Source organism: Eschrichtius robustus, chromosome 3 (genome assembly GCF_028021215.1).
Source record: "Eschrichtius robustus isolate mEscRob2 chromosome 3, mEscRob2.pri, whole genome shotgun sequence".
NCBI lineage: Eukaryota > Metazoa > Chordata > Mammalia > Artiodactyla > Eschrichtiidae > Eschrichtius > Eschrichtius robustus.
Window position 1 is genome coordinate 103,604,804 of NC_090826.1, and position 61,330 is coordinate 103,666,133.

General features: G+C 42.5%; 1 protein-coding gene and 1 pseudogene across 6 annotated transcripts; both read left to right on the forward strand.

Annotated features, from left to right (window-relative positions):
• Positions 1 to 3,229: 3,229 nt before the first annotated feature.
• Positions 3,230 to 4,365, forward strand: LOC137761245 (WW domain binding protein 1-like pseudogene; annotated as a pseudogene).
• An 8,916-nt stretch (positions 4,366 to 13,281) lies between these two features.
• On the forward strand, positions 13,282 to 57,627 carry TTF2 (transcription termination factor 2). Of its 6 annotated transcripts, XR_011073574.1 has the most exons (25): positions 13,282 to 13,336; positions 13,416 to 13,518; positions 15,847 to 15,933; positions 25,575 to 25,641; positions 26,457 to 27,473; positions 28,080 to 28,194; positions 28,534 to 28,716; positions 30,526 to 30,653; positions 31,906 to 31,987; positions 33,816 to 33,935; positions 35,526 to 35,676; positions 37,940 to 38,045; positions 41,000 to 41,181; positions 41,892 to 42,045; positions 42,373 to 42,464; positions 43,288 to 43,370; positions 43,775 to 43,908; positions 47,195 to 47,365; positions 49,713 to 49,771; positions 50,616 to 50,766; positions 51,458 to 51,540; positions 53,351 to 53,425; positions 56,338 to 56,949; positions 57,262 to 57,331; positions 57,497 to 57,627. XR_011073574.1 is itself a non-coding variant. In XM_068540584.1 (23 exons), the coding sequence occupies exons 1-23, from the start codon at positions 13,309 to 13,311 to the stop codon at positions 56,480 to 56,482; spliced, it is 3,516 nt and encodes a 1,171-aa protein (XP_068396685.1). In that variant the 5' UTR covers positions 13,282 to 13,308; the 3' UTR covers positions 56,483 to 57,245. The 6 variants fall into 6 exon arrangements, 1 of the variants encoding a protein (XP_068396685.1); XR_011073573.1 differs by having other exon boundaries at positions 57,262 to 57,627; XR_011073575.1 differs by lacking the exon at positions 57,262 to 57,331 and having other exon boundaries at positions 57,418 to 57,627.
• The last annotated feature ends 3,703 nt before the right edge of the window (positions 57,628 to 61,330 follow it).

Below are 61,330 nucleotides of genomic sequence, written 5' to 3' on the forward strand. Positions count from 1 at the left end.
ATTAACTCTTCTTCTCATTGTTGGATTGTAGCAAACCGCTCCCTTAGAAACTTCCTAGCCTTCATCCAAATGCATGTAAACCTTGAGAGAGGACCAAGAGGGAGAAAAAGGGCATGGCAGATTAGATAAGATGTGAGAAGTGACAGGTGCTGTGAGGCAAATCAATGAGACAGGAGATGATGTGACTGAATGGGAGCCTTCATCCTGAAGAACTACATCCCCCTGAGGCTTCTAGGCTGCTGCCTGTGCTGCTCACCAAGAAAAAAAAATCACCCAGATTCACCTCACTTCCTTTTCTGCCATGCTTTGCAGGCTGGGACGTCAAGGGACAGCTATATAGATAGAGCATGCATGACCTGCAGTGAGGTATTTGAACAAGAAGGAGCAACGTGGCATTAATGAGACTCCATGTGTGACTGAATGACAACACCCAAAGCGTGATGACCAAGGTGCCATGTTTACCTGGAAGAGAGCTCTCCGGGTTGTGCTAATGTGTCTGCCTTGTTCAGCATTTTTACTGGCAACTTGGATGAAATCAAAGTGAGCAAGCTTGTCAAGTGTTCCGTTGACACAGAGCCAGGAGATAGCACTAATAAGTCAGCTGACAGGAACAAGATTCAAAGAGATCTAGACAGGTTAGAATGATGGATCAAAACTAACAAGATGGAAGATAGAAGCTATAGTTAAGTTCAAGCAATTAGATGCACCAGGTAAGGGAGACGAGTTCATGCATGAGTAATGAAAGCAGTGGTTTTGGTTGATTACACTCTTGATATAAATTACATATATTTACATATATTACGTATACATGTATTACAAATTACGTATATTACATATTCCATATATTCCATATATTTACGTATTCCAAATTACATATTACATACCGTAACATTTGTTAAAAAAGAGAGAGAAAAAATTTTGGCAGATTTATATTGCATACATAAAGTGGTCATATCCAAAAAAAAAAAGGGGGATAATTATCTCACAGTATTCTTCATATTGAATTCTATTTGAGATGACTCAAATTAAGCAAACATTCATTGAAAAATGCCCATGAGGGGGTCTGGCGAGGAGAGAAGTAATTGAAGCAGTTGGAGCCGTTTCTCTGAGGAATTTGAGAATATGTGTAGAGTGTGGGGAGGATGAGATAGTCATATTCAAATATTTGAAAGTGACATTGAAAAGAATTAAGTGTCTTATGTGTAACTCCAGATGACGAGTAAAGGGAAGTTTCAGACAGAAAGATAGATTTCTGCTCAATATACATTAGAATTAATTGACATTTTGAGATACCCAAATAGAGAATTTGCTGTGACAGGAATTTTCCAACTTGGACCCATTAGGGATGATGTGGAGTGGATCGGGAGGACACACTAGGTGACTTGAGGGTCCCTTCCACTCTATGGTTTAATTTATTTCACTTAAAAGGTATGTATTGAATTTCTACGCACCGTGTGTATAGTGAGTGGTGAGCAAAACATAAGCTGCTCTCTTGGCACCTACATATATAATCGATGGAGGAGACAGACAATCAACAGGTAAGCGACAACTTACTATAAACTAAATGCTATGTAGAACGCAAACAGGGTGCTGAGATAGAGAAAGATTAGGAAGGCCCTCCATAGATAAAATGGTCAGGGAAAGTCTCACTGAGGGGATACTTAAGTGAGACCTAAAGGGTGAGGGGATAGGCTTTTAAAGAACTAGGAGAAACATTCCCAGCAGAAAGCACAACATGAAAAAAGGCCTCCTTGGTAAGACAAGGCTGGGCACACTGAGGAAGGGAAAGCAGGTCAGGGTAGCTGGAACACAGGAGGCAAGGAACAGGATGGCAGAGGTGAGAGGGAGACGTAGGCAGAGCCAGATCACATGGCGCCCTGTGCGAACAAAGGTGAGAATTTACATTTTTTTCCTAAGTTCAATAGAAAGCCACTGAAGAGTTTTAAGCAAGGAGAGACAGAATCTGATTCACGTTATAAAAAGGTTGATGAGTTCTTTAAGACCGTTTTAGTGCTGAAAAATAGCAGAAAACAGAGGCTGTTCTGTTCCAGCACCTAGGTTAACTCAGAAGGGAAATGTAGGGAGAACCAGCCAGAACTCTGCCAGAGTTTCCTCAGCTCTTAAGAGCCCAGCCCCTAGGGAGGCTCAAAACATCATGGTAGAGGGCTTTGAAGCACTGGGCAGTGTATTCGTTCTCAACTTGAGAACCTGGAATCTACCCTTGTGTCATTTGTGGCCTTCCAGAAGAAATGCAACTCAGAGTGACTGCCAGAAAACAAGTACAGATCCACGAGTGCCCTTGAGACTCTACGTGATCTAATCTCTAAAGAGGCAAGCGTTTTACAAAACAAGTGAGAAGTGTCCTTTCCTTCCAGTGATATTTGGAATTGGAGTTGAGGATAAGGTTAAAATTAAGCAAAATAACTAGAATAGAGTTAAGGGCAAAGAGATCTTGCTATAAAATTGAAATTCGATATCAAAAAGGAAATGGGATGAATTAAGAAAACACAAGAAAGGATTAATTACAGGAAGGTCAGCATTAAATAGCTAGATTGAGAACTAAGCAAGTTTAAGAGGTGCTGTGGTGAGGTGTGGAGATGTGGGTCCTACAACTGATAGTATAATAACATTGCAGGCTGTATAGAAAAATGGGGGAAAAGAGAAAAAAGCTACCAGTAAGCCTTCCACCTTAATTGGCATTATTATTAATTTTGTGCGTGTCTTCTGTTATTTTTCCCTTGCATCTGCTTTTAATATCTTTATTAGATTTTTGTTTAAGTCGTAAGAGCAATACACGTGAATTGCAGAAAATGAAACCTGCTCTGGTCTCCCAACCCAACCTCTCAGAGGTATACAAATGGAGTATAGTCTTAAAAGTTAATAGTTTGTTAAAAGAAGTCAAAAGAAGATGAGATATATCTACACACACACACACACACACACACACACACACACACACACACACACACAATGGAATACTACTCAGCCATAAAAAAGAATGAAATTTTGCCATTTGCAGCATCATAGATGGACCTGGAGGGCATTATTCTAAGTGAAATAAGTCAGAGAAAGACAAACACTGCCTGATCTCACTTATATGGAATATAAGAAATATAACAAACTAGTGAATATAACAAACAAGAAGCAGGAAGAAGGAAGAAGAGGGAAGAGGAGGAGAGGGAGGAGGAGGAGGGAGGTGACCGTGCCGTGGCGGAGGAGCGGGAGGGGGATGGAGAGGAGGAGGCTCCCGGGTGGCATGGAGCTCCTGCTCCTCCAGGCGCTGCCCAGGCCCCTGTCAGCCAGGGCTGAACCCCTGCAGGATAAGGAAACCTGCGTGGGTCCCAACAATCAAAGCTACATCTGTGACACAGGACACTGCTGTGGACAGTCTCAGCGCTGCAGCTACTACTATGAACTCTGGTGCTTCTGGCTCGTGTGGACCATCATCATCCTCCTGAGCTGCTGCTGCGTGCGCCACCACCGCCGAGCCAAGCACCGCCTTCAGGCCCAACAGCGGCAACATGAAATCCACCTGATCGCCTACCGGGAAGCCCGCAATTACTCAGCGCTGCCATTTTATTTCAGGTTTTTGCCGAACTGTTTACTACCTCTTTATGAGGAAGTGGAACTGACCTCCAACTCCTCCCCACCCCATACAGTGCCTTCCAGCTCCAGCAGCAGCAGCTGCTTGCAGTGTGGCCCTACAGGCCTACTGCCTACCGTGTGGCCGATCTCACCAGGGGCTCCCAGGGGGCTCCGAGCAGCCCCTTGTCGGGCCCAGCAGAAGCAGCACGCGACCCCCGAGCATCGCTGACCCTGAGCCCTCCGACATGCCAGCAGCCCCAGCAGCCGCCAAAGCCCCCGGGATGGAGCCCAGCGGCTCTGTGGCTGGCCTGGGGGAGGTGGACCCCGGGGCCTTCCTGGACAAGGATTCCGAATGTAAGGAGGAGCTGCTGAAAGGGTGCAACTCCGAACAGGGCGGCGCCCTCCCCGACAGCAAAGACAAGACGCCCGGCAGACATCGCCGCTTCACAGGTGACTCGGGCACCGAGGTGTGTGTGCGCAACCGGGGCCACCATGATGACGACCTCAGAGAGTTCAACGTGCTCATCGACGATGCTCTGGAAGGACCCCTGGACTTCTGCCGCAGCTGCCACGTGCGGCCTCCTGGCGACGAGGAGGAAGGGCTCTGCCAGCCCTCGGAGGAGCAGGCCCGGGAGCCCGGGCGCCCCCACCTGCCGCGGCTGCCTGCCTGCCTGCTGCTGAACACCATCAACGAGCAGGACTCCCCAAACTCCCAGAGCAGCAGCTCCCCCAGCTAGAGCAGGCCCTGCCTGCGCCCGAGAACTTGGCGACGCAACCAGGGTAGGGAACCATGAGAGAAGCATTAAGTGACTGTGTTCCTTTCCGCCCCACCCCTCCCCCCCCCCCCCCGCTCCTGCATTTTCCTGCATCTCCAGGTACAGTTTGGGGTGTGGGTGCCTCACCCCCCATAGAAACACAGTGTCGTGGAAGGCCAAGAAGTTGTCCTGTGACTCATTCCTCATACCCCACCCCGTCCCCCTTTACCTCTTTTCAAGTCACGTGTCACTACCTGCTTGGGTCAGAGAGATGTGTGTTTCAGAAGCCCCCAAGGAGGGGGTGAGACTGTGCCCTGAGGTGACTCTTGGTGATGGAGTGGATTCATGTTCTGGTGTGAGATTACAAGAACCTCGCAGCGTCTCAGTCCGAAAGAGGTGGCAGTTCTCAGCCCTGGGTGAAGCCCCCGGAGGTCCAGGGATTGTCGCTTCTCACTGTCAGTGTCTCCGGAGCTGGAGTTGGGCCCCTCCTGTGGGAGGATGAGAGCTGACCGGCGGTTTCGTGGTGGGTTGGTAAAGGGCTTGTGCTCTCAAATTCCAGGTGATGAGATCGAGGTGGCACGATGCATCCTGGAGGGGCCCCTTCCCAGCAGGTCCTGGCTGGCTGCGGATTGGTTCAGTGTGGAAGATTACACCTGCCTTCTCTTGGTTTTTTTCCTTTTTTTAAAAAAAAACAACAACAAAAGCGAGCTGAAAATAAGAACTTGACCAGTGGGCAGGCAAGAATTCTGTTTTGGAAAAGGAAAATTTGTGGCTTTTTCCCAACTTGGCCTTCAAAGAATCCTGGCTACAGTTGAGACAGAAGGAGATGTTTTGTGTGCAGGCTTGGGCGGGGGCTATCTCTGGAACTTCTGCAGGTGAGCAGGAGGCCCTGCGCTGTGGCAGTGGATAGAGGTGCAGCTTTCCGCATCTCTGCCCTTTGATCTGTGCCCACAGGTGACCAGTACCCTCCCTCATCCCAAGCACACATCTGCCGGCCTTCATGTCTCACTGTTCTCTACGAACAAATGAGGAAACTGTGGGTCCTGAGAAAGGGCGGTCCCGCAGCCTGACTCTCACACAGTATTTTCTCTTGATTCTGAATAAGCTGTTTTGTTTATTTGTTTATTTTTTCAGACGGACCGTTTGGAAAAAAATGCCTTGGTTATCTGTGGTTTTCGTGCCCTTTCCCTGCTCTGCGCCCCCTTGAGTGGGGTAACTAATTTTTGTAGCCTATGTAAAGTGTCTAAGTGGCCCACGTAGAAGGGTGAAGGCAGCCATCCTGAAGGACCACAGGATCCTTATTACTGTAGTTTGGCTTCAAAAACCAGTTGAGCTTTGACAAGAATAATCTGAATGGAGAAAGCAAACTGCCTAAACTAACATTCCCTGTCCAGCCCTGTTCATATGAAGAGTTTGGTTCTCCTCCCACTCTTGAATGATGACATTCAGACTAGGCATTGATATATACACATACACACAATATAGAGAAATCCAAGGCTGTGAGGTGAACGAGTGTCTGAGTTTGGAGTCCACAAAACCAAAATCCATGTTGAACAAAGTGCAGTCTGTATACAGCGACTTTTCGGATAACCTGTGTGTGTCTGTCCGTTGTGTGTGAGCCCCCAGCCCTGTTTTCCTGTGAATACGCTTTGAACGGCAGCCACTCTGCTCACGTTACCCACACGCTTGGAGCAGGCGCGGCCCTCTCAAGGTAATTTATTTTACGCATTTACTGTTCGCTGAGCAAACGTCTGACTGTGCACTTGGGTGTACTCAGCAGCGCTATCGGCGGCAGTCCCCACGTTTGCCAGAGATGCTGTGCTCCAAGTAGAGGTTTTACTCTACCCATCACTGCAAATTGCACATTGCTCCTGGACACTCGGAGGCCTGCGTTCTGCTCCCTGTAAACGGAAACGTGCTCTGAGCCTGCCTGCCTCCCTCGGCTGCTCCTGGCCCTTGGCGTCAGCCCCCGGGGGTGTCCACAACCGCTCGGGACAGAAGGCCAGGGTGGAACCTCAGAAGCTGGACTGGATCTTCAGTGTCAAGCTCGGACTGGCGGTGGCCCAGACATCAGCCCTGCCCAGAATTGCCAGGAGGGTTTGGCGGCCTCCACAGTGTCGTAGGGCTTACCTCCCTCTGCTGAGGTCCAGCGCGTGGCCGGAATGTGGCGAGAGTGGGCAGGAGTGTGCCAGAAGCCCTCAGATGCCTTTCCTGCCACCTTTTTTTTGTTTTTTGTTTTTATCCCAAACAACTCACTGAAGTGTCTCAAAGGAGATCAAGTTTTACCAAAATGAACCCTGCTTGAGTTAACTGGTTGAAGGGATGGATTCTGGCCCTCTCAGGATTCCTTCTCCAGTCAGAGTGGGGACCTGGTCCACGTGTTTACTGCTGAGTTCACTGCCGCATCCAACGCGAAAGGCGTGAGAAGAAGAAAACGCAGCCGGTGGAGCTGGGCTCGAGTCCAGAGTCACAGTCTGGCCCCTGCTACATGAAGCTGCCCTGCATGACGAAAGACGGAAGTAGGGAGCTGAAGGACTCGGGAGGGCGCCGGGGAGATTTGAGGGAGTCTGGTATTCCAGGTGAATAAGAAGAAAGGGGTTGGTCGAGGGTTTGGTGCTACAGTCGGAAGATTTGCAAATGCTAACACGTTCCCCTGTGAGGCACTTCACCCTTTGTCAGTTATTGCGAATGTGTGTATTTTAAGCAATAACATTCAGCTGGTCAGACTTTTCTGTGCAGTCTCGGTGATGCATTTCCTGTGCTGTGATTGTTCTGAAGACAGAGTGGCTCTAACCACTGTGAGAAGCCCAAATAAAATCGATCCCCGAAAAAAAGAAAAAAGAAGCAGACTCACAGATATAGAGAACAAACTAGGAGTTACCAGTGGAAAGAGGGAAGGGGGGAGGGGCAATATAGGGGTGGGGAGTAAGAGGTACAAACTATTAGGTATAAAATAAGCTACAAGGATATATTGTACAACACGGGGAATATAGCCAATATTTTATAATTACTATAAATAGAGTATAACCTTTAAAAATTGTGAATCACTATATTGTACACCTGTAATTTGTATAATATTATTATACATCAACTATACTTCGATTAAAAGGAGTTAATAGTTTGTTGTTAAAAACATTTTTCAAAGCACTATAATTATAGTATATATGCAATCCTATTACTTAACATTCTACAAACATTAACATTATACGTTAATATTTATTTGATCTCCTTGAGTTAATAACAATTAATGTCAATTTTGCTTAGGTTTTAGTTTAAGTTTCATACAAACCTTTAAAGGAAAAGGCCTTTCAAGACCATTATAAAAGAGGAAGATGGGGGCTTCCCTGGTGGCGCAGTGGTTAGGAATCCACCTGCCAATGCAGGGGACACGGGTTCGTGCCCCGGTCCGGGAAGATTCCACATGCCGCGGAGCGGCTAGGCCTGTGAGCCACAACTACTGAGCCTGCGCGTCTGGAGCTTGTGCTCTGCAACAAGAGAGGCCGCGATAGTGAGAGGCCTGTGCACCGCGATGAAGAGTGGCCCGCACTTGCCGCAACTGGAGAAAGCCCTTGCACAGAAACGAAGACCCAACACAGCCATAAATAAATAAATAAATAAATAAATTTATTAAAAAAAAAAAAAGAGGAAGATGGTGGCTAATAAGCGCATGAAGAGGAGCTCAACATCAATAGTCGTTAGGAAATGCACATTAAAACCAAGCTGAGCTATCACTTCACAGCTGCTAGAATGACTATAATAAAAGACAGACAATAACAAGTGTTGGTAAGGATGTGGAGAACCTGGAACCTTTATATGTTGCTCTTGGGAATGTAAAATGGTACAGTCACTTTGGAAAACAGCTGGTAACTCCTTAAAAATTTACACATAAACTTACCACCTGACCAGCAATTCCTCTTAGGGTATCTATCCAAGAGAAATGGAAAAAAAAAAGTCTATATAAAGACTTGTTAATGTTCATAACAACATGATTCCTAGTAAACCCCAAGGGAAAACAATCCAAATATAATGGAATACCATTCAGCAATAAAATGATTGAAACACTGATATACACTACAACACGGATGAACCTCAAAACATTATGCTAAATGAAAGGAGACAGAGGCAATGGACTACATATTGTATACTCCATTTATAAGAAATGTCCCAAAAGGCATACTTATAAATACAGAAAGCAGATCAGTGGTGGCCTTGGTGCTGGGGGTGTTAGTGGGAACTGACTACATACAGTTTTGAGGGAAGTTTTGGGGGATGATGGAAATGTTCTAAAACTAGATTGTGGTGATGGTTGCACAACTTTATAAATTTACTAAAAAAGTATTGAATCGTACACTTACCAAAAAAGAAAAGTGGATGAAGGAGGGCCTGATTTGAACCATTTTGGGGATAATATTTTAAGACCAGTGACATTTGGAACGTAATACAAAATATGGTACAACAAAAGAATTTGTAAACTCTCTTCACTTTTCCATTTATAACCAGATTTGTCTTTACTATATTCTCATCCTGACTGTGCCTTTATCAAAGTTTAAAATGGTCATATATTTGAAAGGCACAAAATAAAATGAAATCGAATTACCATTACATACTGTTAAATAAAAAGAATGAAAACAGCAGAAAAGGTGGACCTTGTGTTTGGCTTTTATGTTAATATGCTGCTACCTAGTGATCATTTATAAAATGGCAGGACTTGGTTTGTTTTTTTATCTTGGATTTGTTGAGCCACGTCTGTATAACAGAAATATCTGAATGCTTGGTTATGTGTAGGTTAAATACCTAAATGAATCACTGAATAATTTATGCTTCCTAAAAACACTGTGGTGGCAAGAACTGGATTGGGAGTCCCCCCAAAATGGCTTCCAGTCCCTGATCTGTCCAGTGTCAGCTTTCTGACTTTGAGCCAGGAAAACATTAATCTTCTGGTTCCAAAGTTCAAGGAGAGGCTCGTAAGGAAGTGGCTAATAGCATGGCCTTGGGGCAAGCTCCTTAACTACTCTAAACCTTGGTGTCCTATTCTTTAAAATGGGGATAGAGGAATACCCACTGCCAGGGTACCTGTGAGAACTACATGTAAGAATGCGTGTAAAAGCACTTATCTCAAAATATACCTCAGAAGTTAGGCTACAGTGATGTTTCCCTATAGTAATAATGTGCCTCATGGGGACAAAAAATCCTTTATCTACTGTTTAAAATTAGTTACCACTCCCCACCCCAAAGCAATTAGCAAAAACCCAGAAGGATATAAATTCAAAATATACTTAGATTATCAGCTAATTGGAAAAACATATTCGGACAATTTCATTTTTAAAATAAGGAGTAAAGGTAAAGGTTGCATAGAACTTGGAATTTTACAAATAACTTGAAATTTGGAATTGCTGATTATTTTAAAACAATCCAGACAGTGACAGGGATGTCAAGGGGTGACTTCTAGCTGATGCTCTCACCACCAGTATCTTATGGATGCCTGTCATGTTTAATATATGCCAGCCAGCACAATTCTGACCAGATAAAATACAACTGTTTCATTTCCCCAAGAATTAAAATGAGTGTTTGCTCCACTCTGGATTTTATTCCACAAGTCAGTGAACCATTCTGCTTAAGGATTAATACCATCTAAAACTAAAGGGTTTCTACTATTTACTCCTTCATCCATTAATTTCCTTAGGATGTCAAAACATCTAGGTGATTGATCTTAGGTTTTATTTTCCATGCAGATGTTTTGGCATTGCTTATACAGTGTATCTTTGTCTTTAACAGCTTTATTGAAGGATAATTTAGACACCATAGAATTCACCTATTTAAAGTGTACAGTGCCCTGAGTCTTAGGAAATGTATATAGCTGTGCAGCCATTACTACGATCCAGTTTTAGAACAGTTCCATCACATACTTTACGTTTGACCAGCCCCATACAGAAAGAATGTATTGGCTCATTAACCTGTGGATTTAAACCATCTAGCTCTAGGACCTAGTCTAGCCATTCATTTTGAATCAATCAAGTTTTAAAGAAAAACAAAGTCTCAACTTTACTCAAAATAGGGGTCCATAAAGCACATCGTGTCCAAAGGGCTCTCCAAGAGTCTACAGGCTAATTAAGGATATAAATTAAAAATAAGTTAATATATACACACTAATGTATGTATTTTGAAAAGTGTATATTGTATAATTCACTATAGTTTATGCCAACATTATGGCCACCTTTCACAAAAAAACTTGTTTGTGTTTTCACTCTTATAAATATGATTAAGTGGGACAAACTGTCCAGAGCTTAAACATTTTGTTCTAGCATATCCCAAATTTATGGGAGAAATATTTCCCCTTTCTGTGATTTGGCTGTGCACACTTTCATGGGGTTGGACCTGATACTGGCTTGAATACTTGCAGAGGAAGAGCTTCCTCCTCAATGGGGTATTTAAGAGGCCCCAATTTTGTCTTATTTGTTTCAAAAAGATATTATTCAAGAAATAATTAAACTATCATGCCCCTTTTCCTGCAAATCCAGTATGCACGGTCCTCTTCTCTTAACACAGCATCTATTAAAAATGTGCATAAAAAACTCTCAATGCGAGAATTACAATCTGGGAATAATGAAAATGCCTCTTTATTTATTTGTTTTTTGCTCCTTTCCTGTCTCTACATTTATCTGTAGGTGTTTCAGAAGGGATAGTTATGTATAAACTAATTGCACTTTGCTTCCAGACACATCTTTATCTAGTCCTACAGAGTTTACTGCTAACTCCACTCATCTTGACATTTAAATACTATTTTACATTGTTATTTAAGTGTTCAATATGTGCTAGTTCTGTCTCCTCCAAATACTGAGCAAACTCTTTGTGGTTAGAATAGTCATCTTAAACTTTGTATATGAAAAAATGAATTGTATATTTCTGAAGCACCTGGTCCACATTGGGCACACAGAAAGCTATTTAATAAGGACTCATTTAATTAATAAATGATACCTTGGGGCTTCCCTGGTGGCGCAGTGGTTAAGAATCCGCCTGCCAGTTCAGGGGACACGGGTTCGATCCCTGGTCCGAGAACATTCCACATGCCACGGAGCAACTAAGCCCGTGAGCCACAACTACTGAGCCTGTGCTTCTAGAGCCCGTGCTCTGCAACAAGAGAAGCCAAGAGAAGCCATCATAATGAGAAGCTGGCGCACCACAACGAAGAGTAGCCCCCACTTGCCGAAACTAGAGAAAGCCCGCGTGCAGCAACGAAGATCCAACGCAGCCATAAATAAATAAATAAATAAATAAATAAATAAATAAATAAATAAATAAATAAATAAAATCTATTTAAAAAATAAATGATACCTCAGGTTTGTCTCCCCTCCTCTGGAACCCCTAGGACATTTACATTTATTATATAGCCCAGATTTCCTAGAATTTGCAGATTTCCTGTCCTACGGTCTCCATAAGTACAGTTGCACACGCCATATGTCTGGACATATGGTCCTCAGTAGTTTTAAGACGAAGCCATCTTTCTTGCAATAAGTCTCTAATTTCTATTCCTCCCTTTTTGTTGACTAAGAGATCTGATTACGATATCAAATAGTCCCCTTTCTTTTAACTTCACCCTCGATTTTTAATATTACAAAAAGCATACTAGTAGAAAAAGTCTGACAATACAAAGTGCAAAATAAAACTCCCTTTCACCAAAGGCAATCTATTTCTCCTGTTGTTTCCACTTTGACATTTCTAACTCAGGTCTCCTGAGCGCCTAGAGAAAATTCAGTACACAGAGGAGGCAGCTGCGCTGTCCCGTGGGCACCCGTCGGCAGACGGCCCACTCGCTAATTCTCTGACCTCAGGTGAGTCACTCAAACTTCTATGAGTGTCGGGGGTTCTTAAAATGCTGCCCATGTCACCAGGTTGTCAAGAGAGACATGTATGGGTTAGCGCTTTGTGTTGTGTAGCCCTAGTCTTTTTTTTTTTTTTTTTTTTTTTATTTTTGGCTGTGTTGGGTCTTCGTTTCTGTGCGAGGGCTTTCTCTAGTTGCGGCAAGCGGGGGCCACTCTTCATCGCGGTGCGCGGGCCTCTCACTATCGTGGCCTCTCTTGTTCCGGAGCACAGGCTCCAGACGCGCAGGCTCAGTGGTTGTGGCTCACGGGCCCAGTTGCTCCGCGGCATGTGGGCTCTTCCCAGACCAGGGCTCGAACCCGTCTCCCCTGCATTGGCAGGCGGATTCTCAACCACTGCGCCACCAGGGAAGCCCTAGCCCTAGTCTTTATGCCTGCTCTACGATAGACTTGCCAGTTCACCCCGCAGCTTTAAAGGACGCCCCATCGGCCCTCACTCGCGCCCCGCCCCTCGCCCCTAAATTGCAAATCCAGTGCCTCCTCCTGCGGTGGCCCCTTCTCAGGGACTCCTCCCCTCCCCAGTGACCCCTCGCGGAGGCAGGGCGCCCACTAGCGCCAGGCCCCGGCTCGCAGATGACCGCGAAGCTCCAGGCGCTCTTGGACTCCGGGAGAAGGCGGCTTTCTATGCAGAGGAATTTGTAACGTCTGTTTCCTCTAGGGCCGCCTCTAGATCTTAAATGAATATACGCTAGAGTCGCCCCGCTCACAGTCCCGTTCTTTCGTCTTCCAGGACCTGCAAAGCAAAGCTTCCCTCGTCCGGGAAGCCCTGCCAGCCCCCAAGCCTCCCTCTAGCACCAGCCACGCCCCACCAGCCAGACCAGGTTCCCCCCTCCGCCCCCTCGCCTCATTTTTGATTTCGGCGCGCCGCGAGACTAGGGCGGCTGTGATTTGGTAGCAGGTGAGCACACTTCCCGTCTGATTAACCGATAGTAGCTGGGGTGGGTGGGGCTAAGGCCGCGGCGGTGAATTATGGGGGTTAAGACTACAGGAGGTGGGTGACGATTGGTTCCTGAATGAGGGGGGCGGAGTAAAAGGCGGAAGCAGGCGTTGTGGGTGGGGGTGGTTTCGGGAAAGAGGAAAGAAGCAGCGGGATGGAAGTAGTTGGGTGTCCGCAGCACGGTAGGAGGTCAGGGTCCTAGGGGTCTTCGGGGTCTGTCAGCCTAGCGTGGCGTAATCATTGTCGACCTTCTCTCCTCAGGGACCTTATGTATTCTGAAGACCGGCGTCCGAGATGGCCCGAATAAAGGAAAGAGCTTCTACGTGTGCCGGGCGGACACATGCAGCTTCGTGCGGGCCACCGAGTAGGTCTCGAGCTGGGCACGATTCCCTGCGACTGCGCGTGGCCTCCCAGGAGAAGTCTCCGGCTCCCCGCTTCCCACAAGGACTAGGAGAGCTGGGACCCCTGGTCTGCGGAGCCAGGGCCCTTTAAGTAGTTGGTAATCCCAGGAAAGAGTGGCATGTTAGGGACACGCTCCGCCATTGCTTCCTGTGTGACCCAAGGCTGGTTACTTTCCCTCTCTGGGCCGCCAATTCCCTCACTTATAACGTGGAGGATGGGCTACATCTGGATCCTTCTGGTCCTTTTCAGTTCTGGGTTTCTGTTCACCTGTCAGGCCTTGACCCTCCCTTCTCCTGCTTGAACATTACCCCCTTCCCATTTAAGTGAGGCATACAGGCATAGCAGAAATTAATTGGCGCCAGCTTTGCACTAGTTTTAGGCCGAACTGGTTTTTATTTATTTTTAAAATTTTATTTATTTATTTATTTTTGGCTGCGTTGGGTCTTCGTTGCTGCACGCGGGCTTTCTCTAGTTGCAGAGAGCGGGGGCTCCTCTTCGTTGCAGTGCGCAGGCTCCTCATTGCGGTGGCTTCTCTTGTTGCGGAGCACGGGCTCTAGGCACGTGGGCTTCAGTAGTTGTGGCGCATAGGCTCAGTAGTTGTGGCTCTCGGGCTCTAGAGCATAGGCTCAGTAGTTGTGGTGCACAGGCTTAGTTGCTCCGCGGGATGTGGGATCTTCGCGGACCAGGGCTCGAACCCGTGTCCCCTGCATTGGCAGGCGGATTCTTAACCACTGCGCCACCAGGGAAGCCCAGGGAAGCCCTCCAACTGGTTTTTAAATGTTTGAAGTTAAAACACTCTGGTAGTCAGATTAACAGCCCCCTTTAAAAATAGTATTCTCTGCACTTAAGTGGTGAGATTGATATTCCAAAGAAACAGATTACTTTAGGGATTAAGGCTGAAAGAAACATCAGAAATCTGATTCAGCAGTCTAGTTTTTTACAAAGGTGAAAGCTGAGACCCAGAAATATTAAGCATCTTCTTTGAAGTGAGGAAAGTTAATACTGTTCTCATAAAGTTTTGTTAATGTCTTCACAGTACCAAGTGTCCACAGTTTCTATGTGAAATTTTAAACTGTCACATCATTATGCATTTTTCCTGCTCTCTACTGAACTTGGTTTAGAAAAGGTATTTTTCTACATACGTAAGGCACATAATGGATATCAATACTAGAAAATAAAGTATTTTTTTCAACACGTATATTAACTTCTCATGTTTCCCCCAAATGATTTAGATGATTTGTGTTTTTGTTATGCTTTGAAACTAAGTGGAAGATTTTTACCCTTTTTCAGATTTAGAAAATAAATTTTTAGAGAAAATATTTTCTTAGCCTTCTAATAAGTTTTTACATTTGAAAGAAATTACTGGGATCCAATTTAATTAAATACAAAATGACTCTATTTAAATCAGTGTTAAATCTTAAGATAGAAGGTACCAAACAAAAATACTCAAGCTATCAACACCGTATCATTATGTCAGAGTTTACTGTTTAATTTCTGATATCTATATGGAGCTTCTTAGGTTCAGTACCTAGCTCAAGTTTCATGAGACATTAAAGCACATTCAGATTTGTAGGAGTTAAACATTAATGGAAGCATAACATTTGGTTTTAAGTGAAGAGAAAAATGCCCTTATATAGCGTACCATTTATAAGAACATATTGCTATACAAACTAGTACAATAATATTTGACATGAAGATGGTTATTTGATAAATTCGACCTCTTTGGAATGTCTCGTAACCAGAATATAAGCAAAAAGGCAGAAAGAAAATGCCACAGGTCATGTGAGAGTACTTTAGATCTTCACTCTCAAATGTTATACATAAATTCTTTCATAATAAGAAGTTGGAAGGGAGGAGTTGAACTTATGCCAAGCAAGCATGAAGCAAATTAGTAGAGTGTGTTTGCAGAGTTCGCATGCCAACAACACTGAGTGACAGCTAACAGGTTATCAGGAAAAAGGATGATGCAAGAACCTGGGGAAAATTCACAGCTTGGAGGTATCGCAGTATAGTGGTCACACAGCACAGTATCGTTTTAAACTTGAGTCCTCAGGAAAAAGATAGGTATATTTACTGTCATGTTTTATTTGGGGGCATGAGAAAAGATGAAAGCTGTGGGCCCTTTCCCCAGAGGAATGCACCTAGACATAAAAGTGTGTGGGATTTACAAACCCAGTAGAGGTCATACATGGACCCTTAAGTTTAAAACCCATATTCTGGATTTAATTTTAGGATACCGACCTCTATTCTTTGCCTCCTAAAACAAAATTTCAATTTTTTTTCCCTCTAGCATTCCTGTTTCTCATTGTTTATTGCATGAGGACTTTGTGGTAGAGCTTCAGGGTCTGTTTCTATCACAGGGCAAGAAAGAATACAGGTAAGTGTCCAAAAAGAACAGCTAAGTGTATTTGTTTTTTATTTTGTTTTGCTTGGCCTGGTGGGGTTACAGTCAGCTGTTTTCCTAGGATTGACTATTCTTTAAAAGTCATTAAAAAACAAACGGTATTTCTATATATATTGAATATCTTTTGGGCTGTCACTTCCTAACTTCTGAGCTACTGGTTAATGTGAGAAGCCTGACTTCTGGTTAATTTCTGGATAAACTGCTCTACCTCTCCCCCTCTCCAGCTCTCAAGTAGCCAATTTAACATCAGCCCACCAATGGTCATTAACTTGTACTAACTTGTCAACTTTCTCATTCTGGTAGTAGAATGAGGTAATGTGTAAAAATGTCTAATGTATGTTAAGTACTCAATAAATGCTAGTTTCCCTTCTATGGGAACTCAGAGAAAGGGCAGAGAAGTCTATATAGGTGGCAGATATTTGTCATGAGTATTGAAAAATAAGTAGGAATTCGCTAGGGGCAAAAAAGAGGTCATATTTAACAGATCAGTATACTGCGTTAGTGTACAGGGGCATGAAGTAATTGCAAGCATTTGGTTCAGTGGTAGTTTAGCATATATTTAAGTGGAGACTTCAGAAGATAAGACTGGCCAGGAAGGCAGGGGCCAGATGTAATGTTTTTATATGATATTCTGTGCAGTTTGGAATTTATATATTCTAGATAAATTTTTCCCCCCAAGTATAGGCATTCAAGTACCATCTTCACAATTTTTACATAACTGAAAACTGCCTGTACTACTATATTTCTTAACTGAGTTATGCATGCGGTAAAATGCACAGTTCTTTTAAGTGTTCAACCGGTTGAGTTTTGAGAAAGGTATATACCCATCCTTTATAACCAAGATCCCAGTCAAAATATAGAATATTTACTTCCATTACCCCATTAAGTGCCACTGGATCCCTTCTAGTTAATCCCCCCACCCACTGTAGCCAATCATTGTTTTGATTTATACTGTATGTATTCTTTAGTATCTGGCTTCTTTTATGTAACAGTATCTGTGAGATTCATCCATGTGGTTGTGTGTATCAGTAATTCATTTTTTTAAAATGAATTTATTTATTTATTTATTGGCTGCATTGGGTCTTCGTTGCTGCACACGGGCTTTCTCTAGTTGTGGCGAGCAGGGGCTACTCTTCATTGCGGTGCGTGGGCTTCTCATTGCGATGGCTTCTCTTTGTTGCAGAGCACGGGCTGTAGGGCGTGCAGTCTTCAGTAGTTGTGGCGTGCAGGCTCAGTAGTTGTGGCTCGCGGGCTCTAGAGCACAGGCTCAGTAGTTGTGGCGCATGGGCTTAGTTGCTCTGCGGCATGTGGGATCTTCCCAGACCAGGGATCGAACCCATGTGTCCTGCATTGGCAGGCGGATTCTTAATCACTGCGCCACCAGGGAAGTCCCCAGTAGTTCATTCTTTATTATTGACGGATTGAATTCCATTTTATGAATACCATTTTTAATACCATTTATGAAAACCATTTTGTTTCATGTGGTTTTTTGCCATTTCTGTATATCTTCTTTGATGGAGTATCTGTTTAAAATTTTTGCCCATTTTTTCAATTGAAATTTTTAAATGAGATAATTGTAGTCACAAGCAATTAAAAGAAATATTGATAGTACAGAGGGATCCTCTGTAGACTTTACCTAATGGTAACATTTTGCAAAATTTAGTATAATATCATAACTAGGATATTGATATTGATAATCCACTGATCTCATTTGTAAAGATAGTTTTACTTGTACTAATTTGTGTGTGTACATATACATTTAGTTCTATACAACTTTATCAAGTGTAGTTTTGTATATTCATTACAACAGTCAAGATATTGAGTGGTTCCATTACCAGAGGATCCTTCTTGTTGCCCTTTTATAACCACACCCACCTTCCTCATTTCCCCCTGTTCACCCCTGCCAATCATGAACCTGATCTCCAGCTCTAAAATTTTGTCATTTCAAAATGTTACATACATGGAATCATACAGCATAACTTTGGGGGATTTTTGCCTATTTTTAAAATTGTGTTGTCTTTCGTTATTGAGTTGAGAGAGTTCTTTATGTATTCTCTGTACAGGTCCTTTGGCAGATATATGGATTGTGAATGTTTTCTCCCAATCTGTGGCTTTCATTTTCTTGACTATCTTTTGAGGAGCAGAAGTTTTTCATTTTATGAAGTCCAATTTATCATTTTTTTATGGTCTGTGCTTTTTGTGTTCTCTGAGAAATCTTTGCCTACCTCAAGATCATAAAGTTCTCTAGTGGTTTCTTCTAGAAGTTTTATAGTTTTTTTTTAATGGCTTTTTTGTTTAGTCTATACTCTACCTCATATTATCAGTAATTTGGGGTACCTCATGAGATTCAAATTGAGGTTCATTTAATTTTTCATATAGTAATGAATGAATGTGATTCAATTGTTTCAGCACCATTTTTTGAAGGCTTTCCTTTCCCCATGGAAAAGCTTGGCACCTTTGTTGAAAAATCGGTTGACCACCACGTGTGGGTCTATTTTTGGACTTGCTAAGCTCTTCCATTGATCTATTTGCCTATCCTGACACGATCAGATAAGATCGTGTGAATCCAACTTTCCTTTTCAAGATTGGCTATTCTAGGTCCTTTACATTTCCATATAAAATGTAGACTCGACTTTTAAAATTTCCTCAGAAAACTCAGTTGGGATTTCATTGAACCTATATAGATCAGTTTGGGGAGAACTGACATCAGTATTGATCTTCCAGTTCATGAGCGTGGTATATTATTTATTTATGACTTTTAAAATTTCTTTCAGCATTATGGAATAGTTCTCATTATAGAGTACTATACCCTTTTGGTTAAATTTAGTCCTCAGTGTTAATGTTTTTTGACACTGTTATAAATGGAGTTTTTTTTTTTTTGGCTGCACCATGCGGTTTGCGGGATCTTAGTTCCCCGACCAGAGATTGAACCCTGGCCATCGGCAGTGAAAGTGCAGAGTCCTAACCACTCAACCGCCAGGGAATTTCCTATAAATGGAATTTTTAAAAAATTCACTTTTCTGTTGTTTTCTACTAGTACAGTGGTGCCAGTAAGCCTCTAGCACATGAAGTTAGGATGTTCTCCTTTACATACTACTGGGGGCCCTGAATCATACGGAGATATTGTTCTATGTGGTAGGAAGACGCCGAAGAATTTTTCATTCAATTTGCATTAAAAGAAGAACTATTGAAGTTAGATTAGGAAGTGAAGGCAGTGGAGGCACGGAGCCCACTGAACTAATAGCTGCTATTGAATGCCTACTACGTGGCATGTTCTTTACCTCTTATCTTCATAGAATCTGCTGTGAGAGGTTTCAATATCCCTGTTGTATAGACAGATGAGGAAACATTTAGAGAGGTTAGAAAAGGAATCTGAGGTGCCATGGTTATGATGTGGCATTGCTGGGATTTGAGCCTAGGTCTAACCAACTCCAGGCACACCCACCTTCTCTAAGTGAAAGATGGGTTTGGATTGAAGCCCTGGCAGTGGAGTTGGGTACACTTAGACTGGAGGACACTTGCTGAAATGGATATGGCACACTTCCTGGTAGGGTGTTTAAGCACGTTTAAGCATGTTCTTTCCTCATTTTACTCAGCTGGGACAGTGGTCATGGTAGCCCCGATTTCACTGGGTTGTGAGGGTTCACTGAGGCCGTGTGTGTGGTGCACTTAGTCTGGCATTTGGCACGTGGTCAGTGCTCAGGAAATGGTTGCCTAGTTGGGTTTATGGATTTTGAGTTTACCATTAAGCAAGACAAGGAAGGAAAGGTAACATCAGTAGAGGATGGCTAACACATGCAGCTTTGGACTCATTGTGTCTTATGTATGTATGAAACCAGCTAGCAAAGTGAGTGGGCAGCTCCGAAGAAAGGTCTAAGCTGAAGACAGAAGTTTGAGAACTTGTCTCTAATATTCTTCACACTAGGTAGATGAGGCTGAGAGGTGATCATTGTTTTAAAAATAGAAAAATAATGCTTGAATGTATTTCTTTTAGTCCAAATCTAGAACACTTATTAGGAGGTACTTACTAGAGCTTTAAAAAGCTTGTTTTAGGACAAATAAAATACAGTTCTACAACACACAACAAAATAAAAACAAAGCAAAAAAAGCAAAAAATCCAACAAGTACCCTGATAGGTGGTACAGGCTGGAAATTTAAAAAGAAATAGGTAATGTGTCTATGGATGATGACTTCCTTAGCAGACAGTAAGGCATTTAGCCAGAACCCCTATACTCTGGAGAATGATGTCAGGGAGTACAGCCTTTTCTTCCCCAAAACTGGGTTTTCTTTTCAGGATCTTAAAGTACTTTACATGCTTGAATTAATACCATTATGTTTAACGCTCAACCTAGCTAGGCGACAGGTGTAGCAGAGTAATGCAGGGGAGGTATAAACCAAAGTAGGACTAAGATGCCCATTTTTGTTACCTTGGAGTAAAGCTGCTTTTGTGTGTAGTTCTCTAACTAAACACCAGATGGTACCACTCACCAGCGTTTGACTGACCCTTCAGCCATGGGCATTTTTAATGCCCAGTTTATGGGCATTAAAGAAAACTATGATAGTCCCTCAGTAGAACCAGAGGGAACAACCCTTGCTTTGACGTTAATGATGTGGCACACGTTGATATACAGATGTTGGACATTGTCATCCAGCTCCTGAGTTCATGTTCTCTCCCCTCTCTCTCCCTCTTTTAGCTTTTATTCTCAAGGATATGGGGTCAAAATAGATGGTAATATTCTTTTGTCTGTAGTTGGGTAAAACCAACCAGTTATTTTAGTTCTTTAAATAACTGGTTGTAGTGGGATGTTCAAAATACTTCATTTTTCATACAACTTGAATCTTTGCATGTCTAGGGAACTCCTTGTGTGGTTGGTTACTGGATAGAATTGACATGCAGATTATTTAACCCAATGATGATTATCTAGGCTGATGGCAGAGAGGCATTTGGGCATGAACCAGGCCCATGCAGAAGGACCTCAGGCCCAGCAACCCACGAAGAACTCCACTCAATAAAGCCAGGACTTTTACTAGGTGCTGTAGAGTGTCGTGCACTGTGCTGTATCATAGAAGTAATCCTTGTATGGAGAGGATATTAACCCTTTGTAATATGTGTAGCAATTACTTTCCCCAGTTTGCCTTTTGTCTTATAATTTCAACTATAGTATTTTTACTATATGGAAGTTTAATACTTTTATGTAGTCAAATTACTAAATCCTTTCTCTCTCAGCTGCAGGATTTTGTCATTCCCTTTTCACTTCAGGATTACAAAAATATTCATCTCCATTTTTTTCCTAGAACATTTACAGTTTCACTTTTTTTAAATTTTTAATAAATTTATTTACTTATTTATTTTTGGCTGCGTTGGGTTTTTGTTGCTGCGTGCGGGCTTTCTCTAGTTGTGGCGAGCAGGGGCTACTCTTCGTTGTGGTGCGCGGGCTTCTCATTGTGGTGGCTTCTCTTTTTGCAGAGCACAGGCTCTAGGCGCGCGGGATTCAGTAGTTGTGGCACACGGGCTCAGTAGTTGTGGCTCACGGGCTCTCGAGCGCAGGCTCAGTAGTTGTGGCGCACGGGCTTAGTTGCTCCGCGGCATGTCGGATCTCCCCAGACCAGGGCTTGAACCCGTGTCCCCTGCATTAGCAGGTGGATTCTTAACCACTGTGCCACCAGGGAAGTCCTACAGTTTCATTCTTTACATTTTTGTTCCATCTTGAATTTTTGTGTAAAAGAATGAGGTAGAAATCCAGCTTTATGTTTCTCCATTGCTGCATATATAGATGTGAACCCATATTTCTAAGGTCCCTGTGACACAATTGGGATAAGGGACACACGGAGGTTGGCGAGCAGTCTGATCTGCACGTTAGAGTGCTATATTGGATGTGTTCAAGTGCCAGATGCTTCTGTGACTGTAAGACTAACAGTAGGAGATTAAGGCTGATGAAGGTTACCGAGAAAGTGGAGGAACTGAGACTTGGATTTGGCCTTGAATGACCTCTTGCTGGTTTCTTCATCATTATTGTTCATAACCTATGTCCTGGAAAATAATTAATGAATATACTGTAGAAATTATGCTCTTTTTTCATAGTGGAATCAGTATTTGCTTTCTCTATGAGAATATATTTCCACTGCTTTCTCTGTTGATTTACAGTTTAATAAATGTAACAAACTTTTTATCCTAAAAGCAGAGAAGCCCGCCCAGATTGATTTTACTAAAAATGTAAGTAGAAGCATTTCTTGCACTGTGCCTAGCACATAGTTGATGCTCAGTGTGTGTTATTTTCTTCCCTCTTTCTCCAAATCTTGCCCTTCTTCTGAAAGTCTTTGAGGCGTGGGCTTTAAAACAGATACTATAAAATATTCTTTCAGTAAAGGTTTCAAGTACTTGATACACTTTCAACAACATCAGGAATTTGTTCTTGACTTATTTTGTAAGTCATAGTACTCCCTAATAGTAGCCAGTACTTTGAATTTTTATGCATTCAAGGCATTTCAGAAATTTTCAGAACTATATGTTCAATATAGTATCCTATTGCAGTAAGATAAATTAGAGACCAGTACATGTTTTTTAAAATTGTGAGCTTGAATGGGAAAATTGTGAGTTCGTATGAGAGGGGCTGGTCCTGTTTTCTTTTTAACTTGACTTTTATGGAATACTTGTCCATTTGGGGCTTGTTATCTTTGCTTCTACGTCCAAGCGAAGTATGGCGTTGAGGGGTCGTGACCTGCTCAGGATTTGTTTTTGAGTTAGGACTCAGACTGTTGTGATTCCTGTTGTATATCACAGGACTAATTTAAGAAGTTTGAAAAAGAACAAGAAATTAAACGGAAAGAAAGCAGAAAGAAGGAGTTAGCGCAGGTAAAACTTAAATTTAATGAGTTAGAAAGCAGCAAAAAGAGAACTAATAAATAAAACCTAGAAGCTAATTGATGAAGAAAAACAGAGAAGGCTCTAATCCACAGTATGAGATATAGATAGTTGCCTTACGGATATATTAAAACACATGTGAAATGACATATACAAAAGGTTATTCGTTGTGATATTGCTTTTAATAGGAAAGAATTGGAAACAACCAAACTGTCCCCATCAAGAGGGTCTGGTTAAATAAATAATGGGACATCCATATAGTGGAAAACTGCAGCTGTGTAAAAAACTGTGCAGCTGTAGGAAAAAAAAAAAAATTTATATATAAGGAAGTCCTTTATGTATATGTTTTTATAGAAAAATCTCCAAGACATTGTTAGGTTTAAAATAAAATAAAGAAACAAGCAAGGTATTTAGTACCTTGAGTAGAGAAGGAAGAAATAAAATATTATATTGATCTGAATATGCATTAAAACCATCTCTGGAAAGGCAAACAAAAAATTAATGGAAATGGTTACTTGGGAGGGATGTGAACGGAACATATGAGGAGGGGGTGCTTTTCACTGCCATTTTACACTTTTTGATTGAGTATATTACCTATTTAAACAATTAAAATATGTATTTTAAAAGCTCTTTTTTAACTGATTACATGTTTTTGAGAAGTCATTTGGGGTAAGGAAAAAAATCAGTTGGTTCTGTTTAATTCAGCAATACTTAACTATTATGTACAAAAGGCGAGGCTTAGTTAGGAATGAAGAGATCATATATGGTTATAGCCTTCTGGTTGCTGAAAATATAGTTGGGCAGACAGGCAGATACAAGTGTAATACAACTATATACAACAAAAATACAGAAGCAGTACAATGAATGAACAGGGCAGGGGATATGGGAAAACCTTGCAAAGGAGGTGTGTCTTGAACTAGGTGTGGAGGGACCTGTAGGACTTTTAACAGCTGTTGATGGGGTAATGGTGGGCAAATAGGGATAAGGAGGACATCCTTTGGATGGAGGATGGTACACATGCAAAGTCCAGTAGGATGGAGAGTGCGTGGCTTAGTTTGAGGATGGGACAGAGTAGCCATTTCTGGATAGCTGGAGTGTAGGTAGTGATTGTGTGAGCAGGGACTGTCTTGTACTGGGATGTAAGTCTGTATTCAGTCTTTTTTTTCTTTTTTTTTTTATTCTTCTTTTTTTTTATTGTGGTAAAATATACATAAATAATATTTATTTTAACCATTTATAAATATGCAGTTCAGTGGCGTTCAATACAGTCACAGTGTTGTGTAACCATCGCCACTGTCTATAACCAAAACTTTTTCATCATCCTCAACAAAAACTCTGTAACCATCAAACAGTAACAACCCCATTTTCCCTCCCACCAGCCCTTAGTAACCTCTATTCTATTTTCTGTCTCTATGAATTTGCCTATTCTAGGTACCTCGTGTAAGTGGAATCTACAATATTTGTCCTTCTATGTCTGGCTTATTTCACTAAACATAGTGTTTTCAAGGTTCATCCATGTTATAGCATGTAACAAAATGCCATTCCTTTTTTGGCTTAATAAATCCCACTGTGTGTATATACCATATTTTGTTATTCATCGGTTGATTGACACTTGGGTTGTTTCCACCTTGTAGCTATTGTGAATCATGAAAAGGAACGTAGAGCTACCATATGATCCAACAACTCTGCTACTACCTACACTGCACATCTAAAAGAACTGAAAGCAGGGATTTGAACAAATATTTGTACACCAATGATCATAGTCTTTTTTTTCTTAATGGAAGATCGGAAATATATACAGAATTAGACAGGATAGAATAATACAGCACATGAGCTTCAACAGTCACCAATTCATGGCTAATCTTGTTCCATATATACCCTACCCACTCCACCCCCCAACTCCTGCCATATTTGGAAACAGATCCCAGATAATGTCATTTCTTCTGTAAATATTTCAGTGTGTAGCTCTAAAAGATATGAACTCTTTTTTTTTTTTAACCAGTTGGAGTACAGATTTCCAGTAGATTCATAAATGTTATAAATAGTTTATTTTTTGGTAGTTTTTGTTCATTTGCTTAAGTCAAGATCCAAATAAGGTCCACAGGTTGCAGTTGATTGATAGGTTTTTTAAGTCTCTTAAGTAGGTCCCCCCAATCTTTTTTTCTCCCTTGTGATTTACTTGTTGAAGGAATCAAGTTGTTTATCTTAATAGCATTTCCCACTGTTAAGAGTTTGCAGATTACATCCCCTGGTCTAGTTTTATGTGTTCTTCTGTTGTTTGGATTTCCTGTAACTTGGTAATTGGATCCAAGTTTGACCAGATTCAAGTTAGTTTTTGTTTGTTTTGGTTTGGCTTGGCTTTTTTGTTTGTTTGTTTGTTTTTTACTTTATGGGAAGTATTATGGCTTCCCATTAGGGACACATAATGTCTGTTTATCTCCTTTTTTCTGATTTTAGCAGTCCTTGCTGATCAGTGTTCCCATGTCAGTCATTCTGTAGAGTTAAAAGAATAAATCTATGAATATCCTCTAGTTACCATGACATCTGTATCCTTTCACTTCTCAGCTCTTATAAATATCCTGTGAGATAAAGAATTTTTAAATGTCGTACATATAAGAGTAATTGGTTTCAAGTGACCTTTGAAAGCTGGTATCAGATAATTGTAAGATGTTTTCTTGGGTTAAAAACAAATTTATCTCTTGTTTTAATGTATTTTCACAAATTTGATTATTTCTGTTTTATACTTCATTAGGTTATTCTTCCGATGTGTTAGAAGTAAGGCAGAGGGGAAGCAATGGTGTGGAAATATCCCATGGCAGGTAGGAATTATTCATCTGTTTTCAAACCTGACTATTAAGATTGTTTAATCTGTGGGATCACCTGAAAAGACCCTGAAGTCCAGTATAAACTGGTTTTCATTGTACTGTCTCTGAAAGACAGTTCTTTTCTTTAAGCATGATAGACCTTGTTGGGACTCTTAATTCAAAGGACTATTTGGGTCTTAAATATAGTTAGTATCCTGCTATTTAGGGAAAAATTTAAACTTACTTGACTAACTTCAGCATGTTTTTATAGGCTGATATCTATTTGATGTTGGTATAAGCTGAGTATAATTCATAAGCTTCTAGAATGTGAGAATTAGGAGAGACCCTACAGAAATCCAGTACATGAGGAGCTAGACTGTGCAAGGTCATGAAACTTGTTTTTGTAGGAAGATAGCTTGGACTTAAGATTCTGGATTTGCACCGTGAAACCTTCCTAAAGCCAAAATCAAAGCAAGTATAGGGTACTGTTTAGGTTTGGGGAAAAGTTCATCTTGAGAGAATAGTTTTTCATGAAAAGTATACATTGTGGCTATTGCTATTATTAAAACAATTTGACTTGGTCACTACTGTTCCTTGAGGCCTGGAAAAGCAGTGATCACGGACAGAAAAGGAACCAAGCATTGAAAGTACTGTTAAGAAACGAATACTTTGTGAGTTTGGCAGTCCTTTCTAGAGGGAGAAATGCTCCCAGGAACATTCAGAAAAATTGGACTGCTTTTACCGTGTTTCCATTTCCTCTGAAAAAAGGTATTCTAGATGTTAAGGTTGCTTTAATATTTTATATTAAGATTATTTCCTTTGTCTTTTAGGATCCTAATTCCAAAGAACATTCTGTAACCAGTAAGTCTCAGCATGCCTCTGAGCCATCTCGTTATCCTTCCAGCCAGCAGAGAAACCCATTCAAGTTAGTTGACAAGAATCAAGAACCATCCCTCCGGAAGCAGTTCATCAAAGGTGAAGATGAGGAAAAAACAGCTGGTAGGAAGCAAAGGGAAAAGGGAGATCCACTCCTGGATCAAAAGAAGGAACAGAAGCCTGAATCTAAGTGCTGGATGGAGAAAGATCTCTCATCTGGCCTGGCGGTAAAGAAAAAACAATCTGCTGTTCAAGAGACGCGGCGAGGGGAGAAGACAGAGTTTCATAGTGCAGCAAAGGAGGTTGAAGGGATGCACAAAAGAAACCTTTCTGAGATGAAATCCAAACAGGTCCGTGGGAGTGAGCTGAGAGGACCATCTGCATCTCAGGAGAAGTCAAATGGTGAGAGTCATTCTGTCCAAAAAGAATCAGAACCTCCAAGGGAAAAGGACACTAAGACTTTGCCTCGAATTGTTCACAGTCAACACCCAATAAGCCAGCCCCTGAAAGGGGGACACCTCAGCAAGGAGCACCCCAAGAGCTGGGAGGCTAGAGAAACAAAGGCAAAGAATGACCCAAGCACGCAGACCCGCCATAAGAGTCTGCTCCAGGACCATTTGCAGGCACAGCTGGAGACCCGGGACACGCCTGCTCCAAAGGGACCGGCTGCTCAGCCTGCACCGCCGGCCTCAGGGCATCCCCAGGGAGAGAGGCGGGATGCCGATACAAGCGGTGGTGACAGTGAGGAAGGTGACAGTGAGGAAGATGACGTCGTTTTTGTTTCCTCTAAGCCAGGGAGCCCCTTGCTCTTTGACTTGACTCTAGACTCACAGAAGAAGGAGAACCTTAAATGCCCTGGTCAGAGTGTGCAAAGAAAAATTCCTCCTGACTCAGGCGTTTCCAAGAAGGGAGAATCTTCAGACCCAGCAGCCCAGCGTGTGTACCTCACAACACAGCTGAAACAAAAGAAGGTACTACTGACCTGTGTTTTGTTTATAAGTTTGGAGCATTGCTTGCTGTGGGCAGATAAGGGACGCCACAAACAAGTTAAATATATTAACGTGAGAAAAGTTTTTTTTTTTTTTTAAACATCTTTATTGGAGTATAATTGCTTTGCAATGGTGTGTTAGTTTCTGCTTTATAACAAAGTGAATCAGTTATACATATACATATGTCCCCATATCTCCTCCCTCTTGCGACTCCCTCCCTCCCACCCTCCCTATCCCACCCCTCTAGGTGGTCACAAAGCACCGAGCTGATCTCCCTGTGCTATGCGGCTGCTTCCCACTAGCTATCTGTTTTACGTTTGGTAGTGTATATATGTCCATGCTTCAAAAAAAAAAAAAAAAAAAGTGAGAAAGGTTTTAGCGGTGGATGTTTAGTTTCTGCCTTTTGCTATGTTTATATTTTCAGGCTTGGTAAGTCGCCTGGGTTTAGAAAGAAAAAGTTTCTGGTTTTCACACATATAGTTAAAAGACCGTGATTTCAGAGTTTTAGCATTTTAGGCTATTTTAATCTGAGACTATCTTTCTAATGACTTGAGAGGAGAGACCCACGTTATAGGATCTGTTTTCCAGAGAACACTGGCATCTGTGAACATCCAGGCTCTTCCAGACAAGGGTCAGAAGTTGTTCAAGCAACTTCAGGAGCTGGAGGATGCGCTCAGTGCCCTGGCCCTCTCCCCAGAGCAAGGTAAAAGGGGTTCTGCCCCCGAACTCGCAGTTTGCATGAACTTCACGAGACATTCGAGAGGCGTGTCAATAAAGAATAGGCTGACTCATTCACCTGCTCATCTTGTTATCTGTTACTGAGCTTCCTTTATAAGTTATGCCTGTGATTTATGAAAACTTCCTCCTATTTCCTGTGGACTCAAGTCTTTTTCCCGTTGTTTAAGAAATGGTTTAAATGCTGTGCTCTCTCAGAAGTCTTCCCCAGCTCATGGCGATCGCACCCTCTCTTGACCTCACCTCACGTGTAGAATTCCTTCACTTTTCTGAAGTGTAATCTGTTCTTCCCTTGTTTTTTGAGCAGGCGCTAATGAGAAGAGTAACACTCAAGTACCACAGCAGAGTAACTTAACCAAAACAACCACTGACCCTCCCCAGTTGGTGCCTCCCAAACCCCTGCAGGGCCGGGATCTCCAGCCTCTGGGTTGTCTAGGACTGAAGGCTGCCCGCCAGGAGGCTGCTGGAGGGTCTGATCAGTGCTGTGGAGGTGAGATCCGAGGGCCTGGCCCTGGTGGGAATTGCTACACCTACGAGTTAAATGCTGCCTCGTAGATACCTTTGTAACCATGAAAAGGGAGAAACCATTCTGAGTTGCCTGTGTGATAAAGCTCGTGATGCTCAGCTAAGTTTATACACAGTGTAATTTAGATCTTTGTGAGGGCAGAGACTGTGTCTGCCCTGTTCACTGACCTTGTTCACGGTCCTTGATCGGTCGGCCCGGTGGTCGGTGTATGGGAGTCATCCAGTAAATGTTTGTGAATGAAAACTTGAACTCATATCATGATGAGGGAGGCAAGCCAGTGGATATGTTTATAGTCCTTCTGTGTGTGTGTGCGTGTGCGTGTGCGCGTGCGCTGAGGCAGAGCAGGGGACTATGTGACCATGACCAGTAGACTCACAGAGAGCAGTACCACCCGATTTAAATGAGTGTTTCCATCCTGAACTCTGCAGAAAACAATGAATTCAGAGGCACCTGTAGAATGAAGATCCCAGGTAGAGCCTCAACTATGTAACATGATCGGTTGGTTTGCTGACCAGGACACAGGACCTCGAGTGGGCTGGCAGCGAGGAGAAAAGCTGAAGCCAGTTTTCTCCCAACTGAGAACTGCTCGAGATATAGGGAGGGAAAAGGAGAGAAAAAAGAAAACAGGAGGAAGGGAGGGGAGAAAGGTTGAAGAACAGTAGTCAAGAAGGGGGTAAGGAATAGACGGGGTGCCAGATGAAGCAAAGGTCTCTCTAAAAGGGCACAGAGAAAACATACTTACATGTATAAAATAGATAAACAACAGGGACCTACTATATAGCACAGGGAACTATACTCAATATCTTGTAATAACCTATAATGGAAAAGAATCTGAAAAAGAATATATATATAAAGAATATGTATGTATGTAACTGAATCACTTTGCTGTACACTTGAAACTAACACAACATTGTAAATTAACTATACTTCCATTAAAAAAAAAAAAAAGAAAAAGTACTTGGTCCAGTGGCACAGCATAGCTGTACTCCAGACTGTTTGAAGAACATTGCTGTGTGATAGCATCATTCAGTAATCACCATGGTGATGGAGTTGCCTAGAGAAATTAAGTTATGGTGGATTATTAAGGTACGAAGTTATGTAATATGTTTAGGAAAGAATTCCATTAAACTAGCCTTTCATTTAAAAACATTTTAACATTTAAGTGAATAATTAATTTTTATTTGTCTTAGAAATCTCTTATTTGGATACTTCATCCCTAAACTTGCAACCAACTAAGGTGCTTGTGTTTATTAATGAACCTCAGTAGAAGTTCTCTGTGTAGAATGAGTGGGCTCCAGCACTGAAGTATCATATTCTCGGTGCTGTGCGGACAGCCTGGGACGCACACTGTAGGGGCTGTCTCTCCCTGTCTGCCTAAACTTCGGCAGACTTCCTGTTGCTCAACCTCTTCTATTGCTGGCTTTTCTTCTTTGCATCCAGCCCCAGGGGTCTTTTTTTCTGAAAATTCTCATGGTATTACCTTCTTCCCTGCCACCTCTTCAAAGCTGAAAGAGAAAAAAATATTCTGGGTTATCTTATTTTTTTATTATACTTCATTTTGTCCTCTATTAGAACACTTGATAATGTGATTTTAAAAAATAACAGACAAACAGAGACTAGGGATAATGAAGCCTATGAGTCTAGGAGAATCTGGAGGCAAGAATTTTTAGTCCATACAGATCCATCATCTGGCAAATAATGAATTACCTTTTTGCAGCTCTGGCCAGGACATAATACTCGCAACACTTATAGGTAACTTCAATTTGTACGCAGGCCCCATGAGCCAAGATCGCCTTCGCTCAGTGTGGCAAATCACAAGTGAAGCCATTGATGAGCTGCATCGATCACTTGAGTCACGTCCTGGCGAGACAGCTGTGGCAGAGGATCCGGCTGGGTTGAAGGTGAGCCGGGAAGGCCCACAGGGCAGAGTGTCCTATAACAGTATCCCAGCGCCCACGAGGAGGGGGACCAACTACTGTGAAAGTGCCCATCAGAGTGCCATTCTGACATATCTTTTCTACAAATAATGCTCAAGTGGCTTCCCTTGCAGTATTTTCTTTTTTTTCTGTTTAGCAGTGAGAAGAAAAAAACAGCGCAGTTTTTTTTTTCTTAAAGTCATACCGTTATATATGTCTGTAGCAGTAACAGATCCATTTATTGAGCTTCAATAGGTGCCACAAGGTTGCAAAGGAATTGCTGCTCTTAGTGGACTAGTTGGGGTGAAAGTGCATGTACAACCTGTGTAAGACAACTAGACAATGACTGTAAGACAGAAAACGTGCATTGTCACGTACTGTGGACTGTATGCAAAGTACAAAGGGATTCGAAATAAAGGAAAAGTTACTCTAGGTCAGCAGTATTATTTGTGCCTTAAAGAAACTGCAAGCCTAGAGATAGGATAGAAACCAAATACTCCAGTTAGAGGGAGTGGTGCTCAGAGGGAAGATACAGGGATTGGTATTAATAAGTGATGATCAGGTGACATCAGTGCCTGAGCTGGGAGCAGCAGGTGAGGTAACTAAGCAGGAAGAGTCCCTTGCTGTGGAGCCTGGCCTTAGTGAAGGAACTTAGACTGGAATGGCTCAAGAGATATCATGGAATCACTGTAGAATTTTGAGCAGGGATGTTTTGTGAAGGTTATTTATGTCACAGAGTTCAAGATCAACTGGAGGAAGGAAAGACTAGAAGGTGGGCCCCCAGTTAAAGGGCTATCAATTTATGACTAGCAGTGCGGACTGGGACATTGCCCACAGAGAGGAGAGGCACGTTTAAGAGAGAATGAGGAAGAGCCAGTGGAATGGCTGGTAAAAGTCAGGTGACCAGTCAGAGGTCTTGGCTGCAAACAGTAGAAACTGACTTGGGCTGATGAAGCAGACGAAGCAGGACTCTCACTTGAGAGCGAGAGGGGCGGCTCTTGATAGACATGCTGGACGACTGGCATCAGTGACAGCTGTCCTGGGCAGACCAGGACGTGTGGTGAGAGGGAGGAGTCCAGGACTTCAAGGTGAAACGAGCGGCTGATCTGACAACTAGGATATTGGGAGGGTCACTTATAGAAAATAAACAAGTAGAGTATGGAGTCCATGTGGCCAGGCTGCAGCATAACCTCTCATCAGGAACTGGTACTTAACTTTCGGTCATTACCTTTGTCAGATCCCTTTGCTGCTGCACCAGAAGCAGGCATTAGCCTGGCTGCTATGGCGGGAAAGTCAGAAGCCACGAGGAGGAATTCTGGGTGAGTCTGGTGTTAGGCTAAGAGCCAACAAATGCAGTGCTTCGTTCAGTCCTCTCAACTCTGGGTAGGTACTCTAATGCTCCATTTGACAGATGAGGAAACTGCGGTGTGGGAAGTTTAAGCCACGTGCTCCAGAGTACACAGCCATAGGATCCGTCAGGTCTTGGTTGCAGGCAGTAGAGATTGACTCTGGCTGATGAAGCAGAGGGAGGGTTTATTCTGTGGTGGCCCACAGAATCTCTGGGAGATGTGGAGGGCCGGGCTGGACTTCTAGGCGCAATGGCCAAAGCCAAGTCACCAACGGAGTGTCCTGTAAGAACCGTCATGGCTGCTCTGTGCCATCGAGCAGTAGAAGAAAGCACTGCCGCCCCAAAATCAAACACTGCCGTCTCCAACCTTTCCTGTAGAAAGCGTTTCACAGGGAGCCTCTTTTCTAAAGTTACTCACATCTGAATCGAAGTCTGGTGTGAGTGTAAGTGCTCTGTAGAGCCAGGTCATGCTGCCGGTGCCTTAGCTGAAGAAGAGGCAGGAAGTAAGTTTTCCAGGCTCTGCTTTGCAGACTCGTCACGCTAAAATTTTCCAAGGTGCTCAACTTCCAGAGAGCATGACAAATGTCCACTATGGCTAGTAAGTGGCTGTGTCTGGGTCTCCAAGACCACCTCCAGGTTGGATGATTTGCTAGGATGCACAGCATATAGTCATATTCGTGGGTGTAATTTATTACAGTCAAATAAATTGAATAATAATTGAGCGATTTGATTTGATATAGATCAGAATTAGCAAAGGAAGAAGGCATTTGGGGCAAAGCCCAGGGAAAACCAGGTTCAAGTTCCAGAGGCCTGTCCCAGTGGAGTCACTCAGTGTGTGCTTAAGTCTTCCACATGTAAAATGTTGCCAACCAGGAAAGCTTGTTAGTGATTCGGTACCCAGGGTTTTTACTGGGGGCTGGTCACATAGGCAGCTTCAGGCTGGCAGGTACTGAGATTCCAGAAGGAAAGCAGGTGTTCAGCATAAACTGTACTGTTGGTACAAGCAGTTTAGGCACAGTGAGCCACTCTTACCCAGTCTGGGAATGGGGGGACCCCTCCTGAAATCCAAGTTTCCAGATGCCAGCCAAGGGCAAGCCTCGTAAGCTGGCCTTCCAAAGGAGAGTAGTCAGCTGCTGTGTTAGCTCTGCACAGTGGCAGAACCAGACTTTGAACCAGAGCCCATGCTGTGACATTTTACTTCTGCTTATGTCAGAATGAGTATTTAAACTGGTAAAAAGGGGATAATAATATTTTATAGGGTATAAATAGTAAATTGGATAAGCTCAGTAATCGGCACAATGATGGTACCCAAGAACTGCTAATTTATGACTTTCTTTGATGAATAACTTAAGGGGATGGAGGACTGTCTTGAGTTAACTCTAACTCCAAAAGTGTGGTAGTAAAGTGGGTGGTAGGCTATATCTACTGGACCTTTTTGCTTTTGCAGAGAAATAAATAAGACTAGGCAACATCATCAAACCGAGGGAGATATCGATGAATGTATTGGATAAGTAACAATATAACACGGAGACTCGAATAAGATCTAAATAATAAGTTTTAAATTTTACAAAAGTCCTAGTAAATGTCTTTGACCTAGATCTCAAAATAAATAGCAAGAGTTAGCGTTCATTTTAATAAGAAAGACAAAGGCTTCAATAGAGGAGGCAAAGCATGGGGACTGGAATGGCACTGACAGCAGAGGACCAGGGCTGGTGTCTGCCCGGGGCTGCTTCTCTTGAAGCTGAGCTGATTCTTTGGCCTAAGTAGTTACCTCTCCTATTTGTGTTTTTATTTTCCAGCGGATGATATGGGGTTAGGAAAAACCCTGACAATGATTGCACTCATCCTGACCCAGAAGAATCAAGAGAAAAACAAAGAAAAGGACAAAACCACGGGTTTGGCTTGGCTTTCCAAAAATGGTATTCAAAAGCCTGCTGTTTCCTAAATCATGTGAGGCAGCGGAGAGTGGAAATTTTTCAGCCATGAAAGGATGCCTTTGGTCATATTTAATTTATTGGAAAACTAGCATTAGACTACTTTCCTATAGTATCATTTCTGACACTGAATATGCTAACTAGAAGTGATCATTTTTTCCTTTTAATATAAGGTTAGCTTGACCTGTGATTAGGAACAATTTTATGGAGAAAGCTAAGGCTCCAGAAAACTTAGTTTAAACCTAATGATTATTTTTGTTAATGTTGAGGATATAACTATGGGATAGATCCAAATTAGTTAATATGTTATTTTTTGAAAGAAGATCTGTGACAAATTCAGATTTTAGCCACCATAGCAGACACTGTTTTCCATGTTTCTGAACTTCCAGAAGTTTCCAGATTCTAGACAATTTCTCTTATTTCAACCTCTGTTTTTAAAATGTAATAACTGTATAAGTACCTTAAGGGTCCTATATATTATGTAGAGCCAACACCACATGTAAATTGCCATGTACACATGTACATTTCTCAGTTGGTTAGGTAGTTAAGGAATCTGTGGCCATCTGCTCTCAGGGCCTCTAGTGACCACTGTTGCAGCTGGACCCTGTGTCCCTGTGTGTAGTAGCAGCATGTGCACACCTGCACACACACAAAGGATGGGGGGCAGTGGTACAAATACTCCGGCACTAACTGGTTCCGAAGTAATGTTTGCTTGTCCTAGGGAATTTTGTACTTACACTTTAATGTGAATGTAATTAAGTTATGCTTTTCAGAGAAAAGTAATAATACTCCCTTGTAATGAATCAACTCAGGATGAGTTAGGAAATGATCCAGCTTCTACATTCTGGCCACTGTGAAAGCACGTTGGGGTTTTTTGGGTTTTTAAAGCGAAGTCGTGTGCTACCCACTTTCCTCGCTCTCTTTAGCCTCTCTCTTTTCCACTTTTATAGGGGCAAATAAATAATGGTTTTGAGTTAAAAGATTATTTCTTCCGTTTTCTATTCTACTTCATGCATACTTCATTTTATTGCACTTCACTTTATTGCGCTTCACAGATACTGTTTTTTACAAATTGAGGGTTTCTGTCAACCCTGTGTTGAGCAAGCCTTTTGGCGCCATTGTTCCAACAGCATTTGCTCACTTCACGTGTCCATGTCACATTTTGGTAATTCTTGCAATACTTCAAACCCTCCACCAGTAAAAAGATTACGAGTTGCTGGAGGCTCAGATGATGTTAGCATTTTTAAGCAATGAAGTATGTTTAAATTAAGCTATGCACCTTTTTTAAAAAACGTAATGCTATGGCACACTTAACAGACTATAGTGTAGTGTAAACATACCTTTTATATGCACTGGGAAATCAGAAAGTTTGTGTGACTCACTTTATTGCTGTGGTCTGGATCCAAACCCGCAATATCTCCAAGGTATAAGCTATGTGTAGAAATAGAAGCAGCAGTTGTTAAAAATATTGATTGAAGGAATAAATGTCAGTCAAGGGGAAGAGGTAATGCCTTTAAGAAGTTAAAACTATTTAATGAGTGTAACGAGGTGTTGATTTTCTTTTCCCCTCTCAAGACTCCTCTGAGTTCCCTTCCCATGGAACACTAATCATCTGTCCTGCTTCCCTGATCCATCATTGGAAAAATGAGGTGGAGAAATGTGTGAGCAACAACAAACTAAGAGTCTACCTCTATCATGGGCCAAACCGGGATCAACGTGCAAAAGCGTAAGTGCAGAAATACTGCAGTCAGTACGAGGTGCTCAGCATCTTGGCTTAAGGGGCCATTTGACCTTACTTGCTCTCCCTGACGTTTCATTTAATCAGGGCTAGTGGTATTTGTGAAGACCAGAGGCACTCTCACCACCAAACAGCCTTCACCTGTGCTAAGAGATGCATCTCGAGACAGAATGGTGTTCTGCTGCTATATCCTGTCCCCATCCTCCGCAAGCTGCCGTGAGAGTTAGCCTGAGATGCCTGAGTTGTCAGCCAGGGGGCAGCAGCGTTCCCCTGGTAAAAGGGGATATGTCACAATTATTTCATGAGTGCTGAATTTCTTTTTTTTTTTAATAAATTTATTTCTTTTATTTTATTTTTGGTTGTGATGAGCCTTTGCTGCACGCAGGCTTTCTCTAGTTGCAGCGAGTGGGGGCTATTCTTCGTTGTAGTGCATGGGCTTCTCTTTGCGGTGGCTTCTCTTGTTGCGGAGCACAGGCTCTAGGCGCGCGGGCTTCGGGAGTTGTGGCTCATGGGCTCTAGAGCGCAGGCTCAGTAGTAGTGGTGCACGGGCTTAGTTGCTCCGCGGCATGTGGGATCTTCCTGGGCCAGGGATCGAACCCGTGTCCCCTGCATTGGCAGGCAGATTCCTAACCACTGTGCCACCAGGGAAGCCCATGAGTGCTGAATTTCTGATTCCAACTTCACATTCTTTTTCTGTTAGTGTGAATGGACCCAGCTCAGTCTTACAGAGCATCTTGATATAATGTTAATGATTAGTTGCTATAGCCTAGTTATATTTTTATGGCTGTATTTTTCGTATGTGAACCATCTAAGAAGTTTTAGATTCAAAAGTTTAGGATTAAATGTAAAATAGATAGCTAGTGGGAAGCAGCAGCATAGCACAGGGAGATCAGCTTGGTGTGTTACCTAGAGGGGTGGGATAGGGAGGGTGGGAGGGCGACTCAAGAGGGAGGGGATATATGTATGCATATGGCTGATTCACTTTGTTGTACAACAGAAACTAACATAGTATTGTGAAGCAATTATACTCCAATAAAAATCTATTAAAAAAAAAAAAAGTTTAGGATTAAGCCTAACTGAATTCCTGAAGGGGGATGATCAGGAAGGAGGAAAGAAAATGTTTCCCCAAATGGTGATTATAGTCCTAGTCTTTGTCTTTTGGTTTTAAAGGACTTGTTTTTTGTTCTTAATTGTGATATGATGGTCTGGGTTGAACACTTGCTGATCTAGTCAAGAACTAAGTTGTTTCTGTTTCTTAAGTAATCTCTCTCCCCAGCCTCTGATACTGGATATTTTCTCTCTTAAAGAACAGGGCAGTAGTCTCTCACGGGTAAATTGCCAGCTTGGTGACCCTCAGTCTTCAGGGCACACCAGCTCTCATGACTGATAGTCATTTGAGCAGACGAAAGGTATCAGGGCAGCAATGGCTGTCCCACATGCCTTCTTCGGCATGGAGTACTGTAGATTTTTATTTAGAAGTCAGTTGCATCTTACGTGATTTGCATTTTGATCATACTGGGTTTGAGGTTCAGAGTGCACTAGCTGACTGATTGGAATCACTCTCAATTATACATTTTTTATATGATGGTAAGGCAACATGTAGACATCGCTGCCTCTCCAAATACATTTTTATCAAAAGTATTTATTGAAGTTCTCTCAGGTACACAATACTAAGCTTCCTTGGAAAAAGAATTGTGCTTTTCATTAAGAATCTTTACATGTAAAGAGTATAGGTGAGGTAAACTGAAAGTGTACGACATGTATCTTTATGCCCAAATGTCAAAGCTAGATGGATGGGTTTTCACAAATCCATTACAGAATGAGGAGGAGAAAACACCTTTGCTGTAAGATGAACAGTACTTCGAGGGTTTCTTACTTCCTTGGGACTTTAGTGTCATCTATGTCAAATTAACTAAATATTAACTTCCAGACTTTCTGTTCTTGCCAGATCACTTCAAGCTTAATATGACCCCGCCAGAGATGATCTTTCCTGACTTGGCTGGGAAGAGGGAGGCTGTTCTAGTTATAGCGAATAATCTGTAAAAATGACCAGTGGTAAGCAATAAGGAAGTCAGGTGTATAAAATTTACCTCTCCAGAGTCATGTGTGTGTGAATTAAGGACATGAATTAATGAGTTCTGCTGTCTGTCCTTCCAGCCGCAGGCGTTTTTGTGAAGGAATCAACTCTGTCTCTCGTTGTCAGGGTCGTGGCGGGATGGTTTAACTTTTGCTCTGTGTTACATCTCTGCAGCCTCTCCACATATGACATCGTGGTCACTACCTACAGCCTTCTGGCCAAGGAGATTCCCACAAAGAAGCCAGAGGGAGAGATGCCAGGTGCAAACCTCAGTGTGGAGGTGAGGCGTGGGTGCTGCCAGGGAAGTAGGGTTGGAACCGCGGATCGTTTTAACAGGAGTCTTTTCACAGCATCAGAGATGGCAAAGGTACCCTCCCGTGAGGTCATGAACATTCGAACTGTTTCACCTGTGGAAACAGAGAGTTCTTTCCTCTGTCCCTTCTCTTTTACTCTAGACAACCTCCTCAGCAATAAAGGTGGAGATGGTACAGTAGTTTGCTGTGTTTTAGAAACAATAACTACATTTCAGTTGTGGTGGTGGTCATATCACATGAATAAAGGAAAGCTTCACTTGTTACAGTATTTATTTGAGAGTTCTGGGGGTATATTCTCAGGATGTGTTTTATATTTCGTGTTAGGACTAGTATTTTCATATGAAGCCATTATTCCCTGCCTTCCTACACTTTCCAGGAAAAGAGGTTGCAAATAATAAGGCTACAGTGGGCCAGAGGCTAAATGATAACCAGGGGAAAAAACCTGAATGTTTGTTGCTGTGTCCAGGGTAGTCTCAGTTACATAGAGTAGAGGCTTTATTGCATAAATATTGTGGGCTTTTTCCCCCTGAAAATACAGTGTTGTTCCAAGAACTACCCTTTTGCATATGCTTTTACTCTTAGTACAATAGGATATTCACAGCTTTCTGTATTTGGGGAGATCTCTAGAACGCTTCTCCATCTCATGACCAACTCTGCCTTCTCTCGGATGATTAACTTTTCAGATTCCTCAGTAATTCCTCTTAGCTTTGAGGCTAAAACCCTCATCCCTTTAAATGATATATTAGGCCTTTTACGGTCTTGCCCTGCCTGTGTGGCCTTCTTCCCCCACATCCCAGCCCTCCCAGTGGCATCCCATGCTCAGCCGTACCAAGGAGTGTACTTCCGCCCATGATCTGTCGTGCTCTTGTGCCTTTGTTCTCCCTCTGAATGGAATGCTTTGCCTCCCCCTCTGGTTAAATGCATCTCCTAGCACCTTGTGCTGGCTTATGTCACGGCACTCCTTTAATTCCCCAAATATTGAGTATCTACTGATGCCAAAATCTTGGCTCTCTGTGCACCGATGTCGAATAGAAGTACGGAGACAGCGTTTGGAGGAGAAAAGAAAGGGTAGTCTTATTCTTAGCCAGGCAAAGAGGGAACACAGCAGGCCAGCGCCTCAAAAACGCGCCCCCCCCCCCCCCCACCAATCCCTGGGGAATCAGGAGAAGTCTTATAGGTGGGGCTTGCAGTCTGGGGTAGGTGATAAGGATCAAAGTAGTGAAGGTCTTGCATTTTTCTTCTTCCTGCATTATTTCAAAACAGTCACAGCTGGCTTCAGGCAACCTGGTAATTGGGTCCGTTCTTTGTCTCTGGGTTATCCACCCGCAACCTTCTTTCTGAAATGCAGAACGCTACAAGGGGTGATTTGCTACAAGGGAGTGTAGGGAGTGTGAACACCAGGTGCAGGATGTAATTCACATGGAGATGGAGAGTGTTAGGTGCAGGATGTAATTCACAGAGTCAGAGAGTGTTAGGGGTTAGCTTTGTGAAGGACAAATCTAGTTACAGACACTACAGATTAGTAACAGTTAAAATAAAACTAGGATTGATTAACTCTTTCAGGCCAGTTAATGCTCCTTCTCCACCCTGTTCATTGTTCCCTTTATTTTCCTTGTTATCAGGAGAGGAAAAACCTCATTTCTATTTTTGTTGTAACACTACCCCATGCCAGATGCTATTTCAGGTATTAGGGATACTGCAGTGAACAAGACCAGCTAGATGCCTACTGTCCTGTATTGAATTATCCAGTGGGATTTACTATATATACATTGTATGTAATGATCTTTATGCTTGTTTTATTTTTTCTCCCCTGCTAGATTGTGAGCTCCTTGAGGGTAGGAAATGTTCTTTGTGTCTGGCTTAGCATTTTACATATAAAAGTAGACTTTTATGTATGTACCACGTCTTCTTTATCCATTCCTCTGTTGATGGACATTTAGGCTGCTTCCATGTCCTCGCTATTGTAAATAGTGCTGCACTGAACATTGTGGTGCATGTATCTTTTTGAATTATGGTTTTCTCCAGATATATGCCCAGGAGTAGGATTGCTGGATCATATGGCAACTCTATTTTTAGTTTTTTAAGGGGCCTCCATACTGTTCTCCATAGTGGCTGTATCAATTTACATTCCCACCAAGAGTGTAGGAGGGTTCCCTTTTCTCCACACCCTCTCCAGCATTTATTGTTTGTAGACTTTTTGATGATGGCCATTCTGACCGGTGTGAGGTGATACCTCATTGTAGTTTTGATTTGCATTTCTCTGATAATTAGTGATGTTGAGCATCTTTTCATGTGCCTCTTGGCCATCTGTATGTCTTCTTTGGAGAAATGTCTATTTAGATCTTCCAGCCATTTTTTGATTGGGTTGTTTGTTTTCTTGATATTGAGCTGCATGAGCTGTTTGTAGATTTTGGAGATTAATCCCTTGTCAGTCGCTTTGTTTGTAAATATTTTCTCCCATTCTGTGGGTTGTCTTTTCATTTTGTTTACGGTTTCCTTTGCTGTGCAAAAGCTTCTTTAAGTGTCATTAGGTCCCATTTGTTTATTTTTGTTTTTATTTTCATTACTGTAAGAGGTGGATCAAAAAAGAGCTTGCTGAGATTTATGTCAGAGAGTGTTCTGCGTATGTTTTCCTCTAAGAGTTTTATAGTGTCCAGTCTTACATTTATGACTTTAATCCATTTTGAGTTTATTTTTGCGTATGGTGTTAGAGAGTGTTCTAATTTCATTCTTTTATATGTAGCTGTCCAACCACTCTTGGTTTCTTAAGCTTAATTCTTATTTCAGTGTACCTGATCTAAGCTCTCAAACTTGAAGGTTAGAGCAGGTCTTCGATACTTGCTTGTTATTTTCCCTTATCTTCTTGATGACATGCACGTTTTCCCATACTCTTATTGGATTTCACCTGTGTTTCTTCCAGGGTATCTCGTCACCTTTGCTTCGAGTAGTCTGGGCTCGAATCATATTGGATGAAGCTCATAATGTTAAGAATCCCCGAGTGCAGACTTCCTTGGCTGTGTGTAAGCTCCAAGCCCAAGCCCGTTGGGCTGTCACTGGAACCCCCATTCAGAACAACTTGTTGGACGTGTATTCACTGCTGAAGTGAGTAAAACTCTTTGGATTATGTAGATGTGAACCCTGTCGGTAACCCTTCATAATTATTTCATATCTCATCTCTCCAGTGTGTACCAGACTATCTTGTGTAGCAGATGGCAAGCCTGTCAACCTTTAAAGGGCAGAAGAATTAATATTTATGAGATATAATCTGTCGATTGACTGGCTGATATAGGACTTTGATGACATCCAGCCCCTATATATGGAAAAATAAGGGACCAATTAAATTAAAGGAAACAACAGTCAACTTTCTTCAGTCCCAGGAATGTTTTGGGCTACTTCTGCTTTAAAACGTATGGCCTGGGGGCAGGACTACAATTTATTTGAAGCAAACAGAAAAGAAGGCTGATTTTAAAATACTTGTTTTAATTCAAGTCAGCTCATAAGAGGATACAGAATTTCTTTACTAGCCTTTGAAGTTTTAGGAATGAATGCTAGCTATTGGTTATATGTCCTGTTGTGATGATATAGACGTTGTTAATGGGAAAATTCACATTTTTATAATGTGGTTTTATAATGTGGTTATTGACTTGGATCCTTTTGCTCTGTCTAGCAAAGTTTTGCTATGAAATTGACGTTTACAAATGATTGGATGATATGTAAAATCTGATTTGCTTTTCACCTTATGTCTGTCTTTGAACCTTTCCTCCATCCTCCCATGCTTCTTTCCTATTCTCTATCCTTCTCCAATGAAAAAGATTTCTCCGTTGTTCTCCATTTGATGAACTCAGTCTGTGGAGGAGTCAGGTTGACAATGGTTCAAAGAAAGGAGAAGAACGGTTAAATATTTTAACCAAGAGCCTTTTGCTGAGGAGAACAAAAGACCAGCTGGACCCCACCGGCAAGCCCTTGGTAATCCCACTGACACATGTCCCTGGGGGAGGCCAGGAAGGAGGGCGACCATGTCCTTGACTCGCCTTGAACCGCCATCTGCTTTGCTTCAGGAGCCTCTGAGTCTCCCATTTTCCTAGGAGGAGGCCTTCGGGTTGCTGTCCTGCCCCTCGTGTCACAGCAGTCCCGTGTGCAGTGTGTTAGAGCAGACCTGTTTTCAGGGAAGGGTGGGAGCTGCTGTCCAGAGCCTGACTAGATTTCTGGTGCCAACTCTGGGGAGTGTACTCCCTAATGTTCAGTTAATTTGTATAACTTCATCCCAGCTGCTTGTTTCTTTTACTCTTCCAGGTGGTGCTCCCCCAGCGTAAATTTCAGTTGCACCATTTAAAGCTTTCTGAAGATGAAGAGAATGTTTATAGTGTCCTTTTTGCAAGATCAAGGTGTGTGCAGTGAAGAAGCACCTTCTCACATCTATTTCATTCTTGTTCTTGCTTGGGAGTGAGTCGAGGGTCAGGGTTCCTCTAACTCTAATTATGGTATTACTGACAAGTTGGATATCTGTGTTCCTTTTTTAAAAAACCTCCCTTTCTCTCTCCTCACCTCTCCTCAGCTCACCTTTGTCTCACATACACATTGAACCTGTTCTCCATTGGCTTCCTTGCATAGAAGGTCTAGGGTGTGCGCACTGTACACCAGGTCTTTCTGTTCCTCATGGGGCTGTATTAGGAAAGTATATCTTTGACCTTTGACCTGTTACCCAGCCTCTCATTGGAACTTTTAAAAAACTGCTCAGTAATCCTTCTTGTCATCTGTCCTTTGCACTTGCTCTAAAGCTCTTATCCTTCCCTGAATTCCAGATTTCTACTCTCTTAGTTGGTACCTCTCACTTCCAATGTAAATAAGTTTTTTCTCTTTGTATACCTTATGTTTATTAACAAATATTATAATAGTATATTAACTTATACTAATTAATAATATGTTACTGTATTACATGTTAATATTAAATTGATATTAAATATAATACTAATATTTGATATTAATCTTTGTTAATATTTATTAATCATTTTTAAGTGGTTTGGCTTTTAAAGTAATTATTTTTTATTACCTTTGCCCAATGCTTGCTGTGAGCCTACCTTCATTTAACAAGTTCGCTTTTATAATTTTTCAAGGTCCTACCGCAAACACAGTTAAACAGTGACCATTGTAAACCTGTTTGGTCTTAGCGATCATTTTATGTGCATTTTCTTTTTCGATCTGAGGCAGGTCAGCTCTGCAGTCCTATCTAAAAAGACATGAAAGTGGGGGCAGCCAATCTGGAAGAAGCCTTGATAATCCATTCAGTAGAGGTAAGCAGTGGGACACTCATAAATACAGAAAACTCATGAAAATGTGGACGCAGATTTGGTAAACTTACAGAAATCGGGAGGGGTCATGAATTCTTGATTGCAGAGACTTGACCTTAGCTTGGAACCTCAAACCAAAGTAAAATCTACTGACCTGCAAGCACCAGACCTGGTGATCTAAACTTCTTTTTAGTTATTTTCAAAATCTGTTTGATTAAAATACAAGTAGGTGTATAAAGAAAACCAGTATTTCGTACTTCTCTAATTGGTAGAGAAGTGAGCTAAAACTATATGATTGAACCTCAGATCAAAGAAGTTTAAAATCTCCTCATTTAGTTCACGGTTCTCCCCCATATTTCTGTTTTAAACCCTGTACTGTTTCCTGTGTCTGTTTTCCTTCTTGGAAGTGGCGCAGGAGTTTGGGTCCAGTGGGCCTGGGCTCTCGGTGGCAGCAGACTCGCAGACATCTAGCACCGCCCACATACTGTCACAGTTGCTGAGACTCCGCCAGTGTTGTTGCCATCTTTCTCTACTGAAGTCGGTAAGCAAAGCCACCTGTGTGGGACCCCAGAGGGGCTGTGGAGAAGTCCACCTCAGTCTCCTGAAACTGGGATCCAGTCTGCTGGATCAAGGAAAATGGGGTTTGAGTGTGTTTTGTTTTCTGGTGGGATAGGAAAGAGAAGACTCTTTATTTTACTTTATTTTATATTAGTCTTTATTGATCTTGAGTTAATTCCCATGATGTTGAGAACAGTTTTTGTTATTTGTTTTATTATTTTTCTTTAATTAATTAATTAATTAATTGGCTGCACTGGGTCTTTTTTTTTTAACAGATTTTTTAAAAAATTAATTTATTTATTTATGGCTGTGTTGGGTCTTCGTTTCTGTGCGAGGGCTTTCTCTAGTTGTGGCAAGCGGGGGCCACTCTTCATCGTGGTGCGTGGGCCTCTCACTATCGTGGCCTCTCTTGTTGCGGAGCACAGGCTCCAGATGCGCAGGCTCAGTAATTGTGGCTCACGGGCCCAGTTGCTCCACGGCATGTGGGATCTTCCCAGACCAGGGCTCAAACCCGTGTCCCCTGCATTGGCAGGCAGATTCTCAACCACCGCGCCACCAGGGAAGCCCTGCACTGGGTCTTATTTGCGTCATGTGGGATCTTCATTGCGGGGTGTGGGATCTTCTTAGTTGTGGCACGCGGGGATCTTTAGTTGCAGCATTCGGGATCTTTAGTTGTGGCATGCGGGATCTAGTTCCCTGACCAGGGATCAAACCCAGGCCGCCTGCATTGGGAGCATGGAGTCTTAACCGCTGGACCACCAGGGAAGTCCCTGGTTTGTTTAAATAAGCTTTATTTTAAAATAGAAAATGGCATCTTGTTAAAAAGGAAGCCATATATGAATACTTTGGTATTTTAGGATGTCATAAAGCTTATTTAGCTACTAGTGTTAAGTCTAGTTATGAAAACTCAAGTATTTAAAGTTGTCTTGATATTGGATAGAGGCACATCTGTAATTAAGAGGAATATGTTATAGGCAGAACACTCTGACATAAATCGCAGCAATATTTTTTTGGATCTCTCTCCTAGAGAAATGGAAATAAAAGCAAAAATAAACAAATGGGACCTAATTAAACTTAAAAGCTTTTGCACAGCAAAGGAAACCATAAACAAAAGGAAAAGACAACCCACAGAACAGAAGAAAATATTTGCAAACAATGCTACCAACAAGGGATTAATCTTCAAAATATACAAACAGCTCATACAGCTTAATATCAAAAAAACAAACAACCCAATCAAAAAATGGGCAGAAGACCTAAATAGATATTTCACCAAAGACATATAGATGGCCAAGAAGCACATGAAAAGATGCTCAATGTCACTAATTATTAGAGAAATGCAAATCACAACCATAATGAGGTCCTCACCTCACACCAGTCAGAATGGCCATCATTAAAAAGTTGACAAACAATAAATGCTGGAGAGGGTGTGGAGAAAAAGGAACCCTCCTACACTGTTGGTGGGAGTCTAAATGCGTGCAGCCACTCTGGAGAACAGTATGGAGGATCCTTAAAAAACTAAAAATAGAGTTACCATATATAATCCAGCAATCCCACTCCTGGGCACATATCTGGAGAAAACTAATTCAAAAAGATATATGCACCCCAATGTTCATATTCATTACAGCATTATGTACAATAGCCAAGACATGGAAGCAACCTAAATGTCTATCAACAGATGAATGGATAAAGAAGATGTGGTGCTTGTGTGTGTGTGTATATATATATATATATATATATATATATATATATATATATATATATATGCATACATATAATGGAATATTACTCAGCCATAAAAAGAGAATGAAATAATGCCATTTGCAGCAACATGGATGGAACTAGAGATTATCATATTAAGTTAAATAATCAAAGACAAATATCATATGATATCACTTATTTGTGGAATCTAAAAAAATGATACAAATGAACTTATTTACAAAACAGAAATAGACTCACAAACATAGAAAACAAACTTATGGTTACCAAACGGGATAGCGGAGGGTGGTGAGGAAGGGATCAATTAGGAGTTTGGGATTAACATATACAAACTACTATATATTGAATAGGTAAACAACAAGGACCTACTGTATAGCACAGGGAACTAAACTCAATATCTCGTAATAACCTGGGAATTCTCTGGCGCTCCAGTGGTTAGGACTTGGTGCTTTCACTTCCAGGGCCTGGGTTCCATCTCTGGTTGGGAAACCAAGATCCTGCAAGCCACGTGGTGCAGCCAAAATAAAAAAATCTTGTAATAACCTTTAATGGAAAAGAATCTGAAAGAGAATATATATGTGTGTGAGTGTATGTATGCATAAGGGAATCACTTTGCTGTACACCAGAAACTAACACAATACTGTAAATATACTTCAATTAAAGAAAAAAGGGGGAATATGTTATTCTTTTTTTTTTTTCTCTTGGCAGTTAAAATTTATTTTCTCCTTGGTTATCAAGGATTCTTACTTTCTTTACACTCTTCTGAACTTTTCCAGATTTTCTAAAATGAGCATATGTTATTTTTATGAACAGAAAAAGAAGTATTCCTGGTATTTGAAAATTTTTTCTTTTGTTAAAAAAATGTTTATTGAAGTATGTTACTCTTTTGAGGTGCTGTAGTAATCTTTTTTTTGGTAGTAAATTGCATCTTGATTATCAATAGCTTAATTAACTGTAGTGTTCTAGCTGGGGAGAATAGAATGATCTTGCAATCTGGCAATTTTCTAAGAAGTTCCATCATTTGATTGATTGATTGATTGATTGATTGATTGATTGATTAAATGGATTCCTTTTTTTTTTTTTTTAATTATTTTTGATTGCGTTGGGTCTTTGTTACTGCGCATGGGCTTTCTCTAGTTATGGCGAGCGGGGGCTACTCTTCGTTGCAGTGCCTGAGCTTCTCATTGCAGTGGCTTCTCTTGTTGCGGAGCACGGGCTCTAGGCTCACGCGGGCTTCAGTAGTTGTGGCGCACGGGCTTAGTTGCTCCGCGGCATGTGGGATCTTCCCGGACCAGGGATCGAACCCGTGTCCCCTGCATTGGCAGGCGGATTCTTAACCACTGCACCACCAGAGAAGTCCCTTGATTTATTTTTGATCTGGTGAAAAAAGCTTGCAAGATTACATTTTAATCTGGGTTTACCTGAGGAGATACTGATGGTAAATTATGAGACATTTTGCCATGTGCTGTGTTAAACAGTTAGCACTTTGGCAGGTCACGTGCCTTACTGCCTCAACTGCCCATCTGCTCTGTCCCCTGTCTGATTCTGCTCAGGCCCTGGATCCGAAAGAGCTGAAGAGTGAAGGCCTGGTCCTTTCCCTGGACGAGCAGCTCAGAGCCTTGACCTTGTCCGAATTCCATAACTCAGAGCCGTCTGCCTCCGTTTCCCTTAATGGCAAATGCTTCAAGGTGGAGCTTTTTGACGACAGGAGAGAGAGCACCAAGGTAGTATGATCACCTCTATTCTAGTAGAAAGACTTTGACTCCTCACACATTTCCCTGAGTGAGAGCGCCACACTTGTCCAAGCGAGTCCAGACATTTGACAGCAGAGCTGGAGCTGTTAGATGTTGGCTGGTCAAATTCTCCCTCCAGTCTTAAATTCTAGTTTGAGTTGACGAATAAAACTGAAGTCTTACTACATAGTGGGCTTTCAGAGAGTGGCTTGGGCCGACCTGGCATCAGGGCAGATTTCTGGCATGGATTCCTGGGGAAGGAGCCTGTCAGGTGTATGCCGGCCACAGGGCCCAGGCAAGTGAGCAGTTTGTTTTGGGAAAATAACGAAGGCCTGAGCCTCGAGATTGTGTAATACGTCTGAGCGCCAGTTGCTTTGCTTTGTTGAGAGGCTTACATCTGCTGGGTTTGTATCCTACCAGCCTCTCCTCATTAGTCACTCTGTTCTGTTTTCATTGAATGTTTTAAGAACTGAAGGGTTCTATCAGAGGAAGCCCGGGGTGTGTGTCCTGCCTCTCCACTGGCTCGCTTGGAACCTGCCCATTGTCTCGCCTGCCCTGAGGGCTGGGTTCCCTCTCTGGTGCTTTCTGAGGCTGCCTCAACCTCTCTTCAAAGGCTTTAAAAGATATAACTAGAAAGGAGGTCACTGCCAGGGGAATGGTTTTACCAAAGAATTACTTTTAATTAGATTTTTAAAACATTTACCTAGGTCTTCACCCTCAGTAACTGAGAGAAACATAAGAAGGGCACCACATGTGGCCGGACTTCAGGCCCTAGCACCCTCAGTTAGCTATTGGGTTAAAATTCATGTTGCTAATAACTTGTGTTCCTGACAACTTGTCTGATACTCAGGTCATCGTTCACAAGGCTTCTTAATGTGAACCCATTAATCGTAGTTCACACCACTTAAGGTGGTTTCATGTGAGGAAGGGAGTTTTGTTTGGTAGCACAAACCTAAACTCATACAGAATGTTATTAGAATTTGGCCCCAGCTCACAGCCCATGAATCCTGCTCTCCCACTGCATTTTTTTCAAAATACCTATCGCCAGGTTTTTCATGAGGCAGTTCGAGAACTTTCCACAACCTTGTGTTGCCAAGACACCAGGCATTTCGTGTACCTGCTTTTTTCCTTCCTACTAATTCAAAATGGTACAGTCCTGTGACTGTCTTCCTGCCCAGGCATCAGCGTGTTTGTTCAGGTGGGAGCGCAGCCTTACGCGGGGGCCTCCACAGGTTGCCACTAGCACCACGGCGGCGTAGAATGGAAGAGCTAAGGGCACCTCAGTTCCTCTGGCTCAGCCCCTTTTTACTGATGAGGAAGCTGAGCTCTTAACTGGGAGTTCCAAAGTGATCCAGCCCTGTGATGGCAGAATAAGAACTCTCTTCATCTCCTGATTCTTGGTCTAATTTTCGTCCTCTTCCGCCATTCTGGGGATGAACTTTAGAGCCTTTGGAAAGGTCATTCACATTAGCAGTCAGGAAGAATAAGCCCAGCTGCTCTCCAGAGTCCTGCCCACATGTTCTTATCGCCTGGTCCCTCATAGACTTGAACGTGCCCTGAGCAGTTTTGGTAAATACCCAGAGAGCTTGTCATGAAGCTTGAGCAAGTATTCCTCAGCCTGGACAGGTTCTCTTCTTCAACACCATTTGCAGCAGGCCTCAAACTGGGTCAAGCTCTTTCACTTTCTCCTTCTGCAAATGTTAGGATAGTATCTTCTCTGGTCCAGCAATATGCTGAGTGCTAGGGGTGCAGAAATGAACCAGACACGCTGGCTCTGCCTCTTCGGAGCATATCCAGCCATGAAAGCAAGAGATGACTAATAAGCAATTAATATATAGTATGAAAAAGACCATGATAATAGAAAGAAAAGGTGGTATAGTAGCATGTAGGCAGTGGGCTCCTGGGATTGGAGAGGCCCTCCAAGAAGCTGACACGTAAGGCTGTCCTAGGCAGAGGGAACAGAATGGACAAAGAGGAGACAAAGCATGGCTTAGTGGAGGGAGAATGTTGGTATCGCCCGAGCATCATTTGAAGAGCGCGTAGTGAGGGTTGAGGCTGGAGATGTGAGTGGAAGGCAGGGTAGCAAGGATCTGGGAGGCCACCGTAAGGAGCCTGGGCTTTATTCTCAGCGGGAAGCCACTGCAGGGGCTTCAGCCAGAGGAGGAAAATAAGAAACTGACATTTTGGAAATAGCCCTCTGGCTGCAGAGAGGAAAGGGAACTAGAGAGGAGTAAGACCAGAAGCCGAGAGGCTGTGGAGGAGACTGATTCTTTAATTCAGAAAGTGGAGAAAAGCAGATTGGCTTAAACCTCCGTATGTTAATTCCACCTTTTCCCAGATTTCATCTCTGTTGGCAGAATTGGAGGCAATCCGAAGAAATTCAGGGTCCCAAAAGAGGTAAATGTGTTATTTCATTATCCAAGCATTGCTTGTAATTACGCTAGAAAATTTAATATTGCGGATAGTTATAAATCTTAGCTTTTTATATCAAGGACCTTGAGTCATGCTTAGCAGAAAGCACTCAGGTTACAGCACAGATTCCCTTTGATTTCTAATTAAAATATTTGTGGCACTGGCTGAAAAGGCAATCCCTAGAGGATCCGAGTAAACTGAGCATCTGAAGAAGTGTTTAAGAGCAGAGAAGAAGCATCTCAAGAAAAGCAAGAGAGTAACAGGTGGGCGAGGGAGGGAGAAGAGTGGGGTCAGACTGGGAGCCCCCATGGTACTGGGGATGTTCCTAAGCTGGGGACGTGGTTATGGGAGGTTCATTCGTTGTTTGACTTTACTGTGTGCTATTCAGTGCATTTGTAGATCGGAAATATTTTGATCTAAACACATAAAACTCTAATGAAAGCACAGCATGGGGGGAACAGAGAAGCCCTAGCAGCTTATGGTTCTGACTGGCAAGGGGAGGGGCCTCTACCCCTCTGCAGGGGCACAGACCTCCTCTGGATAAGCACTAGGCCCCAGATAACCAGAGGCTGCAGCCAGTACTTTAGCTTAGCCACCACTTTATTCTGACTTCATTTTGCACAAAATAAGTTGTAGACTGGATCTAGAAATAGCTGGAAATATTGTAATCTTATAATGTCACCGAAGTGTGTACCCTTAGGTAGCAGAAGGCCTTTCCTCGTCCACATTTGATAACTGACTTGTACGAATAACAGGCGTTAAAGCCCTGTGGATGAGTTTGTTTCATCAATTCGGGGGCATTGGTTTTCTGTTTTATCCTTCCTTCCAGTGTCATCGTCTCTCAGTGGACCAGCATGCTGAAGGTTGTAACCTTGCACCTTAAGAGGCATGGACTGACTTATTCCACCATTGATGGCTCTGTTAACCCCAAACAGAGAATGGACTTGGTGGAGGCATTTAACAACTCCAGGGGCCCTCAGGTATGAGCTCATCACAGCAGAGCTCTGTAATCAAGAGCAAATTGTTCCCAATTACACAGAGGAAATTTTAACATAGCTCGATTCAAAAATATTCATAGCTTTGATCCCTCCAGGTGTTTTTGATTCCTTCGACATTTATTGGGGATACATATCAAAGTGTGCAAATACTCTAAGAGAATAAACTATGAGGGCTAAAAAGAGAGTAAGAACATAACTGGTTAGGATCAAGAGACTCTTTGTGGAGGAGGCAAGCCTGGCAGGATGGGTGGGATCTTGATGTGAGGAAAGATGGAGGGAAGTGGGAGAACAAAGGCATCTAATTATGGATAATGAGAATTTGGAAAGCACTAGTTGAGTGATGGCAGGAGAATCATGGCAGTGGTTGGGGGACTGATGGAACAGACAGAATCCGGTTGATGGAAAGTTTATTGAGCTAACCACCCCTGGTGCTCTAAATGGTAGTATTCATATATTTCGGCAGGCGCACAATTAATGTTTTGAGAATGACTCACCAAAGAAAGGTTAAATGAGAATTTTCTCAAAGGTGAGGCATGGGAGATAGGATCTCAGAGTTTCGAAACAGTGCCTTTATGACAGCAGAAGAAAATTTGATAAGAGCATGTTGCTAAGAAGGAGAGGTGATTTATGAGACCAAGTCTGTGTAAAGTTAATGGTGTGCTTCCTTTTGAAGGTTATGCTAATCTCTCTCTTGGCTGGAGGTGTTGGTCTAAACCTGACCGGAGGAAACCATCTTTTTCTTCTGGACATGCACTGGTAATGATTCTGGATTTTTCTTGAGTTGTCACAGCATAGCAGGGAGACCAGAGGGGCAGTAAGGCCTGACTTCTTATATTGAGTGTGTTCCTTTCATATTATGGAGCTGCCTCTGGGCATACATGTGTATAAGATACAGATCAAAATGGTGTAGGGCTAGGGACTTTCCTGGTGGCGCAGTGGTTAAGAATCCGCCTGCCAATGCAGGGGACATGGGTTCGATCCCTGGTCCGGGAAGATCTCACATGTCGCAGAGCAACTAAGCCTGTGCGCCACAACTACTGAGCCTGCGCTCTAGAGCCTGTGAGCCACAACTACTTGAGCCCATCCGCCGCAACTACTGAAGCCTGCGTGCCTAGAGCCCGTGCTCCGCAACCAGAGAAGCCCCTGCAATGAGAAGCCCGCACACCGCAACGAAGAGTAGTCCCCTCTCGCCGCAACTAGAGAGAAAGCCCGCGCACAGCAAGACCCAACACAGCCAAAAATAAATAAAGTAATAAATAATTTAAAGAGAGAGAGAGAGAAAAAAATTGGTGTAGGGTTAGTTGCCGGCCCTGAATTCCTGAGCAAGCAAGGCTTCAAGTGACTATTTAAAATAGTCTGTTCACTATTTATTGTTAATCTAACATCTGTTTCCATGGAAACTGGGAGCGGGGTGGGGGGTGCTTTTCCTTATGGCCAAGAGCTGCTTCACTCAATGAGGAGCTTTATCTCTTCGAAACACCGTATTTCAGACACACTTGCTGACGTCCAAGGAAATCTCAGCCTTGGCGAAGAGGGAGAACTGTTACTCCAAAGGGAAAAGGCAAAGGAATTTTCTAATTATGTTAGACACACACTTAACACAGAGCCTTGGACTCACTGCACATAGTGTCGACACCGGGAGTATGGCAGCATCCTTCCTAGATACGAAGTGAATGACTCATGTATTGCTGGGAGAAAGCGTCATAATTTGTCCCTGTTTTGAGTTTTCAGTGATGCCAGTCAGGGATTGCTGCACCAGGCACTGGTGCCAGAGATTGTCATTTGTTAATTCTCCAGGCAGCCCAGATGGGCACAAACAGGCCAACCTGTTATTATCTTCCTGGAGAATGTGGTTAGGTCTTACTTGGGACTCCCCTATACTCGTGAGTGAGGAAGCAGAATGGGGATCATGCTGGTTTCTGAGGTGGAGCAATGTTATCCAAGATTTTAAAGAGGTAAGATGAGAAACTAGTTTAGAATTGATAATGAGAATCTAGAAAGAATGAAACAAATTAAGTCTCCTTAGTTGAATCATAGAATATTAACGTTGAAAAAGGCATTAGAGATCATTTGCCAGCCCTCCCGTTTCCAAGTAGCCATCTGAAGCCCGGAGGGTTGTGGTTAGATGACTTGCCCAAAGTCACTCAACTAGTTAGTGACAGGATTTGAGCATTGGTTTAACCTCTGTTACTTAAGAGTTTCCAACTGATGGTGGTGCTAAGAGTTCCTATTAGCAATCTGACCCCAGTTTCTCATGAGACGGCAAGAAGACACCTGGGGCTTTCTGAGTCCCACATAGACTAGAACAGAGATCTACAAATTTTTTCTATAAGTATTTTAGGCCAGATAGTAAATATTTTAGGCTTTGCCAGCTACATAGGTCTCTGTTGCATATTCTTTGTTGTAGGTTTTTTTTTTTTTTGTTAACAAACCTTTAAAAATGTAACAACAATTTTAAACACAAGAGCCATACAGAAACAGACTGTGGGCTGCGTTTGGCCCATGGGATTTGCCCACCCCTGGTCTAGGGTGTCAGTACCTTTGAGCTTTACTTGTCTTCTAACAGGAATCCGTCACTTGAAGATCAAGCTTGTGACCGAATTTACCGAGTAGGGCAGCAGAAAGATGTTGTCATACACAGGTAAGTAAGTAAAAGTCTCCAGGACAAAGGTCTGCTTTCATGAAAATTTTTCTTGGGTAATGTTTTAATAGAATGTGTAAAGTATTTGATGATCATTGTACTAATGGTGCTTGTGGGGCACATCCTTGTTGGTACTCACAGTCAGGAAGGGAACACAAGCAATTTGTGGATAACCTTGGAGTTGGTCCTGCAGAAGAAGAAAAGCTTATGAACAATGCTGAGCCTTAACTCAGTCAAGGCTGCCCATGAAAGGACCCTCCTCCCTCCTTCTCTTCCTCTCTTCCTCTCTCTCTCTCTCTCTTTTTCTTTTAACTTTTATTTTGACATAATTCCAGACGTATAGAGAAGAATGTAAGAATTCTTACAAGAATACCCCAAAGTTCTTGATTGCAAGAATAATACCAAAAAATTCCTGTGCACTGTGACACTTTGTGTGTGTGTGTGTGTGTGTAAGTTTTTTTCTGGACCATTTGGCAGTAAGTTGCAGACATGATGCTCCTTTACCTCTAAATATTAAAATATGCATTTCCTAAAAATGACATTCTCTTACGTAACTGTAATAAAGTTATCAAAACCAGGATGTTAACAATGATACAATACTCATATCTGATCTATGGACCTTATTCAGTTTTGCCACTTGTCCCAGTGATGTCCTTCCCAGCCAAAGAAAATTCTAGGTCCTGTGTAGCATTTGATTGTCATGACTCTTTTGTCCCCTTTAATCTGGAACAACACCTCAATCTTTCTTTGTGTTTTATGACAGTGACATTTTTGAAGTGCACAGGCCAGTTATTTTGTAGAATGCCCCTGTCCTTGAGACCCTCTTCTCTTTAAAAACAACAACAGAACCTGCCTTAATGGTACAATACAGTCTAGTTATGGACCTCTTTTTCTTCTTCCTTTTCATGGCTACGTTTTCTGAATAATTAGAAATCCTTGTCTATCTTTACTTACTTACTTCCCATTCATTCCTCAACCTATACAAACTGGCTTTCACCCCCATCGCTCCATTAAAGCTACTCTTGCTAAGGGACACCAATGAATTCCAAACTTCGCCAAGTACAGCGATTATGTCAGTTGTTCTGTCTTTAGCTCTCTTCTCAGCTCACTTTGTATGCACCTCTCTTAATAATCCCGTCTACTCCAGTAAGTCCAAAATCTATACTCTCTGTTCCAAGGTTTCCTAAACTTCAGGCCCAGATATCCAAATCCCCACGAAATATCTGAATCTGAGTGTCCACATCCACACCCATTATTCATTCACTCATGCATTTGTCTCATTCAACTCAAAAAACGAATACCTGTTGAGGAGTCCCCATGTAGCAAGTACTGTTACATGCTCCAGGGTTACATGCTCCAGGGACTCACAGTGTCACAAGCTGAGATTGTTTCTCCCTGCTACCTCATATCTACTGATTCTTCTGAATTCCTTGTCTTTGTGAATAGTATCACTGTTTATGTATTCATGGAGCCATAACTAGACTCCCCCTTCTTGCTCACATTTCACAAACCAAGTCCATTCATTTTATTTTCTAGGTGTTTCTTGTAACCATCCCTTTCTTCCCATCCCACTGCCATTTCCTCCTTTCAAAACTAAGTTTCTTAGCATCACAGGCAGAGTCACTCGTGATCCAGCCCCCGCCAGCCTCTTGAGCTTCGGCTGTTGTAGTACAACATAGTTTTTGACTTTTGCCCTGGCCAGACTCTACGACCCCCGCAGCAGACCATGTTCCAAAACTCAGCCATGGTTTTACACATGTTCCTATTCCCTGGGATGCCCTCCCCACTGTTCTATCTGGCAAACCCTTGCTCATCCTGCAAGTCACACTAAGAGTCAACTTGTCAATGGAGCCTTCCCTGAAGACCCCAGACAGATTTCTTTTCACTCCTCTTGTACGCTGGACATACTTCTGTTATAGCGCTTTCCAGGTCATATTATTATTGTTGCTGTTTATTTTCATGTCTTTGTTTTGTGTCCTCTTTGACTGCAAGACCATGTTCAAATCTCCGTTCCTGCACCTAGCATAGTGCATGGCATATAGTGAATCTTCATCAGCACTTGTTGAATGAGTGAATAAGGGACAACAGTGGTATTTCCTCGGTTTGTAAAACCTGTTTTCAGTGTGAATTAGCCAAGAGATAAGACACTCTGTACTTAAACCAGCACACATATTCCTAGCAGAAACTTGATAAGCTTTAGGCCTTCTGACCTTATCAGGATGGAGCTTTTTGTGTAAAAGCTGGATCTCTATACTTCTTTTTGGATTGGGATATCTTTTGCTTATTTTGGCGCTTCTCAATTATCTCAGCTTCAGAAAGAAATAAAAGGTCAATTTGAGGTCAGATCACTTTATTTTTAAATTTTTTAAATTTTTATTTATTTATTTATTTATTTAGGCTGTGTTGGGTCTTTGTTGCTGCACGCGGGCTTTCTCTAGTTGTGGCAAGCGGGGGCTACTCTTTGTCGCAGGGCGCGGCCTTCTCGTTGTGGTGGCTTCTCTTGTTGCGGAGCACGGGCTCTAGGCACACGGGCTTCGGTAGTTGTGGCACGCGGGCTTCAGTAGCTGTGGCTCACGGGCTCTAGAGCTCAGGCTCGGTAGTTGTGACGCATGGGCTTAGTTGCTCCGCGACATGTGGGATCTTCCTGGACCAGGGATAGAACCCATGTCCCCTGCATTGGCAGGCGGATTCTTAACCACTGCGCCACCAGGGAAGTCCAAGGTCAGATCACTTTAAATGGATATATATTTAGTCTAAGTTGTTTAGGTCTCCTAAACATAGAGTTCTTAATCAAACCTAAGGAAAAATAAAGGAAGAAATCTCATTTAAAAACTAAAGCATAAATAGACATTTGAATATGTCATCAGATATGCTGCTTTGGGTTTTTGATTATTTGCTTGTCTATTTTTCAGATTTGTTTGTGAGGGAACAGTGGAAGAGAAGATCTTGCAGCTCCAAGAGAAAAAGAAAGATTTGGCCAAACAGATTCTATCAGGATCTGGAGAAGTTGTCACCAAGCTCACCTTGGCCGATCTCAAAGTCCTTTTTGGCATCTAACTTCCTGTTTATGGGGCTCAGAATAGTGCCATTGTTGGTTTGTATTAGGATCTGGGGAGAATGACCTAACCCTGGTCCTTTGAGCTCTCGTTGCCATTCAGTTTCACCTTCAAGCCCGCCTCAAAGTGAGGATCAGTTATCATGTTAACCACTTGGTTAACCAGTCATGTTAATCAATCAACGTATTTAATGTGTGACATAGAAACCAATAAATTACTTCAGATAAGAGAAAATGCTTTAGAGTTAGAGAATTTGGAAAACAACCTCGGGAGAGTTGTACCTAAGCTTCAGTAAAAGCTCAAAAAGCCCTCTGTTGCTTTTCTCTTCTCAGCCGGTGGGGACCCAATGTTACTGCCTTTTCTAACACAGGCTCCATCCCATCTCTTCATCTCCTGTCAACGAGGCTGCTCATATAACCATCTCTTTATGGGCTAAGCAGAAGCGGGTCTCTACGTAATATGTAGATGGTTAGTATTTGTATCATTGTATTATTTAGAATTTGGTATCATATCATTTAGTGTTATTATATTATTTTGTATTGCTATCATATGTAGTATTTATGTCATAAAATTTAATTTTTGTATCATTTTTCTAGTATTTGTATTTTTACAAATTTACAGTATTTGTAGCACTTAGTATCATTGTTTCATTTAGTATTACTGTGTCATTTAGTATTTGTATTATCATTGGCATAATCCAATAAACATGTGTTTGACAGTGTAGCAGAGATAATGCTTTGTGTCCACTAACCCCCATTTCCTTTTCCTCCTGGCCACCAGAGACTACATTTCCTAGTCTTCACTGCAGTTACATGGGTCCGTATTACTGAGTTCTGTGGAGAGAAGTGATGTAAGTCATTTCTTATCTGCCTTTCTAAAACCTTGCAAGTGATTCTTTGTGCTGTTTCTTCTCTTGTTGGCCCACTGAATACAAAGGAACTGATGGACGACTACAGGGCCCTAGAGATTTGTGAAGCCACTAGGTCAGAGATTCTTAACCGACTGTTGTCCACAGACCCTCTGGCAGACTGGTAAGCCTCAGTTCCTGAACGACATCGGAACAAAGCCTCCTGTATGTGCCTGCCTTCTCACCCTAGCTCGCCTACATTGGACTATGACATGATCAAGAAATAATTTTTTTTAAAACCATGAGACTTGGATGTTTGTTTGTATAGCAGTTTGTATCCTGACTAATACAAACTCTTGAGAATTTCTTACTTTGGGAAAATATTCAGATTCCCTTCTTCCCATTGGCAGTCATTTCCAAAACACTTACTCAGCTAATTTCTGCTAGAAAGAATTGTATTTCTTCCTAGACAGAACTGTTGCCCTCCTCTGAGTTAGGATTAGGTGACAAAGCCCTGTGTTAAGCCAGTCACAGTATGGGCTGAGGCACTGGGGCCTGTTTAAGCAAAGGTGCCCTCTAAGGACATGGTCTAAAGGCCCACAGAGGCAAAGACAGGTGGCCTGGAAGGAAGAGTTCTGACTTAACTCTACTTCCAGGTTCACCTTAGCTGAGGGTGTAGCCTTGAAAAAATCATTAACTTCTCTACACTTTGGTTTCCGCATTTGTGGTGGGCATTGTTTTTAGAACTTCGGCAGCTATAGTGAAGTCCCTGATAAAATCGGGAAGTGGAGGATGTAAGGTTACCCTTCGGGAGTTACGCTGTAGGATCAACACACCAGGGCAAAGGGAGTGTCACCTGAGAAGCAGTGGCTCCCAGGCCAGCAAGAATGTACAGACCCTGCCTCTGCCGTTTGCTGACTGTCTGGCGTTCAGCTAGTTGCAGGTTCCCCAGGCACCTCAGTTCTTTCATCTGTAAGATGTGAGGATTAGCATGCAGCTCACTCTGCTCCACTGGGAATTTAGCAACACACATACACACCATACCCCGTTCGACCTGGGTCACGTCAGTCAGAAGGTGTGTTAGGTGAACACTGTCAGTGTCCTTTCCAGGGACTGTTTAGGAGAGAGGCGGTGTCAACTTTGAGGTTCAAGTATTCTTGCTTTTAGTCTGAAGATGGATGCAGGGATTATAACCTACAATCTTCAGATATTCAGAGCCCATTGACCAATGTAATCTACTCTAATATTCCTTCTGGTATCTTAAATAGTTTCTCTAGTGTTCCTCATTCTGATTCTAAGCTAGCAAAGCCACTCAGTCTTGTCTTGGGTAGGTGTTCCTATAACAGGGAGATGCTATCGATGTGAGGCGGATACAGCAAAAATTGGAACCACTGTCATACCAGACATGCATCCCTCAGTCCTAGCCCTGGGGTGGAAATGTCTCATGAATTAGTATAAGTAGCATTCTGGTGTCCGTCTCAGGCTCACGTTCATTTAGTTACTGTGAGTCCATTGCTTAAGGTCAGGGCATGACAAGCTGGGTCCCTGCACCCTCTAGCAGTGGGCAGCATCCCACAGTGTAGTGATCTAATTGAGGTGCTGCCCTGTGAGTTCTGCCAGTGTCAACCAGCCTTCCTTTATGTGACACCATAACTGTCAGATTTTCTTTTTACCTCTATCTGCCTACGTCAGCAGACTTAGGCAAGAACAGTAAATGCTTTGTTAACCATGAAGTGCCATCCAAATGCTAGTGTTATTGCTGTGGGACCAGGTCTTGGAATATGAGAATAAAATAGAAGCATGGGTGCAGCTGAAAGAGCCAGATGGTGAACATCTGTCACCAAAGTGCAACATTGCTGAGCACCCAGTTTACAAGGTATTTCTTATGTGACAGAGTTGCCTTCATGGAAGGTTTATAGTTTGACTTCTTTTTGGCAGGGTTAATCAAAAAAGGGCATCGTGCGTGCCATGGCTGGATGGAACCTGGGCCCTTTAAAGCCTTACCAAGGACTCCTGTTGCCATCCAGTTATTATGAACACAATAGGTAGAATGATGTCTTTGTGGGACATGACCCCTTCCTCTGTCAGTCATGTATGTGATCTGGAATGGCTACATATGAATACTGGGCTCTTTCCTCTCTCTGATTGTCTTGCCCAATGAAGTAGCTTTCTGCAGGGCTGAAAGGTGAAGCCAGATTATCCTGCACAGATAGTCATGGAAATGCCAGTGCTCGGTGTGGCCCCTCTGGTGTTCTGAAATCTTGATATCTACCATAATGCCTTGAGAGAATTTGGGTTTACAGAGTGGGATATGGTACTGCTATTTGCTATGTAGCATGTAGCCCTAGAGAAAGCCAGAAAGAATTAAAAGGCATTCCTTCAAGCACAAAGAGAATTACAATAAGAATTTAGAATTTGTAGGCATATGACCTCGATTAAAATGTTTTCATAGGTAAAAATGAAATCAGCGTCAGTTATAGTACAAAGTACCACCTGAGTGAGTAGCCAGGGGACGGGGATGGAAATGAAAGAACGGCCTAACCCCTAGCGGGGAACAGGGAAGACGATGTCTTCGCTAGCTCGAGTCCTTTTTACCAGAATGCTTAGCTAAATCTGAGTGTAGGAAGAGATTACATATGAAAGGAAGGATGGGAAGAATACTTTCACTGCTTAATTATTCATACATTAATTTAAAAACATATATTAAACATGCCAGGGCACTCCTGGGCGCTGAAAACATAAGGATAAGCAAAACCCAAAACAGTCCCTGTCCTCCTGAGGCTTCCAGCCTAGAAGGGGAGACAGGCATTAATCAGATCATCACGTGTGGCTGCAAAGTGGCCATTGTGATGAGTGCTACAGTGGCGGGGGAGGGGGTGTCCGCGTGGCTGGGAGGGCTTAGAACAGGGATTTGACCTAGTTAAGGAGGACTTCTCTGAGGAAGTGTCGAAGGAATTGAAATCAATACGTAGAAGCTAATAAGGCAAAGAGTGAAACGCCTCTTCCTGTATTCTGCTTTTAATTAACATTCACTTCACCCAACCACCTCTTAATTGAGAAAAACCTAACACACAGGTATACATCCTCTGGAGTAGAGCTGAGTGACTGCCGCATTTTAGAGATTAGAGAATGGGTGGGCTGGCAGGTACGTGTGTATGTTTGTTATCCAAGACGGCCCAGGTGTTTATCCAGTTACAACATCCCAGGGGACGGAGGCTGTAATTTGCGGCCCGTTTCCTCCTACCTGTAACACCAAGAGATATAGCTTACATCCTGCTGCTGCACCTTGTTGATGCTTCAGTGCTCACAACTCAAAGGTGGTTTCTGAAGCACTTTGCTACGCTGGGGACAGTTCCTAAATCCTGAGACTTCTTTTTGCCCTCACCTTGGAATCGTGGGCTCTGCAGATCAGTCTTGCTCTGCCAAGTCTTTCAGCTAGGTTTACACTCCACTGTAGCACGGATCAGATAACAGCCCCACTCCACCCCCATCCCACCCCTCCCCCGCACAAACTTTAAATATCTGTAGTGGAACTGTTACCATTAATATTGCTTAAAGGCTAGGGCATTTGCCAGAACCTAGGTATCTTATAGAAATTTTCTGTTGCAATAGAACTTCATCTACAGTACAGTTATCCAATTACCAAAAGCTTTTTCCAACTGAAATAAACGATAAGCTTTTTATCCTCAGTTCTGAAATCTCATTCATTAAAAGACACATGGGGCAAAATGACGTAAAACAACAAGCTTCTTCATGGCAAGCAATTCCCTAGATGTCTGAGGTAATTGGAAAATTCAAGGCTGGTCCCTAAGGTGCATATAATTTATCCAACAGTTTTGAGAGAAGGCTGAGATTTTTTTCCAAGTGGTATTTGGTTGAAGGAAAAATGTCAGTCTGGGGGAAGGGAAGTCTGGCCTGTAGAAACAGATACCAAGGAGATCCAAACTAAAAATTCTACCAATTAGATCTTTATTCATTCAACAAAATATTGATTAAGCCTCT

Excerpts from the sequence above, each read along its gene's own strand:
- TTF2 (XM_068540584.1), top strand. The coding sequence starts at position 13,309 with ATGGAAGTAGTTGGGTGTCCGCAGCACG. Across the intron at positions 27,474-28,079 it reads CACAGCTGAAACAAAAGAAG|AGAACACTGGCATCTGTGAA; the intron begins GTACTACTGACC and ends TCTGTTTTCCAG. Across the intron at positions 50,767-51,457 it reads ACAACTCCAGGGGCCCTCAG|GTTATGCTAATCTCTCTCTT; the intron begins GTATGAGCTCAT and ends TTCCTTTTGAAG.